This window comes from Podarcis pityusensis, assembly GCF_964106645.2.
Source record: "Podarcis pityusensis genome assembly, chromosome: 4".
In the NCBI taxonomy this organism is placed as follows: Eukaryota; Metazoa; Chordata; class Lepidosauria; order Squamata; family Lacertidae; genus Podarcis; species Podarcis pityusensis.
This window is the reverse complement of record NC_138027.1, coordinates 72,770,780-72,842,868: the sequence shown is the minus strand read 5'-3', so window position 1 is coordinate 72,842,868 and position 72,089 is coordinate 72,770,780. Positions and strand designations below refer to the sequence as shown.

The following is a 72,089-nucleotide window of genomic DNA, read 5'->3' as shown; positions in this document are numbered from 1 at the left end:
ATTGGAATGCTAATATCTGTATAACATGGAACCAGGCCAATTCTTCCATTAAATATGGAGAATTTCCAGGAAGCTTATATTGGCATAATATTTCATATCCATTGGATGATTTGTGGAGTTAACGTGCATGAATATGTACACATGAAAACGTTCTGTGTGAATGTGTTGGCTGCACAAGTATAGGGAAGGAAGCCTCACTAGACAGAGATCATGGTCCTATGTAGAGTGAAGCATGAGTAAGTGCATTGGAACTGGGCTTAAATGTGCTTAGCTCTTTGTACGATTGTGGCTGTGATACTGGGTTTAGGCCTGGGCTGCGTTCAGCTATAAAAGATTGTTGGTGACTTGAGGGCACTAAAGTTTAAGCAATTCACCACAATTTTGCATAATAGGGTTCTTGTGAAGATAAAGGAGATGGCAACTGTAATTGTGAGGCACTTTGTACTTTTAAGAAAGTGTTAAAATAAATTATTTTAGAAAAAAGAGGCCCAGTTTATTAGGCCAAGTGCATTTTTGATGAAAATTCTGTGAGAATTTTTGACAGAATGTTCTTCCTTTATGGGTTCAATACACTGCCATCTAATCACAGTGGGATTTTTTTTCTGGTTGAATATACTGATGGAATTAATCAGAAAGTCAAAAATTATTTCTGAACTGACCTACACACCATGAATATTTGCTTAAAATGAGAATTGTTCTTAGGGTGCAAGAGAAACTATTTCCAGATACAGTGGTACCTTGGGTTACATACGCTTCAGGCTACAGACTCCGCTAACCCAGAAACAGTACCTCGGGTTAAGAACTTTGCTTCAGGATGAGAACAGAAATCTGGCGGTGCAGCGGCAGCAGGAGGCCCCATTAGCTAAAGTGGTGCTTCAGGTTAAGAACAGTTTCAGGTTAAGAACGGACCTCTGGAACAAATTGAATGAGCAAAATAAGGTGTTTGCAATGGTATTTTGCCACATTCTCTTGCCACAGTTCAGGGTTGCAAAGCAGTATAGTGGTCCCCCAGCCCACCCCCAAATTTGTATGGATTACTACCTCAAAAATTTAAAGTGTAATCCAGAAACAAATTTCATGAAGAACAGGCCCATGCAACAAATAAAACGAGTTCATCAGGGGTGGAGGATTGGATCCAGTTGGCCGACCAGATCCAATCTAGTAAACCTTCCATGCCAAGTATGACAAATGGGTGGGGTTGGGTGTAAGTTTTACATCAAACACATCTGTTGAAGGTCTACTATAATTTCTTTTCATGTCAGTGGAGCCTGGGGCCATTGGTAGGTTTTCAAGATGGGTATTATACCATCTTATATTTTTTTTAAGTTGTATCTTTGGGAAAATATGTCTCCAAACTCTTTTTAAAAAACATGGTTACAAAACTTACAAACTTATTGCTGTGCTCACAAGATAGAATTTTAAAAATATGTATTTCAAGGAAATGTAGATCAGCACAATGAACCAATTTTTATCATTGCAGATGTGCAGAAGTTCACAGGTTTTAGTACATATTCATTTGAAGGGTACTTTCCCCCTGAACCTCTTAGCAGCCACTGTTTTACAAATGTTTTAACCCACATAAATTCTTAATTTCTGCTTGTACTTTTTTGTGATGGAGATGTTATCAGTAAGGTAATAAGAAAAAGCTTCCCTTCCCCTGTGTATTGTGCATTTTTGCACCTTATGAGAATATTGAATAGACTTCATTATTATTTTTTCAATACAAGTCTGAATCCCACCATTTGATTACCTAAACCAAAAGCATTTCCATATGCCATCCATCACCCTGACCAGTGTAAAATGCTGAATATTCAGATTAAATTGGAACTTTTTTTTCTATGAATAAGGAATTTGGTTCAATTCCATAATATACAGTGTCTCTGGGGAGAGAAAATTGAGCTGAAGGTCGCTGAAGGCAAGTGAGAAAATTGTATTATCCAAATACAAAATTCTTTTTCTTATCATCAAAACCTGAAATACAGCCATGGGGAATAAAGGGGTCAAGGGAGGATTCAATTAGAGGTGAAAATGGAAAAGGTGCATTTTTCAACTTGCCTTTCATTTTTCCAAACAAGTGGCAGCAGTGAGCCACAGGAGTACAATGAACTATTTGTCAAGCGGTTTAAACTTTTACAAAATGTAAATTGGAAAACACTCTTGAGCGGTTATAAAAAGAGATTAGACACAGGGAGCGGTTGAGTTAGCATATCTCTTAAACACAAAGTAGATTGCAATAAACATAAACAGCAATACCTATCACAGGACACCCAGTTTTTAAGAACAAGCAGAATTCTCTGTTTATTTTGGGTTGTTCTCTTCCTTTGTGTCGTCCCCCCCCCCCCCAGTTTTGAGAGGATGCACATACATGATGTGCGAAAATTAAAAGTACCTTTGTGTTTTGATATTTTGTGCTAATTGTGGTGATGAATTAAACAAGATGCATGATTGGTTTGATGATATGCTAAAGGCAGAAATCCTTTTGGGATGAGGGAGCCAGGGGAAGAGGAAAGCAGGAGTTGGCGACATTGCATGCCTGTTAGCCTAGGAACCAACTCCTAGGGACTGAAGTCCCTTTGCCCCCTCCATAAAATATTTGAAGGTGCTAGCCCCGCCCCCCAGTTGATTGGCATAGTGTGGTATGTGTGTGTGTGGTAATTTTATGATTGATTGTGTGGGGCGGGGCTTACCATACCCCCCCCCCCCCATATTTTATTCAAGTTGGCACCCCTGCCTCTTAGGTTGGATTGTCCCCTTTGCCACAGTAGACCATGGTTGTGAAAGACCCATTTTTCTAGTGTGAGGGAAGCAGGCAAAGAAACCATATTGTGCCAGTTCCAGTATCAGCTGAGAGTTGCCTCTTCTCAGTAATCATATTGATAGATTATCAATTCTAAATCCTTACCTCGGCCTAAAAAATATTGTTATTTTCTCAGAACTCATTTATTTATTTCAACAACGTATATACCCTTAGTCTCTAAGCAGTGTACAGTAAGGTTAAAAAGAGGCAACAAAGATAACATCAGTTAAAACTAAAAACAGAAACTTACCTAAAATGCCTGTTGGAATAAAAAGGTATTCGCTAGGTTTCATAAATTCAACAGGGAGAGGGCTTGTCTAATCTCACTTGGGAGGCTGTTCCACAGAACTGGGCCCACAATACTGAACCCATGGCTCCTGGTGGATAAAAGCTATGAATCTGAGCAATGAGGGACCACCAATAGTGACTATCCTGAAGGCCTCAGTGATCAGGTAGGGATATAAGGAATCAGGCAGTCCTTAAAGCATCATATCTTGGGGCTGCCTTTGAAGGTGACCTGGAAACTACAATTAATCCAGAATGCGGCAGATAGACTGGGGACTGGGAGCGGCTGCCAAGACCACATAACACCAGTCTTGAAAGATCTACATTGGCTCCCAGTACGTTTCTGAGCACAATTCAAAGTGTTGGTGCTGACCTTTAAAGCCCTAAACGGCCTCAGTCCAGTATACCTAAAGGAGCATCTCCACCCACATCATTCAGCCCAGACACTGAGGTCCAGCTCCGAGGGCCTTCTGGCAGTTCCCTCACTGCGAGAAGTGAAGTTACAGGGGACTAGGGAGAGGGCCTTCTCGGTAGTGGCACCCACCCTGTGGTACACCCTCCCACCAGATGTCAAGGAAATAAGCAACTATCTGACTTTTAGAAGACATCTGAAGGCAGCCCTGTTTAGGGAATTTTTTAATGTTCAATATTTTATTGTATTTTTAATATTTTGTTGGGAGCTGCCCAGAGTGACAACTAATCCAGAATGCGGCAGCTAGACCGGTGACTGGGAGTAGCCAGATGGGCAGGGTATAAATTGTTGTTGTTGTTATTATTATTATTATTAGTGAATTAATACAAGAACCTTAAATTTGGCTTAGTAGCATAAGGGCATTCAGTGCAAACCTTTAAGCACTGGAGTTATCTCAACTCCTCACCAACAGTCCAGCAGCAGCGTTCTGTTATCAGCTGGAGCTCTCGGCCAAGAAGATGGAGAACAACATTTTCAAATTTATTCTCCTGCTACATCTCACTCATTTTCTTACAGCAGACCATAAATCAGTTCACCTCAAAAAAAGGTCCTGGGACTAGGATGGCTGGCCAGTCCCTCACTGAATTTTCCTCTTACTTCAAGCAGCAGTTACTTCCCCAACCATATCCAACTGCATTTCACACACACACCTAACCTAGTTAAAAAGGGATTCTCTTCCTCCTTTGCTCCCCTGCAGAGTCAAACACCTCAGAATTTCACAAAGGGCTGGCCGAACACATTTTGCTGCCTAAGGCAAAGAACAAGATGGTGCATCCCCCCCACCCTCCACTGTATATACAGAAGCGGACTGGCAACTGAATCTTGTTTCAGTTATGCAAAAGGATAGTTTCTTCTAGAACAGACTAGTTTATGGGGTAGAGAGCAGACCATGAGGCACAGACATTCAACAGAAGCAAAATGGCCATGGGCTGCCACTGCTGCCCTCCAATATTTGCTGCCTGAGGCAGTTGACCCCCATTGTCTGATGGTAGATCCAGCTTTGCTTTTACACTCCGCTCCACTCCCACAGAACTATTTGAACTATTCCCAGTTGGGTTGACAAGGAAACTAAACCAAAGGGCTTCTCAACAGGGACACATTAGAGGTCCTAAGTGGTTAAAAGATTTTGGTGCCCCCATATACAGTGGTACCTCGGGTTACATACGCTTCAGGTTACAGACTCCGCTAACCCAGAAATAGTACCTCGGGTTAAGAACTTTGCTTCAGGATGAGAACAGAAATCGTGCTCCGGCGGTGCGGCAGCAGCAGGAGGCCCCATTAGCTAAAGTGGTGCTTCAGGTTAAGAACAGTTTCAGGTTAAGAATGGACCTCCGGAATGAATTAAGTCTTAACCCAAGGTACCACTGTATATCCAGTTCAAAATATAAATAACAATAAAGCATAAAATGTTGACTTTATAAAATTATTTTATAAAGTTCAGCATGGCTGAATCTCCTTTTTTTGCACTGAAAGTATGGCACACATATTGTGGGAGCCTTTTTTCGTGGAACATGGTTTAGCTGCACCATATGGTCCATGGTGAATCTGGCAATGGAAAATTGATCTGGTGCCCCCCTTCCCTTGATGCCCTAAGCACGTGCTTATTTTGCTTAATGGTTAATCCAGCCCTTCTCAAGCACATGCACTCTTGGTTGAAACTAGATGTTGCCTCTGTGCTGATCCGAAAAACCTAGGATTCTCATATATTTGCCTAAAACAATGTAAATGGTCCCATATGCTGTATGACAGGGATGGGAAATCTATATTGTAATCTTTATTGCTGTTTAAATTAATCTAATGATGGAAGTAAACAGAAATGTGAGGTATTACTAACTGCAAACCTGGAATGGTCCAGTGATAGTGACTTTCTTGAGAGAAGCTTAAGGAATCTTAGTAGAAAATATAAAAAAACCCCTAAACATAAAACCAGTAGCTTACTGCTAAGTCAGTTTTTTCCCCTTCCCGAAAGTCATAATGTTCCAACATTGAGACTCCTTATTATTATCTGGATCACAATAATAAAGCTATGTTTGCATTTAAATTAGATTGGGCACCTTTGTACACCGTGTAGAATAAAATCTGTGAGTCAGCATAATCATATGCTTCCTGGACTGACATTTCTCTCACTTCTCAGTCTTGAATTCTGCTTCCTATCTTGAAAGTCAGCTGTCAAAAACGCAGTAGCCCCGGAGGAAAATGTTAAGAAATACAGATAGATTATATGTGAAATTTATGGATAAAAAGCAGAGCTGCACGGAATGTAAATCTTTAACCTGTATCTGATCTACAAAGATTGTGGAAACCTTGTATCGGTGCATTCTAGCACACTGCGAGACAAAATGGCCAAGGAGATCACACAGCTGCTTCCTAAATTTAATCTTGGAGGGGAAAAATCATTCACTAAAGAATACCCTTTGGGTCAGGTAAGTGCCCCTAGCCCCATGTCAGAAGAATGACTAACATATATCTTGCCTGATGTACTAAGAACAGGAAACCAGAACTCTGATCATCTAGTGCACGGGTGTCAAACACAAGGCCCACGGGCGGAATCCGGCCCGCCAGACCTCGTCATGTGGCCCGTGTAGCCGCCACCGCCGGCCGCCAGCCTTCACCTTTTATTCTCACTTTTTTTTTTTTTGACACAAGAAAGCTGCCTCTTCAGCGCATGCGCGGCAGCCTACAAGCCAGCGAACGTCTGCCCTCTAGCAGCGCCGGCCGTTCTACACAGGAAACCTCCACTTGTTTTTATATTGAGCGCATGCCATCCTGTGATGTGACAGATCTAATGGCTGCCTGAACCCTTCTCTCCTGTACTGTAAGTACATATGATGTATGTGGGGGGGAGGGGGGGTCTGCTTATTGGGGGGGGGTCTGCTTATTATTCTGCTTAAAAGTCTGAGCGGTAAACTTTGGATATACTGACCACTTCCGTGTCACTTTACAGTCCTATAGATACAACCGGCCCTTTGAGGGTGACCAATCTGCTGATGCGGCCCCCGATGAATTTGAGTTTGACACCCCTGATCTAGTGCATTTACATAAACATTTGAACTCCCCCCCCCCCCCAGTTTTATTTGTATTAGCATTGATATATTTGCCATCTGGGCTCCTCTGGAGGAAAGTGAGGGGTATATATATTTGTTGTTATTGGCATTGGCTTACCTTGAGAGACAATGGAGTGCACCTCCAGGGGTCAAGTCAAAGTGCTTGAGTATCGCAGAAAAAGTTCAGACAAATGCCCAGTTTTCTTTTTTCTTTTTTTGCAATCCAACCATCCCTAAAATACTGCATTTTTATATGTATTTTCATTATTATTTTATACCCTGGACACTTTACCCCAGTTTTTGTACATGTTATGTGTCAGAAAACTGCACTGCGAAATTTAAATTACTGCAGATTCCCCCCTCCCCGCCCCCCAAGAATGGCTGTGTTTTGGTTCATGTCTTGCTTTGGAAACTGTAAATTAGGTAGTTTTGCCTTTAAATGTGAATTGGATCAAATTCCCCCTACATCCCTAGATACAAGCCCTAGTTCTTAAAACAGCCATACTCCAAAGAATAAGCACTGATTAAATTCTGGTGCTATTAGTCCGATTTATTTTAATATACAGTTGGAACATAGTTCATTAAACATTTACAATAAAAAAAAATCCTTAAACAATGGGAGTGTGAATTCAATGCAAATAGCAATATGTCTCTAAATTACCTGCAGGATTTCCTTATCCCACATGCACTTTGAAATCTTTGTTTCACATTTATATACTCCAGTGAAAAAGACCATTCTTCCTTCGTCAAAATTACAAAGCTTCTCTGTCTGAATAGTCAGAAATGGGACATCATTTTGCACACAGAAGAATAGTCTGTCCAGGATGCTATTAGTCAACATAATAGAACAATAATACTCTTCCCTTATTATAGTTACTTTAAAAAGTGAAAGTAGTAATTTCAGGGAGGAAAGGATGGTTTAATCAAGTCATAAGTCAGGAAGTCTGAACTTTATTATCGATTAAAAATGTGAAAAGCGATTTTCTCAATAAAGCAAATCACATTTCCTTCTTTCTTTTTTCTTTTATATATTCATTAAGGAATTTAATATGTCTGGATTTTACTTCGTATTGTGCTTCCTTTTTATTACTTTATATTACTTTTGCTTGTGTTCATAGACTAGATGATGTAATTGCCTTTTGCTGGGACCAAGTGTGCTTTGGTAATAATTTGAGGCAAAGCTCACTCCTCTTATTGGAGGAAAAGTTATTAACAATGTCTGTAAAGTGTGTTCCTTTTCCTCTGATCAAAGGTTTGACTCTTTGTCAAAAAGTTCAGTTTTCCAATCGGGGAGGGGGGAATTTGTTGTATTTTTTAAAAAACAACAACAAACCTTATTTCTAAATAAGAGTTTGATGCTCCATCTTCAAAATCAATTATCATTTTAGAAACCTGAAAATATTTGCTTGTGTACCACTCAGCCATGCAAGGAGGTACAGACATTTATAAACAAACACACTTTAAACACAGACACTTATAATACACTTCCACTCATGCGATACTAGTGCACATGCACTTACTATGCATGATATTCATTCATGCACATAATTGCAAAATTAGTGATTTTCCTAAAGGCCCTGTTTGGTATATAACATCAGCTCATAGGCTCATCCACACTTACCTTTGCTCCACGCTTCTGCACACAGGTCTGGCCATTCCAGGTCCGGGTCTGACAGCTTTTTATTTTTGTCCTGGTGCTTTTCCTGCGAAACCCGCTCTTTAGTGCTGAATAGGAGCAAACAGCAATCCGGAGGAAAACCCAAATTGCTGTTTGTTCCAATTCAGTGGTAAAGAATGGGTTTTCCTTGGGAAAGTGGTGAGGCAAGAAAAAAAGCGCTCAGACACGGACCAGGAAAGTGCAGACCCATGCCTAGAAAGTGAGGGGCAAAAGGTTAGTGTGGATGAACCCATAGTTTAGCACTGCAGGAACAAACCTTAGCCTTGTGCACTTCCCTTTTTTCTCCTAGTACATGCCGGAGGATGAAACTGAAACATCCACCTCTGCTTGTAAAGTGACCAGAGTTCTCCACACTACATCCAAATTTGGGGGACTTTATTACCTCCAACCATGGTTTGTTAACAATCCATGATCACAAATCAACCTATGGTCTGGTCCTGGCTTATTTGAATAGACTGTTTTTTAATGGCAGATGATAACAAGGAGCTCTGGCTACTTTAAAGGCAGGAGCAAAAGCTTCTGGTTCTCTTGCAAACATGATACCTCATGAGGAGTGTGCAAGACCAAAAGTGCTGAGACTTGTTCTCATGGGGCTGAACTATTGTTTACCATTATATGTGAAATAGGCTCCACATGGACCAATGATCTGGCTCTCTGTGTTCCTACGAATGCTTCGCAGGCTTCCAACTCTAGGAGAATGGCAATCTGATGAAGCTTAAGGTGCATTGTAAAATGCCTTGACACAGCAGCTATGAGCATGAAGGACATTAAGCATATAGCATGTTCATATAGTTAACTATGGCTTCTGAATATGAATAATTAGGCCCATCGCTAAAGGGCAGTGAGACGTTGCACTTGCTTCCCCTACCCTAAATTATTTATACAGTGGTGCCTCGCAAGACGAAATTAATCCGTTCCGCGAGTGTCTTCGTCTAGCGGTTTTTTCGTCTTGCGAAGCAACCCTATTAGCGTCTTAGCGGATTAGCGCTATTAGCAGTTTAGCGGCTATTAAAGGCTTAGCGGCTTAGCGGATTAGCTGCTAAAAGGCTATTAAAGGCTTAGCGGCTTAGAAAAAGGGGGGGGGAAAGCGAAAAAAAAATCTCAAGACTCGCAAGACATTTTCGTCTTGCGAAGCAAGCCCATAGGGAAATTCGTCCTGCGAAGCGCATTGAAAACGGAAAACCCTTTCGTCTAGCGGGTTTTCCGTCTTGCGAGGCATTCGTCTTGCGGGGCACCACTGTATTTCAGACTTTGCTTCCATTGGTATTTGTCTGAACTCTTTCTTAAACAAGTTGGCTTAAAAAAAATAAAACCATACAATAAAATGGATAGACCTCTAAAGGTGAGCCTAGTTGTTTCACCTTTCAGACAGCCTACTTCCTTGTCATACTTAGAGCACCTATCCTAGCTATTGCCTTGTTGAAATAATTGAACTTTAGAAAGCAGAAGACCATTTGCAAAGAAAAGTTGGGGGATACTGAGGTTCTTTTAGACAGAAACAAGAGAAAAAGGTTTCAGCATAAATCTTGGAATGGCTGCTGTACCCCAGAGTTTATGATCGCACTGTTTTATTAGTAGCTCACTTTTGCTCTGCATACAGACAAATACTGTGTTTTGAGAAACTGTGCTTGAAGGAGGAGGCATGTTCTTTGAAGGAAAATAGGAAGGAGGCTATCAAACAAAATTGCTTGTAGCAATGGTTGCCATCTAGTGGACTTGTGGGAGAACTTAGTAGAAGATGGAATAGGTGAAAAAATAATAGAGGGGATAACTGCTAAAGACTATCCAGATAAGGGCTGTGGGATGAGTTTTAGCATTGGCGCTGAAAAAACAACTTGGCAAGTAAACCTTCTCAATCATACAACATCCTCATATAACTTGATGTGTGTTAGTAATGCAACATCTGCAGCCCAAATTCCAGATGATTACAGGGAGAAAGTGCAATTTCCTTGCTACTGCAGCAATAACTAACTGAGATTTTCTTGGATGATACTGCTCCTCAAGATTCTCCTTCAACCCACCCCACTAAAAAGATGAGCAAAAGTAGAGGCAACAGACATATTTAACTATCCTTCAAATTAAAGGTCCAGTTCCTGGGTGAATAAAAATGTTTTAGCCAAAGCAGCTAGTGATGGCACCAGGAGTGCTTCCCTGAGGAGAGCATTCCACAAACAGGGAGCCAGTACTGAAAAGGCCCATTCTCATGTTGCTGCCCTCCACACTTTACTCAGAAGGGGGCACATGGAGAAGGGCCTCCGATGATGAACCCAGGGTCCAGTTTGGTTCTTTAGAAATGTGTGGAAGGGAATTATGCCATGGTAAGTATGTATAGTTTTAATCAAGTTTATTTAGCTGGTTGCAAAATATGGCGGTATCTGAGGTAAGAGGGAAGCAAGAGGAGTTGGAGGCTGTATGCTACAAAGGCCTTCACGCCATGTTGCAGGAGCAAGCCACTCAGTTTGGATCAAATATCAAGAGGATTCTGCATTTTACAGCTTGTGAAAGTACTTTCCTAACATCAGCTCCTAATTGTAGCAATACTGTCATTGCTAACATTACTGTCTTTAGAGTTTTGTATGTAGGAATTTTATAGTAGTATAATTGGCTATAACAATATTGTTTTAAAACAACCCTATTTCACTTTAAAAAACATTTCACCCATCCTTCTGAAAGAATATTTTATATCAAATTATTATTTTCCATGGAAAAGCTGGGAGGAGGGGAAATCTTCAGAGAGAAACAACAGCTCTTTACCCCTAGATTTTTCTGGGTCTCCCCAGGCCTCTCCATCCTTAAATATATTTACTCCCTTATATTAATATTTAACTTTTTCTTTATTGCTTGGTATTTTAGTGTGTTAAGATGCTAATGATCAGCACAACAGATTTGACATAAAACTTCCTGTCTTTGTGATCTTCTACTCTATTTCTTCTGGTTTCAGATCTAAATTTAACTGTCTTTCACAGCCCTGCATTGTTAATTCACACCCAGATATTGTTCCTCTTATTTCTTCAGTGACTAGCTAATGTAGCTTAATTTTAGCAAAGGGTATGCATATTAGATGCCCTGCTGCAATCAAAATGCTCTTTAGTTTTGAAGTTTCTTTAATGTTGCTACAAATGCAATCTTTGTAATAAGACATGTTTATACTACTGAGAATTCCTTCTGGGAGATCATTTCATTTGCTCATATTACAAAAATATAAATATAAATAAATTAGGGGAACACTGTCTCTCCTCATGAGCTGAGGGAAGAACAAGATACACTTGTTACATCGATGTAAGAAGCAATTTAGAAGCTGAACGGCCGTGGCATAGATTTTTGCAGTACAGAAGTTCAGTGTGGAATGCTAAGATACTGTCGTAGCGAGACCCATGTTCAAATCCTTCTGTGTTGCCCAGGGAAGTCACTGCCTCTCACGGTTACCTGACCTACATGTTCAAAAGAACCACGTGGTGCAGACTTTCTGAGACTGTTACTACTTTCAGAATCCAGGGGTCCGTATTAAGTCATTTGCCATGAACCTCAAGACTCTCATTTGTCACGGGATGAGGCTGGGACTTCAGAGTGGGAGAGGGGATTGCTGTCCCAGTACCACCTAACAAAACATAAGCACATCTGCAAGAATATTCCACTGTGCCTTGAGGATGTTGGGTTGCCCTCCTCCACGTTAGAGGAAAGCTCAGAAGCTCTAGGGCAACTGCAGTCTCTCACACTCTGGTAGGTAAAACAAGCTGGGCCTCTTTAAATGAAATGACTCCTCTCAGCCAATGCGGCATTAGCAACTGAGACAGAACTGCAGCTCTTATTTAAGGCTCAGTCTGAGGATGACTGCTGCTAAAGCAACATCTGAACACTGTTAGTCTTCAGTCTGAACCCTGTATGGAGCTGTCCAGAGTACCTTTGGCTCTGCTCACAACAGAATGTAATTTAATGCTTGTCCTGAGGGGAATGTTCCTTAGGATGACTAATCTTCATGTTCAGAAGACTCACGTGGCACAGTCCTGTTGTACCAAAATGCCAAAGAAGGGATTGCATGCTCAAATGTTTGTTGTTGTTTAGTTGTTTAGTCATGTCTGACTCTTTGTGACCCCATGGACCAGAGCACGCCAGGCACTCCTGTCTTCCACTGCCTCCCGCAGTTTGGTCAAACTCATGCTGGTAGCTTCAAGAACACTGTCCAACCATCTCGTCCTCTGTCGTCCCCTTCTCTTTGTGCCCTCCATCTTTCCCAACATCAGGGTCTTTTCCAGGGAGTCTTCTCTTCTCATGAGGTGGCCAAAGTATTGGAGTCTCATGCAAACCACTCCTCATACAAGGCATCATATTTGCTCTTGACACAAAGGTGGAAACATTCAAACTGCACTGTGAAGTGACTAAGTCCTGGATAACTGTACTGCATGCACTTTGATTGCATAGACTAGTTCTAACTATTTAGGATTAACTTGGAGTTAAATGAAATAAGAAATGCAATATACTAAGGCTGATACCCTATGCACTCTTACTAGAGTGTAAACCCTGTTGAACAGAAGAAGGCCTTGAATCTGAGTAAACATGCCTTGCCTTGGGCTACGTAAGTACAATGCGAAATATATACAATAGCTTCATACTGAAGGTATTTGTTTATATTGAGCAGATTTGCAGTAGCACCAAAAAGCTGAAAGATAATGTAATGAGATAATCAGCTTTGAGCAGAGTGAAAATAGTTCTTGGTTATCTTCCTTGACCTCTTTTATTTGCTTGCTTACAGGTTGTCCTTGAATTCACAGCAGCTTGTGCACAGCAGCTGCAAAACTCCCTGGACTGGATTGGGGAAGTGGCGCTGGGAAAAGGTGGTACCCCCCATGCCAGTACAGTGGTACCTCGGGTTACAAACACCTCCGTTTACAAACACTTTGGGTTACAGACTTCGCTAACCCGGAAGTAGTACCTCGGGTTAAGAACTTTGCCCCAGGATGAAAACAGAAATCGTGCTCTGGCGGCGAAGAAGCGGGGAGGCCCTATTAACTAAAGTGGTACCTCAGGTTAAGAACGGACCTCCAGAATGAATTAAGTTTGTAACCAGAGGTACCAATGTATCCCAATTTCAATCCTCTCCACCTAAACTGCTTAATTGCCTTGCAGAGTGAAACATACCAATAGCACTATGCTGCAGTGTGTTTTTTCCTATAGGACAAAGATTGTGTTTGGGAAGGGGGAGGTGACCTGGTTTGGAGAAAGAGCTAAGCACCACCTTTTTGATCAAATCTCACTCACCCCCACCCCCCAATTAATGACTGGTCTGAACTAATTTTTAAAAGCAGTAGCTCTAATCTTGGATATCCCAGGGTTTTGCTGGTTTGGCTCTTGGCCTACTGAGAAATGAAGATGGCATTTGAGTCACTGTTTTATTTTGAGGGCAGCTAAACATTTGAGCAAGGTAGTTTCCAACTAGCTAGACCCAGGGCTTTTTTTTTTCAGCTGGAAGCCACTGGAACTCAGTTCTGGCACCTCTAAGGTGAGTGCCATTACCTTATAAGAGAACAAGGTAGGTGTTCAATGGTGAGTTCTGGTACCTCTTCTTCTAGAAAAATAGCACTGGCTAGAACAGAAAAGTAAATAGAAAGGGAATTTAAAAATACTGTACCCTACCATTCATTCAAGTCAAAAACCACTAATGGTGCCTGACAATAATTTAAATTATATTCCTATTCCAAAATAAAATGTATTTCCAGTGCAGGTAGTAACTATAGGTGTAAGTGAGTCTAGACCATTCCTGCTATTATTTTTGCTGCCCATCCCTGATTGTCTTCCAAAGCTACTTTATATGTATGGATGAAATCTCCTGGGCCACTGCAGGTGGTTATTTAATCCAGGCTCTGTCCACCAATTTAGATGGCTTTGAAGGAGGATTTGACAAGGCCATCAACACCTCCTTGCCTTGATAACAGTATACTATCTTTAGGATCAGGAACACTATGCCTCTGAATACCAGTTGCTGAGGAGCAACAGTGAGCGAGAGCTGTCATATTCATGTCCTGCTTATGCCTGACCCAGCCACTGGGAGAAAGCAGATGCTGGTCTGATCCAAATAGGATCTTGTGTTTCCTATGGCAGGAGAGGGCAGAAAAAGCAGCAGATGGATTTAGGAGGCAGCTAATAATAAAGATGCTCTTCTACCAATTTGCAGAATCTTTTCTACTTGTTGAGTCTGCTACCTACCCACCAAGTCTAGGGATGATCAAGAGGAGTGGCCAAATCAGCATAGTGCAGTAGGTAAAGGTAGGGAGGCGGGTGGCGCTGCGGTCTAACTCACTGAGCCTCTCGGGCTGGTTGATCAGAAGGTCAGTGGTTCAAATCCGTGCAACAGTGGTGAGCTCCCATTGCTCTGTCCCAGCTTCTGCCAGCCTAGCAATTCGAAAGCACACCAGTCCAAGCAGATAAATAGGTACCACTGCAGTGGGAAGGTAAATGGCATTTCGGTGCACTCTGGCTTTCATTACAGTGTTCTGTTGCACCAGAAGCAGTTTAGTCATGCTGGCCACATGATGCAGAAAGCTGTCTGTGGACAAATGCTGGCTCCCTCAGCCTAAAAGTGAGATGAATGCCACAACCCCATAGTCGCCTTTGACAGGACTTAACCGCCCATGGGTACTTTACCTTTTTACCTTAGTGCGGGATGAGAGGGAAAGTGTGCACAAGGGAAAGATGAGGCTTGTAGATTGGGCAGGGAAGTTAAGGGAACAGAACAGTGGTCCAGCTCTACAATTCTGTGATTCTGTGATTCTGATATTAAAGGGGTGTATCAGCATCTTGGTTTGGAAAGACCAGCTAATGTTATAAAGCAAGCACTAGATGGCAGTGTAATCTACCAATAAAGCACTGCAAACCAGTTTTAAGGAAGCATTGATAGGATTATTCAATGGATTAATTATTGCATTACTTGAAGATTTTTTAAAAAATGCAATTTTAACCTAATTTTAATTAGACATTACCCTGTCAAGTCACGTTTGATCATGGTAGTATGACTTAAAATGATCGGTAGGCATTTTTTAAAATAAAAATGTAGACAATCTCTTGGATGAAATATTAATCTGTAAAATGATCTGTACCAACAAAAAACACACACCACACAACACTTTTATCTCAAGTATATTCTTTTAAATATCTTCCTAATATTATCTTTACAATGTAACATTCCTTTTAATTTGCTCATTATGTTGGTAAGAATGGGTAGCCGGGGAGTTAATTGATCAGAGCAATTGTAACATGCTGACAGTTCTAATTTCAAGAAACAGAAGTAAAAAAAACACCAACCACATTTCTGGGGGATTCTGTATCCAAGACCACATTCTGCTTCAAGGTAACGTGAGCCGGAGAGCTGCAGCTCATTTGCATGTTTTTGTGTATTCATAATTAACCAAAACTGCATAAAAGTTGCATGAACATGGTGGACATGTTGCACTCCTGTGACACCATCTGTGCAGTTTGCAGTGTGAAACTAGAAGGAGAAGCTCTTAGTATGTGTTGGGATATTATAGCCTTTAAAATTTACTAAGTGGGAGGAAATGGAAATGCTGGCTAAAATCTATATATACTGGATATAAGAAACATCCAGATGCTTTCAAAATATTTTAAAAGAGCCTGCATGCACTTGGTGCAGGCATTGCTTGGTGTTATGCCTGCGAGGTCAAAGTGTAAAATGTGTAACGAAGTTCCTGAACGTATAACAAGGCTCAGATCCACACAGGCATCCTCATATCTTCTAGGATAGAGCTTTCCAAACTGTTTGTCGTGACACATTAGTGTGTTGGCTGCAGTGTGTAGATGTGTCACGTGAATGCTCCTCCCAGGGCTGGAAAGGGATGAGTTTAACCTGAATTAGTTAAAACTGAATTACTGTGTCATGGAATGATGCATGTCTAAAAAATGTGTCACCAACATTAAAAGTTTGGGAAGCTCCGTTCTAGGATCTACAGCAACAGGGGATGAGGCTAGGAAGTACCGTAATCTTGTGTTAGGAGAAAAGCAGTCATGTGAATCAATATTTTGAGTTGTAGGACAACTGAAACCTCTCATTTTGCTAACCTCAAAACAACTCTTAGAAATTGTGAGCCTGAAATATAGCCTAGACTGAAATTCCTAATTGTTTACTGCAGATTTTGGAGCAGAAACGCCTATCACATATCCTTTACGTTCGCCTATGTAATCAAAGAGGCTGGAAACTTGCATTTTTATACTGAAAGCTGAGATTCTGGGTGTCATGTCTAGTTTGCCTCTAAGGCTGTACAAAACTTCATTAGGCACTCATGAGCTGTTAATATTCTCTTGCTGCTCATATTCTTGTGAGCAGTACAAAATGAAGTTTTATACCGCCTTAAGAAAAAACTAGAGTTGACACCATTCATGCAAGTAGCAAAGTAAGTTGCAGGCATGCCCACCCTGCAATGCAGATTAGGATCCTGGTGTGACTTTAGCAAATTGCAGTCTTGATCTGGATGTTGGGGCACACGTGCTATTTGTACTGGGAAGGGGATGCGCTCATTGGAGCAAACAGAGCAAATAGTATATGTTGCAGCTCATCCTAGATAATTTTTGGTACACACTTGAGATCTCTTCTCTCCTTTGGGGTGGTTCACACAATCAAATGGCCATGATGAGAATGAACATTGGTTTGTGCATGTGCTCTCATCATGTTATTACTGAACTCCTTGGTGATTAGCAGCTGAATCCGTGAACCGGCTTACTGAAAATAATTTCATGTGAGTTGATGTATGGTGTTAGGTCAATGATGGATATGCAGATTTACTCAGACTTAAGCCTCACTGGGCTCAGAATGACTTACTCCCATGTATGTGAGCAGAGGACTGAGACTGTAGTCACTGGTTAACAACCTTGTTCTAAATACTCTTGTAACATTCTGTTGGGTGAAGAATTCTGCATGATTTCTAAAGCTTCTATAGCAACAGAACTTGGTCTAGTTAAAGGTATTGTTTTGCATTTGTTTGACTTGGACCAAATGGGCAACAGCTGTTTAAAATGCATTTCTTCTCAGTGCACAAGTGAACAAACAAAAAGAAAACACAAATTAACTCTAAATTAATTATAGCTAAAGAATACAGTGTGAGTGCAAAGAATAAGGAAGTGGCTCTGCATTATGTCAGTCTGATAGACACAGCTTCATAGATCAAGATTCATAAATCATAATGCTAAACGCCTTCGTCTTGATCTAAGAATGCTCATTTTGGGCAGATGCGATAATGCTAAATATAAGGGCTGAAACCCAAAACATAATTAGTCAATGGAGTTCAAGCCCCCTCTATGCAGAATTTGGTCTGTTGTCTTTAATTGGTATACAAAATCAAATGTTCCTATCCTAGAAAAAGAAAGGATAACAATATCACAAAAGCACATTCTTTTGGATTTTAAATAACTCCTTAGTTAATGGATGGCTGTATTTGTCTCATTTGGAGTTTTTAGCAATATTTTAAAGGCATGAGTTTTTATATTTCAGATGAATCTCAAAGTATCGGCAAAATAAAATTCAGCATGTGAGCTTCCTTTTCTGCCTGAAGTTCCCCATAATCCAATACTACTTCACATATTCATTAAACACTTCTGACTTTCTTTTACAATTAACATTTGTGTTTCCTGTAATATGATCTTTGCAAATGGGCTGAGGTTCCCTGGGATACATTAAAAGATTGAAACCATAAATTTTGTGCAGGATTATTAAAGCAAATGGTTGTATAGAAAATCTCTCTCTCTCTCTCTCTCTCTATCTCACAAAAAACCACCTGCTCTTTGCATGTCATGTGAAAGGTCAGAAAAGAATAAGTCTGCAATGTGTGAAAAATGGAATTTATTAAAATGTATACTTTAAGCATTTGCAGGAGTTAACCATATTTTTGAATAAGATCCTTCCACTATCCTTCTCTGATGAGTTTACTGTAGCTTGAGACACAATGTTTTCTGTTCATATTCCATTTTTCACATATTGTGGGCTTCTTATTTTTACTAGTATTTACTGATAAGATGCTATACTCATGCAGTGTTATGCTACATAGAAATCAGATTCCTCAGAGTACAATTTCAGTACTTGTTTTGCTAGTTTCCCATTGATAAAATGATTCCCAAGATCATAATGTTAGCGGTGCAAAGCATCAAACACACCATAATTCAGTCCCTGCATGAAAAGGCTGTAAACTTGAATGAGCAGGGGAAAGCGGAAAAAAGAATATATCTGTTTTGCAAAATTATCATAATCTTACTTTACTGTAAGGTTCAATGCAACTTCTGTTGATGAAGTTGAATACAGTAGAACACATTTCTGAGCTGAGCTTGCAGGATTAAATATATATAATTTGCAACGTGGGTGGTCTTAACTGACACACACAACAATCATTTAGAAGTATCCCCAGTTGCCTTCTGAAAGTGGTCTCTACATTCTTCCTATTTTAGTTCCATCTCACTAATTCCAGTTGTGAGGTGGAAAATTATTAATGCTGGCAGTGATTGCAGATTGCAGTGTTCTCTGGTTTGTCTCTGAACTGAAACCAGTTTCTTCAGGGAGGTGGAAAAAATCTTGCATTGCCCCCAGACTTTGCATTGCACGAAGAGGGAGACTTTCTGTATTCTTAAAGCATCCAGGCTGCTTCCAGTGACTAAGCCTTTGGCTGTTCAAGTGGCTAAAATCAAATCAGTCCTTCATGCTGGAAAAAAGAGGCATTTGTCTACAGGGAGGAAATAGCTTGTAAAGGTAACATAATAGGGATCAGCAGCCAGGTGTTGAAAATTTGCTTGCAAGGTTTTACAGTGCCTTATATCTTGCAGCACTGTGCACCTTAAATCTTGACAATCTGGAAAGCTAAGACAAAGTTTAAAAGAGGTCTTAGGTTTACATTTCTGTGAAATACGCACCACACACAGAGAGAGGACTTTGACTTCTCCAGGAAAGCATGGACTTGGTTCACTCAAAGTCCACTTGAAAGCATTGAATCAGCTGAGAGGTGCTATTGCCTTAAAAATGCCATCCACTCTGGTCTCCCCTTATCATAGAATACAGAGCAGAATGGGCAGGTGAAACGATGCAAGAACTGGAGCATAACACCAGGACCTCTTTTAACTTTGAAACATCTCAAGACCTGAGGTTGCTATGTCTTTATTTTATGCTAAGGATTTGCCAAGAGCACATCTACACGTGAGCCTCCTGAGTTCCATTTGTGTTGTAGCACACAAGCAGAAATGCAGGAAGAAAAACGTCTGGATGTAAGCACGCTTGCGTGTCATTGGGTTTCTGGGTTTTTTTATCTGATTTTTTATTGAAAAATTGCTTAGCTGTACATCCAGAGGCTCTAATAAATCATCATCATCATGATCTACACATAACTAGTTTACTCTGAATCAGGGAAGAGTTGAAGATTATGATGCATATCAGGGAAGCTCAGGAAAAATACTATAAATTGTAGGTACCTGTGATGGTATGGTTCTGAATAGACAACACTGGCCGGATTTGCATATAAAGCATGGCTAATCACTGAAACCTTGGTTTATTACATCACAGAATAGTTAAAAGGCACCAGTGAGAGCAGCCGAGCCATGAGAGCAGTTTGAACTTTTTGCTGCCCTTCGCTCTATAACCTTGGGGTCAATGCTGGATCCGTAAACAAAGTTAAGGAGGAGGTCCAGGTACATGTGCAACACTAAGTTGTGGTTAACATGAACTAAGGTTTATGGACCAGCTTCAGACTTTGGTTAACTAGCAATCATAAACCATAATTAAGAAAGCTTAGTTAAGCCGCTGGGTGGGTTTGCATATGCTGCTAGGCCATGGTTTAATAAACCACAGTTTATCATTACATGTAAAACAGGCCACTGAATACTATTATTTAAGTGCTACAGTCCCTTCTACAACTCCCTAAAACTAAACTATAGCTCCTCCCCTTAGGCATGCTAAACAGTGGCTGCTGTTTGAATGTCTGGCAGGGAGATTGGCAATATGGCAAATGAGATTCTGTGTAAATAATTGCACAGGGGAAATCAATGGAAACATTAAATCAGGATATGGCGATACTGAAAAGGTCACATTCTTCTATTTACCATTACTGGTAAAGGGACTGTAACTAAAATGTCTAGTATGAAAATGCCTTTATATAAATCTATGGGGTGGCTATATTTGGAATACTGTGTATAATCCAGTTTGCGGCATCTTAAACAAGGTGCTTTATTTATGGAAGGGTACAGAAAAGGGGAGCCCAAATAATCCAGTGGCTTAGACACTATCTGTACAAAGAAAAGGTGAAGCATCTGAGGCTCCTAAGGGGGAAGGGACCTGATTCTGTATTTATGAATAAGATGGAATAAGTGGTAAAGCCAGACTTTGACTTCTTCTCAAGGTCATCCCATGAAGATGAGGGCTAATAGATTCTGGCAAGGGAAAAGGCAGTACTTAATCAAGCCAGCAGTTAACTAACTCATAATATATATGGTCATGTCCACTGGCTTAGATGGCCTTATTCATGGAGCAGAGGTCGATAAATGGGGATTAGCCATGATAGCGAAATGCAACCTCCAAGTTCAGAGGCCATTATAGGAATAAAAGAAGAACAAGGCTGGCCAAAGGCACACCTCACCCAGTATCCTGTTCTCAAAGTGGCCAACCAGATGCTTATGCAAAGCCTGCAAGCAGAACATGAAAGCAATCCCACCTGAGAATGCCCAACAATGGGTATTCAGAAGCCTATTGCCTCCAACAGTGGAAGCAGAACATAGCCATTATGTCTAGTAGCCATTGGTAGCCTTAGCCTCCATGAATTTGTCTAACCTTTTTAAAGCTTGAATTTTGTGACTCTGAATGCCATTTTGCTGGGGGGCAAATGATGGGGGAAGCCTCTTGTCTTTGTGCCCTGCTTGTGGGCCTCCCTGAAGCCCTGGGCTAGTCGCTGATGAAAACAGGGTGCTTGACGAGACGGGCAATTAGTCCACAAGGCTTTCCTCACCTCCTCATATATTCATTAATAACCATTTAATCTGCTTGAGCTTTCCCCCACTCTTTCCTGTTTTACAGCCACATTCCCCTCTCCTTAAAGTAAAGACATAATAAACCCTCTCTTACTCCCAGCACAGTGTGCAATAATGTTAAAAACTGGCTGATCCCTCATCCGCCTGGCCTTGACAAGCCAAGTGTGCAAGTGGGTCAGAAATGATTGAATGTCCCATAGTGCTGAGTGTCATGTCCCATTTTCTCGGTGAGTTAAGAATGAAACTTGCAGATCTCAGAGGTGAGCACATGTGATGCGCACACACATACACACACACACACTAGGTTGCTGATGTTGACAGGCCCATAAACCCCATCCGAAGAAAAGGTGTGTATTAATGACAAACATTGCACTGAAGGTCTGCGCCTGCAACTATTCCTCAGGTCAAAATTCAAAATTTCAGCTGAAGGAAGCACCTGGCAAGGAAATGATTGTTTAATTCTATTAGCTTTATATGAACACCAATGTGCAAAACAAATTGTGTTTAGTATGTTTCCACTTACCTGATCTTTAGCTGTCTTGGTGTCCTGATCGTCTTGAATTTGGTATGAGTCTCAAAGGTATTTCCTTGTCAGTCTGTAATCATATGTAAACAACACTCCTTTTTAAAATGAGCTTCCAGTTATCTAAAAGTTTTGGATGATCCTCAGATCTTATGGGCAAGCGAGTTGTTCAAAAATAACTAGAAAAAGCAGGGGTTAGGATTAGGAAGGATCTGTTGATTTCAGTTCTCTCAGTTTCTCATTTTTTCCATTCATTTTCAGTTCCCCACATTTTACAATTTGCGGGTTAAAAAAAAAATCACAAAAATTCATCAGTACCTTTTTGCAAATTTCTCCTAATATGCAGTTTTGACCAATGTACACAGTTTTGCAAGCAATTTTCTTTAATATAATGCATGTTAGTGTGTTATTTTCACAAGTATATTCATTTTTATGCACGCTTCCCCCAAATATATGCATGTTTGCAAACATTGGTTGGCGAAGTGCATAACAAAATTCAGGTTAAGTGCAAATTTTAAATGTTAGCTGTGTTTTGGTTTGTATATTGTTTTGGAAAGGATAAATTTGATGGATTCAGTTTCAAATAAGACCTGAATCAAATTTCTTCCCCATCACTACTTACAGATTCTACTACACTGAAAACAATGCTTGGTTATGATACTCTCAAGCAGTTAAATATAACACTAGGTATTGTACAATAATAAAAAGGCAATAACCCTTCCCCGCTGATTAAGAATCTGACCGAATTATTAGATGGCAGGGCAATGTTATTGTTCCCCAAGCTGATGGTCACTGCAGCGATGCTACACTGACACTAGCTATGGTGCAATCTTATACTGAGCTAACTGCTAAGCCGAACAGACGACAGCATAAACAAGCATCCGTGTAGCAACACTGTCAGATTTAAGCCCATCCAGTGCTAATCCCTGATCACCGTTTTGCACACTACCTTCAGATAAGCCATGAAAATGAGGCATCAATCAATGTACACCAATGGCCAATCAACACCTGATACCATCCACCCTCATGTACCCTCTACATACAATGCACTACTAGGGCAATCGGAAAGAGAACAATAAAGACACAATCTCCTGGGCTCCAGTGTGTGCAGGTAGCTCTAAAAAGCCAAGGCAAACATCTGGGACCATACAACTATTATAATGCCCAGGTATCACCATAATCTAGCAGTAGAAGGCAAGAAAGGTGGCATGAGCGCCCCAGGAGAGAAGGGTTCAAGTCATGCTGTGCAATCAGTGCTCATATGCAGATATTCACCAGAACACTCCTAATAATACATTTGTATTGTTCCCCTTGTGAGAAAAGGAGAGGGCTACATGAGCTGGAGGTTCAAGACAAATAAAAGGTAGTTAACGTATGGAGTTAAACTATGAAATTTACTACTACTATCAAATTCTATAGCCAGGAGAAATTCTATAGCTGCAGAGAAGGCCCTTTTTGAGTCCGTCCCCACTCCCAACCATACCTTTTTCGTACATGGGACTAAAAGCAGAGCCTCCAAAGATTATTGTAACCTATGGACATTTGAATATGGGCCGCAATGTTTTCCTGATCCCAGATCTAAAGGATTTGGCGCATTCCCTTTGTTCCGGTTCGGAATTTCACCCTCTCCCTGTGAAACGGATTGGATTGTCCTAATACACGGAAACAGAGATTCCTGAATGGTGTGGTTTTTTTTGGAAGGGTAAGCTCCACGGGGAGCATTTAACCTTTTGCTTAGCTCAGCTGGAAAGATAGGAAGATTTAGATGGTAATGCTTATGAGCTTAACACCTTTCCATTGACATTTACAGTTCTTCAGAAGTTTCATGGCAGTACGAATCGGAGCCTGGGCTGAGCAACAGATGGATTCTGGCCAAGATCCAATGTTTTAAGAACTGTTGATCAAAGATCAGGTTTATCACAGTTGGTCTTGCAGAAAAAGATTGACATCTCAAAAAATGAGCTTCAACAGATAGAAGCCGAGCTCTCACAATTTTAGCTGATTTAGCTTTTTCCCTTTTTGGCAAGCTGGCTGAATTGCGTGATTAGTAATTTTTGTGAGCTGGCTAATAGGAAGCAGTAGCAATATAGGTGTAAAAGTTAGTATAAACTTGCCAAGTCCTGCTTTCCTTTATTGAATGATGATATGTGACACTCCTGTTGTTGACCTTCATTGTTAACAGGAGTCATTGAGCATCAATTTTGTTTTAAAAGCGTTGTGTATGGATAAAATTCTCGTTGGACCAAAGACGATTCTCTTAAGAGCAGTGACTGATGATCTCAGAAAGCATACCTACACTACTAATTTATATAGGGTTTTTTTAAAAGCAGTTTGTCATAATTTCCCCCAATGCATCCTGGGAATTGTAGTTTCATCTGTCGCTCACAGGGGGATCTCCTCTTGAGAGAGGAAGGCTATTAACCCAGTTTAAGTCTGCAGTATAGATGGAAGTTCCCTTTAAATGAACTTTACAAATTTCTCAAAAGTGTTTAAACCACACAGGTGTCCAAAATGCCATTTTAATATAATTTCCATGTATATTCCTGTGTAGAGATAATGACTACTTTCCTTTTTTCAAAGTTCATTCTGTAAACACAAGTAGGTGCACTCTTTCCTTTGTATGGTTGTTATCTTTAAGTCCTTTAATTCATCGACTCACATCTTGCAATAATACATGCAAAATGGGCTCTGAACTCCTTTGCAATATGCAGATTTGTGTGCAAATGAGCGTTACCTATGGTGTTCGCACTGAAGCGTTTTTCTTTGATGTACATTTCTGACATTCTGAGACTGTAAAGAAGAAAATAACTTCAAAAATTTTAAGAAACCTTAATTGAAGTTAACATAAAAGAAGATACATGGTGTTAATTGGTCTGTTTCAGGCATAATTTGGGCCTTTGAGACCATGTCCCTTACCCCCTGCCAAAGTGTCAAGACTCACATCTTTAATTCAACAATCTTTGTATTAATTACCTCTGGATAAGGTAAGCTTTGATTGGGAGGCTTTTATTGTAAAATTACAGTACATTGCCGGATTTAAGATAAATAAATTAGGGCTGAACTTGAAAAATCTCCATCCAACTGAGAACTTGGAAGTGCATTTGCCTATCAAATGCCAGATGAAAGAGCAGTTCATCTCCAGGCATTTTAATGGGAGAAAAGTGTTGAACTGTTTACAAGAACCAAGATCCACATGGATCTGTACCACACATAGATTGCAGATAGTCATCTTGGGGCGAAGAAGACAGGCATATTATTTGCAGAGCAGGGAGGGTGGTTTGGAAGCATCCTTACCTTAGTCACTCTCCCAGTCTCCCAGTTACCCTCATGGCTAAGTAAGAATTTGAACCTTCAGAACTTCATCACTTAAGCCACAGCACCACAAATAACAATCCTGCTTCACCCTACCTTATTTTACATGGGGTTACGAGATATCCAAGGTATTTCCACATCTTGCTAAGGTGTTGCGGGGCCACATTTGCAAAGCAGCCTCTTCTGAACGTGGAAAAAAGGGGCATTAGTGAAGGACTTATCGCCATATCGGCCTAGAGAGCCCTGTTATATCCCCTGTCTGTGGGTGACACTACTTTACAACAACTGCTGTATGTCCTTTTGTCCCAGGCATAAGTTATGCTCTGCTGGTTAGGGAAGCTAGACATGAAGACTGGGTCAAACCAAGTGCACCAAGCTCAGCACTATTTATGCTGATTGGCATCAGAGTTTCAAACGGGGGGTCTTTCGCCGTCCTACTTGGGAGATGTCAAGCATTGAGCCTGGGACCTTCAGCATGTAAAGCAAATGTTCTGCCTCTTCCCCGGTTGTCAAAATGGCAGCCTCGCCATGCAAAGGATTCTTTTGCCTGACAAGTGTTTTCAAATCCAGCTGCAGATAATTACCTGTGGCTCTGCCTCCAACTTGAAAAGGGCCAAATCCGCAACAGCTTCGAGCAGATTAAAAAGAGGCGAGGCGAGGAATGGAGGCACTTCTCTGCGGCTCCTTCGCTCACCAGCACTTGACACCGAATGCGTACGGGAGGCTGACCGTCAAAGGCAAAATGAGCTCGACAGAAAAGAGTAGGCATACATTTGCGTCTGACTGTAATGCAGTATCAATCATTAGAAAGTGCAACACAAAGGATTTGCATGGCAGGCTGTGCTAATCAGAAGAGGTGAGTGTTTTAATGCGTTTAAACGAGGACAGGGCACTTATTAATCAAAACAGAATCCAAAAGGACTGAAAGAGCAAGAATGCGACTCGAAACTTGCAAAAGTGGACCAGCGATACTTCTGAAATCCCATTTCAGGAAACCATCTAGGTTTATTATGCGAGGAATAATGAGGTAACTAACAAATACAACAAAAGGGGGGAAAATGTGAGAAGTTGTAATTATGTCAGAGAATGCGGGCAGCTGATTGGGGGAAATATTTCCCATTATAGCAAAGCGTCTTTTGGCAAGGTGAAGTAAAATAATGGATTTTTCATTGCCTTTGATTCAGCTTAGCACATGTTACTGCGGCAAGAAAAAACTATTAAAAGTTTCTACCATGTGGAATAAATGTGAGGTGCTGGAGGTGCCAAGTCATTTATCCACACCGAAACCTCCAAGATCCCCAAATTCAGGACAATCTACAGTAGAGTTCATCCATGTGTGAGACAAAGGGGAGGCACACTTAGGAAATTGTGGGTTAATCAAGATGTCTGACCTGCAGACACAGGGGAAATCTGTCATGGATTAGATGAAAAGGGACAACAAAGGAAGTCTGAGAGTAAAGTAGGATGTCAGGGGAAGCATGGTCGTTCTAAGTTGCCAGTGCTAGCAGATAAGGTTACTAATTGCTACTGAACCCTCCTTTTACAAAGGCCATGAATGATGTTTGCCTCTGCCCCCATCCCTGGTTGCTAGCTTTATGGTGAGATTTAGAAGGGACAGTGGCATTGCTGCTTGAAGCCAGTAAAAACCCTTGTGGATCAGGCAAAAAATCCATCTAGTCCAGCATCCTGTTCTCACAGCGGTCAACCAGGTACCTATGAGAAACCTCAAGAAGGACCTCGGTGCAACAGAACTCACCCAGCAGCAGGCCTCCAGAGGCATACTGACTTTGACAGTGGAGGTGGTACATAGCCATTGAATGCCTTTATCCTCCACGAATTTGTCCAATCGTCTTTTAAAGTTGGAAGCCATCACTACATCTCATGGAAACAAATTTAATAATAAATAGCATACATTTAATAATAATAATAATAATAATAATAATACCTTTATTGTCATTATACAACCTGTGTACAATGAAATTAAACAAGCCTCCCCCCCCAAAACACTCAATCTCTTATCAAACAACACACCACCTCGCAAGTCAATATCGCTATGTTATTTTTCGTTCAACAGCCTAACAGCCCACAGATAAAAGCTATTTTTTAGCCTGTTGGTACGGCTGATTATACTTCTATATCTCCTGCCCGAGGGTAGAAGATTAAAGAGGTGGTGGCCGGGGTGTATTAATTATTATTATTATTATTTGTTTTGAAACACTGCCCACAAAGGATTTACACTGAAAAAACAGAAGAGCAGGATCTGCAGGATCTGGTCAATGCACTCTGAAGACCAGAGGCGCAGCTCCTTTACTCACATGTAACTGTAAATCCTCCCAGCATTTGATTATTGTTATCCCTGGAATTTCAACGTCTCTGATTTACTACGGTGCTAGTCCTTCTCTCCTGCTGTCGTGAGAGAAGACTAGTTTGTTGGTTCTCTCCTGCCTCCTCAAAGGAAATGTCAGCAGGGACTAAAGAACTCTGGGACTGGTAGTACTTGAGAGGGCATGCCATATAGGGTGGCAAATTAATTCCTCTTCCTTAAACTACAAGTCCTAGCTAGAGTTTACTGTACATAAACGCTCTCTAGTTACACAGAGAGGAGGAGGGGGAAACAGCAATACAACCAATTTGCTATCAACATTATTGAGTGACTGCAGAAAGTTAGATCCTTGTCAGCAAATTTGTTCATATGAGTAAAGTTGCTGAAACTATAAACAAAACAACTGTTTGCAGGTTACTTTCCTTGAATGTTTGCTGCCATGTGGTAATAGTCCAGCTGAACTCTCTGCAGGGAAGTGCTAGAGCACAGTCATAGACTTCCTTAAAGATCATTTTACCTCACCGGTAACATGGGTTTCCTGTCAGATTTCAGAGAAATAAATTTCTCTGAAATCATCATACCCAGTAGGTTGCATTTGAATGCTACCTCCAAATAGGCAGCCCTTTGCACTGTTCTACTCTATATGAACCTATCCACTACTGAGATTTGTATCTTCATCATTTATCCCTCACCTATTTTCAGCTTGCATGTTCTGTGTTACAACTCACCTCTGAAGGCCAATTTATCAGTGGCCCTTGAAACCCCACAGCATATTTTATTTCTTTGGTAGGAGAAGGGACCCACTGATGCCATCACCTTTGCTGACACCCTCCCATTGCTGAAGCATCCCTTCAGCCACTCACACTCAATAAAGCGGCCTTTGTGGCAGATTTAAGAGGCAACGGGAGTGTGATGAAAGATACTAAATGCCAGTGGCCTAGAAGGAGCAGGAAGGGAGGTTGTGTGTATGAAAATCTTGAGGCTATTGTGCTGGATTGGAAGCAAATATTTCATAGGGAGGGCCCATAATTGGAAACAGTTGAGGTTCATTAATACTGCCACACAGGGATATCTACCTCAGAACATTAAGATTTCCTACGATAGCCTTTTCCTTGTCTTTTCCATGGCACTAATTGGTTGTGTTGTGGAGTGGGAATCCAAGGGAACACAGTTCCAGAATGCATCTCCATCATAACGTACAGCTTGCCTAAAAGTATCTATTACTGTCTTTCTGTTACCAGAACAAGCAATTCTTCCAATTTAGAGCATGAGAATGATATTCATTCTGCAATGTAAGCTTTGCATACTTTCACAATCACATGTTGTGATATATTTTTTTAATAATTTATCTAATTTTGAGCTATTTACTCCTAACATATATCTGTTGCACAGCATAGAGAAGGGAGCATAGAAGGTATCTTTGGTGTCAAAATTAAAAAGAAAAGGAACATTTGAATCAAGTTGTCTGGCAGTTCGGTTTTGCTCACTCATTTAGCATTTTCCTAACAGGTATTTGTTTATATCCCACCTTTCCTTAGGATACTTAAGGCAGCTAGCAAAACCCAATGTGGGATGAAGCAGTGACACTAAATCAATTTTCTTTCCCCTTTCCCTTTTTCTTTTAAAAATGAGATTGGAATCTTATGATGGCAGATTATGATAACCTTGTGGAAAATTGAGGGATGATCTCTCCATCAGCTGCCACTAAATGAGAATGTCTTCGGCCACTGCTTTTGCTACAGGGAATAAATGTTGCAGAAGCATGGATGGCAAATGGAAAGCTTCATTTAAATGGAGAACATACACACCCAAGTCCCTAGCTATGAGAAAAGATCTAGGAGGTTTGCCATTTACTCTGGATTTCTTTGTACAAGTTATTTTCTTAGAGATTTCTTACAAGAGTCATTAAAAAATCCCACCAGATTCTTAGATGTTCTGTCTTCCAGTCTGTTTCTGGGCCCAATTTTAAGAGCCAGTTTTCATCTATAAATATCTAAATTTAAGCCTTGGGTTACTTGAAATATCACTTTCTTGCATACACCAATGTGGTTTTTAATATCTTTGTCTGAGACCCTGCTCTGAGTGCCCCTGCCAAATGACACCAGGTGATAGAGGTCCTTACCCTTATGGGAGATATGTATGGCCCCTTCTCTATTGGTTTTTAAAATACATTTTAAGATTTCTTTTTAATTCCTCATAGCCAAACTACATTTGGATATTTTTCTGGAGTTCTCTTTTTGCAAATACAGTGGTACCTCAGGTTACAAACACCTCGGGTTACAAACACTTCGGGTTACAGACTCCGCTACCCCAGAAGTAATACTTCGGGTTAAGAACTTTACCTCAGGATGAGAGCATCTTGGAAGATCCTATGAATACAGTATCAGAAGTTTTGAAAGAAATTGATAAGTTTGGACAATTGGCAGGATTTATGTTGAATAAGAAAAAAACCAAAGCAATTATTAAAAATACTGACCAGGAGTTAGTTAATAGACTACAGCAGCAAACTGAGATAGAAGTGGTTAAGAAGTAAAATATTTAGGGGTTTGGTTAACCCCCAGGAGTATTGACTTGTTTCAGAACAATTATGTTCCAACATGGAATAAGATTAAAAGGGACCTTGAGGTATGGGGAACAATGAAACTTTCTTTTTGGGGAAGAATTACAACGATAAAAATGAATGTGCTACCGAAGATGTTATTTTTATTCCAAACAGTTCCAGTAATCAAGGGGGCAGCAATTTTTAAAAACTGGCAAAGAGAAATTTCAAGGTATATCTGGCAGGGTAAGAAGCCGAGGATAAAATTTAAGATTTTAACAGATGCAAAAGAAAGAGGAGGCTTCGCCCTGCCAGACCTGAAATTATATTATGAAGCATCCTGCCTCTGTTGGTTAAAGGAATGGATAAAATTACAAGATACGGATGTGTTAGACTTAGAAGGTTTTGATAATAGATTTGGGTGGCACGTGTATTTGTGGTATGATAAGAAACGGGTCCACAAAGGTTTTGAAAATCATATTATAAGAAGGTCCTTGATTGAAGTATGGGAAAGATACAAAAATCTGTTGGAACAAAAAACTCCTTATTGGTTATCCCTGCTGGAAGCGATGAGCGTGAAGAAACTCAATATGACAGGAGGTTGGGTAACATATGAGAAATTGATATGTAAAAGTGAAGGAAAATGGAAAATGAGACCATTTGAAGAAGTTAAGAATTATGTGAATGACTGGGTGCATTTTTTTCAAATTAATGAGATTTTTAGAAAAGATTTAAATGAAAGGGGCTTTGCTGATAAAGAATCCAAATTTCAGACTGACATATTAAATAATGACTGTAAGATCTTAGCAAAAATGTATAAGATATTGCTGGAATGGTATATGAAGGATGAGGAGGTAAAATCGGTGATGATTGACTGGGCCAAAGATATAGGACATAATATACAAATGGAGGAATGGGAAAGACTGTGGAAAGATGGTTTAAGATTCACTGCATGTACTGCTATAAAAGAAAATGTTATGAAGATGATGTATCGATGGTATATAACCCCCATAAAGTTAGCAAAAATGTATAAGATAAGTAACAAATGTTGGAAATGTAAAGAAAAGGAAGGCACTTTCTTTCATATGTGGTGGGAGTGTAAGAAGGTAAAATGCTTCTGGGAAATGATTTATAATGAATTGAAGAAAATGTTGAAATACACATTTACTAAGAAACCAGAAGCGTTTTTACTTGGTATTACAGGGAATGAGATAAACAAGAAAGAGAAGAAGTTATTTTTATATGCAGTGACTGCAGCAAGAATATTGATGGCCCAGAAATGGAGATGCCTACGATAGAAGATTGGAGAGCCAAAATGATGGACTATGCAGAATTGGACAGAATGACAGGAAGGATTCGGAATCGACGAGATCAAAGATTTACAGAAGATTGGGAGAAGTTTATTCAATATTTGCAAAAACTAAGTGATAACCAGATTACGTTTGTAAGCTTTAAGGAAGCTCTGTGATGTGAAAATCTAATAATAAGTATAAATAATGAATTGAAGCTACCAGAATAATTAACAATAAGTAGGATTGTGTTAAAAGTTATAAAATGAAGGAAGTTCAGACAAACTGAGGGAAGTCAAAAGAATGGAATTAAGAGGTAATTAAGAAGTTTGAATGTACAACTTTGTTTTTTTTTTGTATTTGTAAACCAATAAAAATATAAATTAAAAAAAAAAAAGGATGAGAGCAGAAATTGCGTGGCAGTGGGAGGCCCCATTAGCTAAAGTGGTACCTCAGGATAAGAACGGTTTCCGGTTAAGAACGGACGTCCGGGACGAATTAAGTGCGTAACCAGAGGTACCACGGTATTTGTTTGCAGCTGTTATTTCACTGGTAGACCTTTTGGAAACTGTTTGTATTATCTTCTGGGCATGATGTCTTGCCTTCTGGAAACATGCTCAGCACATTGGAGAACAGGGGTGTGTGTTGTATTGCCTATCCTGCTCCCCCCCCCCCCCAATATGTCCTGTTTCTCTCAGGTGCAGTGGGAGGTCACTGTCTTATTCTCACCAGTACTGAAGTAAGATTCAGCTGGCAGTCCTCTTGGTTAATGTACTTAGAATGCAGGGGAGGCAATTTTGTCCTTTCCATCATACAGCAAAGTGTATCAAGCCCAACCTGGGATCTCAGTTATTACATCTTTGGGAATCACACTCTTGGGGTTTTCTTTAAATCTTCCTTGGAAGAGTTGAAAGAACCTATCCTTTTCCTGCTCTTCAACCACCTTAACGATAGGAGCATATTTAAAGTTAATAAGTGTGGGAAGAGGTAACTAAACTGTATGCTCTCTTGTTTCCAGAACTGTTTTTGGAGGGGGACTGACTTTCTGTGTCTCTAGAGAGTCTCTTCAAAAGAACTCCGGCACAGGAGTCCCTAATGATATAAATTCTGTGGCAGTTGCAACAGGCAGAGTTTACGATGATGGAATATTGATCAACAGATGTAGCTTAGCTCAGAGACTTGAATAGACATGGATTAGATGCAAGACCCCATATGTTCCCCATCTCCAATTTCATTAATCTTATTGTGTTTGGTGGCTATGAGATACTCCTTTATATCAGATTATGGGAAAGACCTGATTGATAACGCTATCTAGAGAAATATTTATTTTGTGTCAATGATAGTACTTTTGATTCTGAAAACTTTTGTGCCGCAGCGTGCCAGTTGCAGAAGTCCTTGAACTCAATGGTTCTTTTTATTATGTGATATGAGATCTTTGTTCTTTGTAAATGAATAAAGAGTAATGGAGAGAAACGTTGGACTTTTTCTTTTAGCTTTGCCGTCACTGATTAAAGAAGCTGAAGGGGCTTTCTAGAAATAAGCTCTGTTTGGACCAGGCACCTTAATTAAATTGATTGCTCAATTACTTTTGGACTAAAAGAAAGAAAGAAAGAGCAACACTTGATTAAAATTCTGCTCTGAAGAAAAATGAACACCTGTTTTTTGTAAACACTGCAGCCAGAGGGATCTCAGTCAATGCTTGCAAGAGAAAGAAGCACTAGCAAGTCGTGTTTGGGGAAGAAGCGGCAGCCCAGGACAATCCAGCAAAAGAGGGAAAAGGACATGCGTTTACATGCAAACAAAAGATAATCTTAAAGCTGTCACCTTAAGGGGACATACTAAGTTTTATTTGAATACTAATCAGCTTGCAGAATCCAGCATACAGAACTGTTGATAGCTGGCTGGGGATCAAGGGTGCTTTTCTGCATCTGGCAACAACATGGGTCATTCTGATTCCACTGTAAGCACATGTCAAAGAACGGGAGTCACTGAGGGGCAAATTGCTCCATTCATCTCAAAGGATGGGACTCACCCAGCACAGAGGGAAGAGTGATGCCATATTGTACTTCCTTGAAATGTGTGAATAGCATCAACTGAAGCGAATGGCAACGTGCTTTTCCGAATGTGGCAAATGGATGGGATGAGGGAGAGATTTAGGATCTGTGCTTGGTTTCTGCTTTTGGCTCCTTGCACTTCTCTCTCTTATCTAAAATGCATCTTGCCCATTTCCTCTTGCAGGGACACATTATGCTCTGGGAGAGAGAGGTGCAAGATCAGTTCTGGATTTGATGGAGAAAAGTTTGGACAGAAAGCCTAAGGGAAATATGCACCCTATGGCTGCAAAGGTATGGATTTTTGTCCCATCTGAAACAAGCCTGGAAGGGAGCTACATGTGAATACAAAATGGCCAACTCTTATACTCAGAACAGAAAGCTACTAATTTTATAGTAGTCTGCTGCCTTCCTATTTTACAAGTTAATCTTCTTTCTCCCGAATCTAAGTTCTGTTCCTGAATCTACTCTTTTCCAGTTACTGCCAGATGTCATAGATCTCCAACCCTCTTTTCATTTTTAAGATCTATGAAAAGAAGGGGTGGGTGAGGGAAGATAGATTTTTGTAGCCCCTCACTGACTTACATCACTAGAGGCCTTATTGCTTGATGATTCGCTGCTGCTTGTGCGAATTGTTTCAACTGAACAAAATTGATTTAAGGTTATGCAAAGTGATGATACAGAGCCTAGGGCTTGCCGATCAGAAGGGCGGCAGTTTGAATCCCTTCAACAGGGTGAGCTCCTGTTGCTCAGTCCCTGCTCCTGCCAACCTAGCAGTTCAAAAGCACGTCAAAGTGCAAGTAGATAAATAGGCGGGAAGGTAAACAGTGTTTCTGTGTGCTGCTCTGGTTCGCCAGAAGCGGCTTAGTCATGCTGGCCACATGACCCGGAAGCTGTCTGCAGACAAACGCCAGCTCCCTCGGCCAGCAAAGCGAGATGAGCGCCACAACCCCAGAGTCGTCCACGAATGGACTTAATGGTCAGGGGTCCCTTTACCTTTAAAGTGATGATACAGCAGTTTCCCCTATAGTGCTTGACCCATGATGGTTCTTTCACACGTGCAAGTCATCATATTATTTTCATTCATAACATTTCTGCACACCCTTTATATAAAGTACTCAGTGTAGGTATAAATATATAAAAATTGAACAATAAGATCTGTTTCATCCATACCTAGGCTGGTGATAGGCTATATAGCACAGGGTGCAGAAATGGAACAGGCAACCCTCTCTTCTACCATGCAGGTATTGCATGCAGAACGAGGACTCTTGTGTGTGGTGGAACATCTGGTCAATAAAAAAAAATCTGAGTGATACAGGGAAGGGATGCATCCTTCACTCTGTCATCATATAAAACAATAGCGAGTCTTGGGCCACCTCACCAACACAGTTATTGCCACATAAGCTTTATGCTAGTCTTTAAGGCACCACAATATTCTTGTTTTTCCTGTGACTGGCTATCACAGCTGTTTTCTTCTAGAAAGGCACCAGCCTTTCTGAACATTGGGTACCGGCACAGTTTTCATGAGCAGGAGATGGTGACCTAACCTTGACTTCTCCCTTTCCCACTAGGTAGATATACCATAACAGTCCATCAAATTCTCTGCATTCCATCTTGTTTTATGTGTAGGTTAAACAGCATTCATATATGTTTATATGAGGGTGGGGATCCAGAATAGTAACACCAATCATCCCTGTTATATTACTGAATGCCTCTGTGTTTGTAGAACTCTTTGGGCCACAAGAGAAGAACGAAAGGTGGATTAGAATCATGGGAATAAATACAACAAGGTTATTGTTTGAGTTGCAATTCTTCCTGCTTCTTCTACTTTCTTTTTCTTTCTTTTTTCTTTTTTCGAGGGGGTTGTGTAAAGTTCTGCAAATGATTGTATTAATCCAATTATCATATGCTTCTGCCATGGGTTTCAGTGGCAGAGTTCCAGTAATTACTCTTCATTAGTATTCATTAGTACCAGGTCTTGCCTGATCTCAAGTTCATGTTGAATAAACTCGGCTGTAATATTTTTGATATGGGCTAGATGTAGAGGTCACCGTGGAGGCATTAATTAGGCCTGGTCGTCAGAAGATATTTTTGTGGCTCTTCAAATGAGTTTTGCTTCAGATGCGCCATGGCTTTCCACTTGTGAAGTGTGAGCAGATATGCAAAGCAGAGTTAGCAGCAAAGCCGACGCTTCAGCGTCCTAAGAATCTAAGAGCATAGGCCACAAGAAAGCCCAAACACACACACTGTCTGCAACGATCTTCCAAAAATGCACAGTGTTTCGGGACCATTTCTTTACAACTCTGACTTAAGCATGTATCTTGTGAACTCAAGTTAAAGTGGAAAGCGTGGGTGCTGGAAAATGACGCTGGGTGATTTTCTTGGAATAGATTTCTCCCCCAATTAGATGTTGTAAAGGATTGTAAGATCTTGAAGACATCTCTAACCAAATGCTAGACTCTGGAGGATTGGGGGAAAGAAATGGTAAAAACCAGCATGCTTGTATATTTTCTTTCTTTTTTTTTTTTTTAGGAAGAAGAGTTTGGATTTGATATCCCGCCTTTCACTCCCCTTCAGGAGTCTCAAAGCGGCTAACATTCTCCTTTCCCTTCCTCCCCCACAACAAACACTCTGTGAGGTGAGTGGGGCTGAGAGACTTCAAAGAAGTGTGACTGGCCCAAGGTCACCCAGCAGCTGCATGTGGAGGAGCGGAGACGCGAACCCGGTTTCCCAGATTACAAGACTACCGCTCTTAACCACTACACCACACTGGCTCTCGTATATTTTCTTTTTTTAAAAAAAATCCTTTAGACCACTTCTTCTTTGGCAATGCTGAGATACGTCTCAGAGAGGAAGAGAATAACTTTCTTGTGCAAGAGGAGTAGACATCTTCTTCGTTCAGAGGCTGTATACTACTGAAAGCCAGCTTCTGGGGAGTAACCGCAGGAGAGTCTTATTGATTTCATGTCCTGTTTGTGGGCTTCCTATAGACATAGAATCACAGAATTATAGAGTTGGAAGGGACCACAAGGGTCATCCAGTCCAACCCACTTCAATGAAGGAATCTTTAACCCAATGTGGGTTAAAGAACCTCAGGCTCTACCAACTGAGCTGGCTGGCTGCCCTGATTCAGAAGGGCTTTTCTTATGTTCTTCTGTTTTGAGTAAAAATGAAAACTGCATAATAACAATTTTTTTAAAAAGAGGATGACATTGTTAAGCTCAAGCTAGCCTACACTTTACTCTCTATGCATGTATTTATGTATTTCTAGGTCAATGTCTTTTGATGTATTTAAAAAAGAAAAGAAATGTAACCTTATTTGTCTTTTCCATTTCATTAATTTTTGTTTGATTTTATAAAATATTATGAACTTGAAAAAGCAACAGCTATTCAAATTATCTCAGTAGGTCCCAGACAAGTTTGCAAGATATGGAGGCTTTGTACAAGAGATATTGATGGCTATTCGCAAATAGCTGTATCTTTCAGAAGTTTCATTTTTTAAAGAAAATAATTTAAATAATAGGTAAGCAAGAAAATCTTCAATGAACATTGTAGTCTTATGCATACTTTGGCTTTTGCCTTACTGAAATAGCAAATCACAAACATAATAAGGTGATGTCCAATAAGTCTGCTCTGAGTATGACTAACATTGGAGATCACCCAAAAATGTTAGGGCTCAGATACTGAGCTTACTGTAATGCTATGCCCGGTGTATTAAATACCAGGAGTACTATGGATGAGAAGCCAGTCTTGTCAGTAGAAGCCCTGCTGTCAGGGACTGGACAGAGGAGGAATTGTGGAGATCGCCTCCCTAGCCTGAACCTTCCAGAGAAGAGGAAGACAGTATAGATTTACAACAGTGGTTTGCGGGAGGTCACAGCTCAGAGGCAGATGAAGGGCAAAGCTGGGAAAGTTGGGAAATAATGGGAAAAGTGTAAATGGCTTACACTTATCACGAGAAAGCATTCCAAACCCTCCTCCTCCCAGAACCTGGCAAACAATGAAAGTAGGAGAGCAAAGGGCTCAGAGACAAATGGCCCTAAGCGGTCACCGTAAGGTGGGTGGTGCTGCTGATGATTGAGGAAGTGGAGAGAAAGGGGTGGTGGTGGAGATTTACTCGGAGCAACACCATTACTCCAAGAGGCTGCATTTCTAAGCTTCTCTCTGTGAATATTGAATAAAAGACATTGGAAAGAACTTTCCTTGTCTTATCTATTCCTGGCAGCCTACCGTGGGGGGATTGGATTCCCTGATGCCTGACACCTGCACAAGGACTTTTGGTTATGTGACAGGGCTGTCTCCCATGCATCCTGCTCATTGGCGGGGCAGGGAGTGTGAAGAATTCCAGAACAGCATGCGGGAAGAGGAGAGTGGGGAAACTCTTTATTCTGGAAAGCTGCAATGATGAAAAATTTGCCATAAACTGTGGCATTGAATTCTATTCCAGTTCATTATTTGCTGTTCTGAATTCCTTTTGGTGTTTTCTTGTGCAGAATATTTAAGAATCAGCCACCCTTTTCCCCATGAGTAGGGCTAGGTAGGTTTTACTTTATTAAATTTCTCAGAGTTGCATCCAATGCTCTTCCAACTTGGAGTACATCCACTCAAATGAAATGATGCAACAACACTTCGCAGCATTCAATGGGTCTGTTCTGAGTAATACCTTGGCTGAATGCAGTCCTTAGTCACCAACCACAAGCAAAACCAACCAATATGTACAAGCTACAAAAATTTAAAACATACCAAAAAAAATGGAGACACAATCATACTGTCAACCAGGTTAACATATCAGATTATGGCAACCTATAAAACTGCTAAAAAGCACCACTGACACAATTATAAACCATCCAGTTCTGAGGTGGGGAATTAACAGCCAATCCCTCAAATATGCTCAGGTGCCTGGCAGTAGAGGAAAGTCTTAACTCCATGCCAAAACTATGGTAAAGTTGGGGTCAGGCAGGCCTTGCCTGAGGGGAGAACTTTGCAGATTTTAAGGGCTGCAGCTCAGTGGTAGACTTGCCACTTTGCATGCAGGAAGTTCTCATATGTTGCATCACACCACCCTCTTTTCTTGCACAGCAACCAGAGTTGTGGCACTCCCCCCTCTGTCGCTGGTGTGGGCTACAGGAGTTTCCTCTTCATTGCTCCAGACCACAGCCCTACCCCTCTGTCCTCACTGCCCCTACCATTTGGCAGCTCCTGAAGTGTGCTCTGTGGGAAGGCACTTTCCAAGAGTGTGTGGTGGTGACCAGTGCTACATTCCTAGAAGAGGTGCCAGAACTCACCATGAACACCTCCCTTGTTCTCTTATAATGGCAAGGTGCCCACCTGAGACGTGCCAGAACTGAGTTTTGGTGAGTTCTGGCTAGGGGGAAAAGCCCTGGTGGTGATCTTAAGAGAGAGAAAGAGAGTGAGGTGGATCTGGCACTAAACACTGCTGATATATAGCCCCCAAAACATCCCACTGAAGAATAGGGCCCTCATTGGGGGAAAAGTTCCACACACTGGTAATGAAGAAGGAAAAAAATTACATTCCTTCAACAAATCTGTCAATAGAATCTGTGTTGCCAAATTGATTTTCTACACTTGGAGGTTTCTTGGCTATGAAGATAATAAAGCCTCATATTTAATGAAACTACCTTGGAAAGAAGGCATTCTAATATGCCTCAAATTTTCTGCAATAATCATCCTATTGGCTAAGAGTATATAGAATGCTACGTTTTTAGTTGTGTTAACATGGGAAGCAGAAATTGTGATGGGACCATAATAGGGTTGGATTAGTTGAATTTTGATGAGACTATAAAAGGGTTCAATTTGAACATTAGGCTTACTGACGTTTGATTTGAGTTTAGGAGTATGCTTGGGAGCAGAGGGCAGCAAAAGCTGCTGTTAAGTCATTTCTGTCTACAGCATGCCCTGGTAAAATGGGAACTTGCTGATACAGCAGGCATCTGTGTCTTTTGTTTTTGGTGTTCTCCCACATTGAACTGTAGCAGAGTGGAGAATCAGGCTTGATGGGCTCCATATTTTACAACGCGCAACGCAACCCAACATCTGGGAAGCACTTAATGGAGAATTAATCTTGTTTTTAATGTGTGGGGAGCAGGGATAGCCCTAGGCATTTTGTTCTTGATTATTTGTGGTTAGTTTTATTTTTCCATCCTGTTGTCATGGTTTGCTGCCAAAAAAAAAAGGCAAGAAGGAAAGCTTGGCAAGCTGTTGGGAAATAGACTAACCTGTAAGGTGTAATGGTGTGCTTGTAATATGGAGATTATTTGGTCTGCCATCCTAAGTTTTCTTCTTGATGAACTCAGTGGAAATTACCTCCTGGCAAACAAATAAACCTAGGATTAGGTTGTTTGTGTCCAGCTGGGATACTGAGTACACTGGAGGTTATCATTATTATCATCATCATCATCATCATCATTATTATTACAATTTATTACCCACTGTTCAGCCCAAGGTCCCTAGGAGGGTTATAGCAAATGAAACACACTATTAGAGGGTACCTTCTCCAGAAATCTATCCCCTGTTTCTGGGAATAGGAACACAATAGGCTATTCACTAATTAACTAAGGTCTGCTTTACACATGCCTGCTCATAACTTGCTATCTCATCATTTGATGGGCTCACAGATGAAGCAAACCACTTTCGTTGAACAGTATTGGATGCAATCCAGCACGAGTTTGTTGCAATTTAAGGTCCATGGAAATCTTTGGAATTTAATCACCCATTTCTGTAGGCAGATGAAGCCCTACATGTGTGTCCTATCGCAGGACTAATAACATGATTTTTTTTAAAAAAACCTTTCCCTCAGAAAATGGGCAGAGGATCCAATGCATGAGATTTTTAGTACAGCTTTTTCTCTTTTTAAGGCAGTAACATGGCTCAATGCTAAGTCAAGAGAATATGAACGGGAAGCATTGCAAAGAGCTTTGCTCTAAGCTATTTGGTTATAAAAAGCATTTCACATTGCAAGTACAACATTAGGAAAAGAAACCAGGCACTTCTGATGAAGTACCACCCTTTACTCGTGATACAAAATGAAAGTTTCCTTTATTTGTGGCTAAGGGAAAACTTAAGCGCAAGGAGAACTTATCTTCTGTCTTGCCTTGCCTGGCATCTTGTTTTAGGCGCCCGCTTTGTTTCTAGTGCAGGGAAAGAAGGATGTGTCTTTAATAAACAAGCCTGGGAACTAATACAAATCCATGTTGACAAATGCTTGTCAGGAAGAAAACCAAAGACGCAAAATCAATACACAGCCTTGCATTAAATCTCAATGCTTAGAGATAGATATCTTTGCTGTTCCTTTCTCTCTCTCCCCTCCTTTTTTGTTTACTAAATAGCTGTCCCTGATTAATTTAGGATAAACAAAAATGTGTAGACTACAAAAGTACCCCCCCACCCACGCAGATGATAATAATAAAAAGTTTACAGTGAACCTTTTTCAAACAGTCTTGTATTTTATTTTAAGGGGGAACAGGAAAAAAAGGATACAGCCCACCCCTCCCAGCCTTCTTTCTTCTGACACCATTTTACTTTAGAAAATCTCAAAGTACAAGTGAATACATGACACTCGTGATGTCTCCAGTGTACACATTTTACGTTTGATTTATGACATTACTATATAGGTGCACTTGACAGCTTTCAGATTGAAGCAGAGACAAGAGAGCTTTAAAGTGAGATGGGTTATCTGGGTAAATCTATCAAGGGTTTCATCCTGGGAGAACAAGGAGAGAGGCTTTGTAGAGCCCTGCTGTGTAGCAAGCCTCATGCTGAGCACATCCCAAGCTCCCTGACAGTTGCGCACAGCCTTCACTGTAATAACGAATAAAAGGGAGCTCCCTGTAGATTACAGATCTTCCGTGTTTTGACATTGACCTTAATACATAATTTAACCACAAAGCCTGAGAAGTGTGGAACAAGATAAGAAAAGACCACAGAACTGGCAAATAAAGTGATGTTCAATCAGAAATCATATTTGTTCCTGATAGTGGAGATGTGGGCATTAAAAAGGGAGACAGAGAAAGATTGAGGGGAAAGAAGGAGAGAGAGGGAGAGATTGAGGAAAAATGATCTGGGTTATTTGAAGAGTTATGGATCTGTTTTAAAGGACATATGGCTGTCAAGTACAAATTTGCCTGGGAAAACATGGTAAAACACACACAAAGGAGTCAATAGTTATTACATTTTTCAAAATTGGAGGTTATTTCTTTTCTTGAGCAGTCTAAGCATGCCTTTAAGACTGGTCACTGTGTTCACACACAAACCTTGAACTTGGGGGTTGCAACAGGAATGATACAATGCCATGCATGGATGATGCTTGGTTTGGGAACTCGAGGATACTTATGCCTTAAGAAGAAGAGGTGGTTTTCTTCACCCATTTTATGGACAGAAACTACCTTTCGTGCAATAGAGAAACAGGGTGGTGGCATGGTAATAGTATATTTAACATATAGAAACAAACAAATGCAATCCCATACAGTATATGTCTACTCAGAAGTCAATCTTAGGGTTACTCAGTATATAGGACTGCACTGTTAGATGTTCATAATTAAAGCCCAGTGTAAATGTTTTTTATATTATTCCTCATTACAAGGATTTTGAGCAAATTTTAACCAAATTTACACATGTTTAAGCACAGTGATTTTCAGTGGGAGCAGTTAATATGCTTAAATCTCACTCAGTCATTTCAGTCTCTGCCACTGAAATGGTAAAAGAGAATTTCCGTATGCAACATTAGTGGTTTATTAAAAGGCTGCCAGAATAACAAATTATTAGCTAGTGTGTGCCTGGGCACAGAAAGCAGAGTCCAGAAACAACCAGCATTCGTATGAACATAGTTTGGCACAGAAAAGTCAAGATGGTTTTGTAAAGGGAGACCATGCACAGAATTTTGAAAGTTAAATGTCCCCAGGTATGATATCCTGATTTATTATCTTAGCATTAGCCTGGAATCAGATTTTTCAAGAAGGTTCAGAGTAGGTAACAATACATTTCATTTATGCAAAAATCCTCCAGGATATTATCCAGCACAAGATCCACAGAGATTAATGAGAGCTCCATTCATGTGCATGGGAACTACCTTCTAAACCATACAAGCAAGGGCCATCCCAAGTTCACCTATGGCTCTTCCTTCCTCTGACTGCTTTATCAAGTTCAGTCTATTACATTTCAAACAATGTCTATAGCTTATGGTACACTGAAAAGCTCTTGCACAATGAAAAAATAAAACCTAAACATTCTAATAATTGTTAGCATTTAAAAACCAAACCCTGTGATTTGTGGTAAGATCTGTTTTTTTTTATACATTCATCAATAATAAAGTATTTGTGCTTGCAACAGCTATGGTTGGTATGCTATATGCTAGGTTCTTTATCAAGAGATTCCTCAATAAGGAGATTAGTGGTTTTATTTATTTATTGCATTTATAACATGCCTTTCCTACAAGGAGGGCATGGCTGTGCACATGCTACCTTATTTATCTACACAACAACCTTGTGAGGTAGGCTATGTAAGAGATGCCCACGGTCATAGCTGAGTGAGGATCTAAATTAGGGTCCCCCTAGCCCTAGTCCAACACTCTAAGCACGACAGCCTACTATCTCTGTCAGACAATCTTCCCTAAACTATGCCAGACAATGAATATATATATATATATATATATATATATATATATATATATATATATAACTTAAAGCATCCATAGGGGATTGGCATGGTTTTCTAAACTCTTTCTGCCATACTGCTTCCCCGACCTAACTATCCCAGTCCTGAATCTATTAGCTCCAACAAAGCAGGTGGTGGAGGAGGAAATAAATGCATGTCTATTTCTGCTGAAAGCGCTAACAACGGGTCAGGGATGGGGTGCAATGGAGTGGGTTAGATCAGGAGAACAGTGTCAAGGAAAGGATTAAAACCCTGCTCCCCAGTGCCACTTCTCTGGTTAGATTTGGACCCCTGCTACAGCTGTCTTGAAGTAAAAATAAAAATATGATCATGGATCACGCATAACATATGTAGCGTGAGCCTGAGAGACAATTTGTGCACCAGCATCAAACTTCCTTGCAGCTTGAGCATGGGTGTACTCAAAGGAACATTTTGTTCCCGCCCGGACACTGAGGTCCAGTGCTGAGGGCCTTCTGCTGGTTCCCTCACTGCGAGAAGCGAAGTTACAGGAACCAGGCAGAGGGCCTTCTCGGTAGTGGCACCCGCCCTGTGGAACACCCTTCCACCAGATGTCAAAGGAAAAAACAATTACCAGACTTTTAGAAGACATCTGAAGGCAGCCCTGTTTAGGGAAACTTTTAATATCTGAAGGACTATTGTTTTTTAATATTTTGTTGGAAGCCACCCAGAGTGGCTGGGGAAACCCAGCCGGATGGGGGGGGGGGTATAAATAAATTATTATTATTATTATTATTATTATTATTATTATTCCAGTGGAATAATAGGAAGGTCCAACAGACCAGGCCGGTATGTAATGGAAGCTGAGTGTACCCCAATCTTTTGCAGTGGTTCCTTGACAGATATGTGGGGCTTCTATGACTGGCAATCGGGGGGAAAGTTCCACTCCGATAGATTTGGAAACCACTGTTAGAACACGGAAAGATCTGGAGCACAAACCTATGTCATCACCAGAGCTACAATTATTCCCACCCCACCCCGTCAAAAGAAAACAACAAGATTTCACAAGTCATTCAGATAGAAGGGTGGGAGATCTGCTAAATTTCTGTGCATTATATATGTGGCCAATATAACAACCGTAATGGTAGAGAACATGTACGTGCGGAACAATAAAAAGATGCTAAGCAGGCCTTTCCATGTGGCGGGTACACAGTTCTTGATTTTCTCTTTGGTTGTAACTTCAAAGCTGAAACCAGCCATAAATCATTGGCAGGGTGGGAAATGCAATAAAAGACTTGGAAAGACACCATCAGGGGTACATCAAATGTGGACTTTTAAAAAGCACAAAAAGATGCCATGGCTCTGAACTTCGAGCCAGCACATCACCTAGTGATGATGTCAAATGCAGGGCCAAAAGGAATACGCTCAGTCTTAGAATGCACACACAATCTGATGATTTGAGGATGTGAATATCATCAAACACTGATATGTCACCAAGAAGCACAGAATCAATCAGAAGGCATCAAAGAGCTATGCTAACACGGCATGCAGGGAGAAATTCTGCAAACTGCCAAAGAGCAAGTCAACAATCGTTATCTGCACATTTCTAAAAGACTTCATATTTGTAGGAGTAGCTGCATATTGTATATAATGTGAAGTATAATGCTGTTGAGAATAGTGGTGGAGTGGTACATTTTGAAGTGCAAGAGCTCCTCATGAAGTCTCCATAGTCACACTGTCAAGATTTAATAGACATGCTTCCAATACAAATCCAAAAAAATGCAGGCAGTTGTGTTAATCCATTATTACACACACACACACACACACCAGCAGTATATAGCATAATAACCAATATATCAGGATTAACGTGGCTGCAAAGTTATGAACAACTTTCTGGGAATAAGCTGAATTGAACTCTGTGGTGCTCAGTTCTGACTGCATAGCTTAAAGTTGTAAAACACAGTGGATGTTAGCAAAAGATAAATGCAACCTTTATCTTGTAGATGGCTAACACTTTGCTTAGGGGTTCAATTTGCCCCCCTCCAATTTTTGATGGCCCTTCAATATTCAATTGATTGTGGTGATGGCAGCAAAATGTTGTGCTACGTTAAATACAGAGGTTTAAACCTCTCTGCTCAGCCTGGGAATGCATCAGAATGCAACAAGTCCCTCCTCAACTGATCCACATGCTGCAGCAAAAGGTGGGCCTGTGTGCAAGAGAGTGGTGTGTCTACACCCATTGCTGGCATGTGGTCCCCTAGAAATTTTTGCTATGGCTTTTAAAGGGAAATCCATACAATCCTGCAAAAAAGCATTATTTAAAATAAACTGCTGGTGTGAAGGAGAAACCTCATAAAATAAAAGAATGTATCCAGCCTCTGTATGATTGTTTCCCTAATTTTCTTGTTTCCTTTTGTGCTAAATTGTTACAAGCAAACTTGAAAGGCTCATGTCATCTCACCCATTCACCAGAGCAAGGGCAGTCTTTTCAATTACCCTGGTGCTCTGACAGATGATGTCGTAACTCCTGCTATGAAAAAAATAAATAAAATAAAGTCCTGGAGCTGAGATTCCCTGGATTGCTCCTCCACAGTATCACTGGCTGAGAAGAAAAATGTCAGGAGCTGTATTTTGTCACGTGTTAAAGTCTCCAAGCCAAGCACAATCTGGCCACTGGCATTGAGGAAATATTGGGCACAGGAGAAACTCTTCCGAAGTAGATATATATGGAAAGAAATGAAACAGAAGCCATAATATTGGAATTAGCTCAGGAAGGGAGAAAAGTGGATGATTGAGGTAGCAGTGAACCCATGCCCTGGTTCAGGCCTGCCAAGCCATTTTAAGCTGCTCATCAGCTGCCATACTGTGATGGGTAGGAAAATATCTGTATCGGCTCTGCTGAAGAACAGAGATAAAGATTGTCCTCCCCATCAAGGTACTGGGAGAATAGGTTTAAATCTCTCTGCCCAGCCTAGCATGATGATGGGACAACTTGAATGTCCATTACAGTGCTGCACTGGGTGGAGAGGAATGGAATGTGGTGTGTGCATGGATGCATGCATGCATGTGTGTCAGCACAGAGAGTGTGACTATTTTGGCCATGACTGCTGGTATGTGGCCCTGAACGAGTTGGCCAAACCCAACTTCAGCCCTCAGCCCAACTATCATGGAGGGGAGATAAGGCAGCAGAAGAAGGAGGGTTCACTACAAGTACATGCTACTTGTAATAGTGAAGCTTCCCTTCACAGGATGGTTGAGCAAAAAGGGGTCTTCCATCCTCACATCTAATTTCGGCCTTTGAGCACCATCAGTTAGATCGCCCTCTTTAAAACCTATGATCAATGGAAACCCATTCAATACAATCAGTGCTGACAGTGGTTGGCAAGGCTTTACACACTTTGCAAACTAGACCCCCTCCATTAACTCAACCTTTGATGTTTCATCAGACTCAAAATACATGATCCAGAAGGAAGCTATGCCGTGTTTCCACATAAACCGAATCGTTCTTAAACAGGACTGTTCTTAAACCAAGGAACCACTGAATTTGTGTCCTCTTCAAGGAACAGAGGAATCAGAATCAGAATCCCCCTTCATGTAAAGGTGGTCTACACGGGTATATCAGCACACACACAGAGTTCCTTCACAAGCCAGTTGAATGCTTGGGTGGCAATGTGGCGTAGTGGATGGGGTGAGTCAACAAGGCCCCACAATCCCCCTTGTGCATTTTTTCAACGTATGTAGGTGGTCATCCTTTTTGATTGGCAAGGACTCTCCAGGCGCTTAGTCTTTCCCATCACCTATCCAATCCTTTTAACAGGACATGCCAGGCACTGAACTCTGAGCCTTCTGCATGCAAAGCAGTTGACTCACCAACGAACTGTGGCACCCCCTCCTCACATTATTTTCATCGACACTTTACTGAGGAGGTGTGTGTTGGCAATGCCCATGTGGGACCCTGCCCTTTTCGGGTATGAACCTTTTTATTGCAGATAAATTGATTTAGGACAGGATAGATAAAGCTACTGCTATAGCAGTGACAGGTTTTGAAAAGGAGACTAGGCCCTTAACCTAGTATAAAACAATATCATAACAACCTACTTGCATGACACAGGCCATTTTATAAGACATGGGTTAAATGGGTGTCTTGTGTGTACCTACAATGCAGCCATGAGGCACTTCAGAAGTCTTTGCTTCAGTCTGGGGTTTATTAGACAGATCCCACCTTGCCTTCAACAAGTCTGGAATCTTTCCAAACGATCCCACTTCAGTTCAAGATTCACTTGAATCCACTGCAAGGTCCTAATACTAATACTAAAATGTTTTTCTTGGAGTTTTTATATCTATATAATATACTTAGTATATGCTGATATACTTAGTATATAACTAACAAGAGAGTTTGAAATTAGGCTTGTGACTTCATTTTTTAAATATAAAAATATATATAATATATAATAAATATAAAAATAGTGCTTAAACATATGGGTGTGATTCAACTAAGTTACTTAGAAAAGACTCCTTGAAATAAGCATGGCTAAGTTAGGTCAAGTAATGTCAGTGGGTCTACTCTTAGTTGAAAAGTATCCAGTCCAATTGATTTCATATTCACAATGTCTTGACATTTTTTCCCTCCATTTCACTATATGAAAGTTATATGTCCCAACTGTATCTACTAGGTGCCCACTATCTGACACTGGGTGTCCATTTGGCCATACAACTATTAGGTTTTTTTTTTTTTTAATGGCCTTGCCTGACTTGCTTCCAGAGTGTACCATTCTGAGGCTTCAGCCTTCTGGAGGAGAGTATATGGTTAAATAAGACTTAAAGAAGTAAAGCAAGCTGACAGAGCCTTTTGGGATTCCTCATGGTCCTGCAATGAGTAATAACACCACATGTTAATTGAATTCCCTGCTGTGTGGATTGAACAAGTCCCTTTCCCCTGCTATCAGGGACAGCCTGGCTGATTTATATCACTTGTATAAGACTAGGCCGAGAATAAGAACCTGTTATTCAAAGGGTCATTTTGCAGTAGTAGTGGAACTAAGTCGCCACAAGCAGCCGATTTTTGGTGTGATGCTCCTTTTATTCATTCGGCATCAGTGTACATGACACAAGGAAGATCCCTGTCCCAAGGAGCTGCCCAATTTGTTGATTTCTCTCATTGCCTCCTAGAAAACTTCAATATGTGAGCTGATCCAGGAGATGGTGAGCTGCAATCTTAAAGAGAACTGGAAATGGATTGGGACCCTCAGAAGTTGGGTGATCATACCATAAAATGCATCTAGACAGGCAAGGACTGCTGCTGACATTCATAACCGCTGTGGAGGTTTGTAATAAAAATAAGTGCGTAAGATTGCACATTATCCTGGAAATTTAAGTCTATCCACAATAAACATTCTGCTTCATATGGGCAGAGATGGAAATGTATGAATTATTCATATTAGTTATGAATGCATGTAACACCCTAGCCATCAGTATGAATTATGTTGCATGATAATTCAGCCATTTTGGGGTGTGGGTGTGCAGTTACACACAAGCTTGCAAAGGCCCCAGGCCATTTCTATGGCACTTTTATTGACACCAGCCACAGTTTGTTGACCACTCAGTTGTGCTTTCAGGAAAAATATGGACACAGTCCAACCATGATTTTTAAAAATGATTTTGTGTATTTATAATATTATTATTTAGAAATATTGCTTCTGAACCCAGAAATGGTATAGCAAGATACCATGGCTGCAAAAAGCCAACTGGTGTCCTACTTTATGCACCAGTGGCTATGGTGCCAGGTGTCAATCTGAGAGGTGGTTTTAAAACTCTCGTGAAAGTTCTAACCAAAGCATACTTTAAGAAGAGCGTGGAATGTATAAGGGCTTTGGAATGACGCAGTTAAAAATACCATCGCCATATTGGGAAGTTCTGTCGGAGGACTTAAGTCTGGGAGGAGAAATAGAGAAATAGAGCTGTTTTTATATTGTGGGTGAAACTTCTCTGAGGGACTTAAGAATGACAGTTCTGTGATTATGATGGAAAGAGCAATGTTATTTATGAATGCAATGATATATGGAAACCATCTCGATTTGAGGATTGGATGAACGGAAAATTCACACAGGATTATTATTGGTGTTTATCAGCTTAAGGAGATTATCAGAAGAGATCATAAAGAAAAAAGAGAAAATATATGAACAAGATGAGATGCGGAAACAGCAAGATAAGACTGGATAGAATTATGAACTTTGTTTGGGCTGATTCAGACATTAACGCAGTAGCAAGAAGATGATCAGAATCCCCCTTCGGATCTTGAAATATGGGTCCCCTCAACAAAATTTAAAATTCAGCTTTGTAATTCGGAATTTATGTGATGTGATTTGATTTGATTGGTCGGTTAATAAAAATTATTTAAAAAAAACAACTCTCGTGAAAGTTCAGTTTTAAGTGAAAATTTATCCTAACATACACTTTTTTTGCATGCAACTTTGCCCAACACATTTTTGCAAGCATTTCCCCAAACAGAATGCATTTTTGTATGTTGTTTTCTCTAAGATATGCATCTTCATGCAGACTTTTCCCTAATATATGCAATTTTGTACACAGTTCTGGGTTGGAGAAGTGCAGAGTACAACATTTGGAGAAGTGGGAATTCTGAAGGACAGCTGCATTTTGGTTTGTGTATTGTTGTGGGACGTGCAAATTAGGTAGGTTTTTATTCAAATGAATTTCACCCCATCTCTACCTATGCTCAAGCCAATTTAAATCTGGCCAGGTGGCAATTCTAGGTACATCTGGATATCTATTTTTTTTTTAAAAAGAAAGGCCGGGTGAGTAGCTTAACATTGTGTCTTACCTGTATTTTTTTTAGAAACAAATTCTCTTCTATTAAAAATAGTAGAACTAATTTAGTAGCATGTTCAAATAGGGATAATAAAAAAAAAAAATTCTGTAAGGAAGAGAAAATCTTTTGGGGCCCAATTACTGTTAATTTGTAATCCTGGAGGTCAAGTGCCTGATTAAATATTAACATAGGAGAAAGGTCACTGTCTTTTGCGATTCTCTCTGCCCTGTTTCAGTATTCCATCAGATACAAAGAGCTCTTTCAGTGAGCGTTTCACGAGAGAAGAATTGTTTTGCTTGAGCCTAATCAAGGCCTGCCTTATGGTTTTCATCTTCAAAAACGAAAACCAATCACTTGTGGTGTCATATCTATGGACGTTTTCATGGACTGGCTGGATGCAGAGACTGGTGGGACTGGTGGGAGGCACCAACTGGGGAACCCGCAAGGGAAGAAGGCTCAGAGCCAGAGGGTGGGTGGTGGGATGATGATGAGTGGTCAGAGGGAGAAGAGCAAGCAGCCTGGGAGGAGGAGTTGTCAGAAGGTGAAGAGGTAACAGGATTTAAGGAGCAGGTGGAGTCTGTGGCAGAGAGAAGTCCAGTAGCAGACATAGAAGCAGAGGCTGGACAGCAGGGAGACCAAGAGGTAGAGATGAGGCAGGCTGGTGAAGAAGCCAGGGGGTCTCCCCCTCCTGTTGGGACTAGCTCCTCTCCCCCTGGTCTCCCAGAATCAGAAGAGGTATGAAGAGGGCAGAGCAAAGACAGACAAAGCGTCGGAGTCTCGTGTTGCTTGGGAAGTACCTGGGGTAGGAGGAGACACAGGGTACTGTGAGAAAGTGGGGACCTTCAGTTCTTGCAAATACCTCATTGAGGCTAGACCTACTGGGAAGAGTTGCCACACTCATTAGGCCTGGCCTCCTGAGCTGTTTTGTTTCTTTGAATAAAGATAGGTAACTTCACTGGCACCATGCGAGTTATTGCTGACCTGCTCCTGACACCCGCCCTCACAGACGTCAATGCATCTAGTGGGTTGCTTCCTTAAAATGTTTGGATCATCAACCAGTAGGTGATACCCAGAAGCATCCAACTCCCAGTTCAGTTTCATAAGCTTCTTTTTGGGAATCAGATTCCCATCAGCTGTCTTTGGCATTCTTGACAGCAGTTGACCAACGCTGGCTGTAGGATAGCTACATCTGACTGCAAGCTCAGATTTTGGGCAACAGGCCATAGCTCAGCTGCAAAGCACGTCTCAGGTTCAAGCTAAAAGAAAAGGGGCAGCCTCCTTCTACCACCACTCATTATTGATGGTGTTATTAGTCTGGGGAAGGAAGCAGACATTTCCAGTCCTGAGGCAGCTTGGGAAGTGATTTTTTTTTATCAGAACCATGACAGGGGAAAGAGAGTTAAATCCTGCTCCCTGTGTCCCAGAGCCCCAATCTCTCTCTCTTGCCCTGCCCCAACAGCTGTTGCTTAAAGAACAAAAATCAGGCTTGTTCAATGTTGACATGTGTTTAGCATCACATCTAGTTCAGCCTTAATTTATTTAAACGAGCTGCATAAATCCCAACATGTTTCAGGCAAATAGCTCTCGATTAGCAAATAGAAGAGCAGATAGAGGCTACCTTTGGAAGAAGAAGAAGAAGAAGAAGAAGAAGAAGAAGAAGAAGAAGAAGAAGGTCTTAACAATTAAGCATTTCCCCCCTTGAAATAAATGCACACAATGAACACTGAGCAACACTTCAATGGCACATGAATAGGAATGCATTACCGTGGTATGAAGTGAATGATACTTACACCTGAGCAAGGGTGTGTAAATATAGGCTTGCAGCCCAAAACATGCAAATGAACATACCAGTAATTCTGCAGAGAAAACAAAATTTAAAAATATGTACAGGGATCAGAATTTATTTCCTCAAAACATAAGGAAAAACAGAAAACAAATCTCCTATGGTACAAAATGTAACTTAGGAACTTAGGCAACAAACATATACAGAATCAAACCACGAAGGCTCTGTGAACAGCAACAACAAAGCATTTAACCCTCAAATAAGCAAGGACTGGAACAGCTTTCCGAACCCCTCACCGATCAATAAAAAGAATAGGATTCCTGGCATAGCTTCATATCAAAAGGCTGGTCTAACTGGGAATGCTTGTCTAACGTGGGCCTCAAATCTCTGAAAGACTGCCTCCTTCCCAACAGACCCTGTCAGGTTTTAAGATCAGCAGGGCAGACCCTCTTGGTAGCTCCACTGCCCTCAGAAGCTAGGAATGTTGGGGGGTCCGGGAGAGGGAAATCTCTGTGGCAGCCCCCAAGTTGCGGAATCCCCTCTCCGCAGAGGTGTGTTGGGCACCTTCATAATACAGCTCTTGAAATCTGTTGGAGATGCACTTCATTGCTTTAGCTTGGATGCCTGAGATGTGCTTTTGGGACCGACCTGATTTGATTATTTTTCATGTTGAACTTAATATTGTTGCAACCCTCCCTGTTACCTCCTGGCAAAGGGTGGGTAATAAATTTAAAAACAGCAACAGCAAAGAGCATACTCATAGTTATATCCTCCATCTGAAGAGGTGGCAGGGCTACATGCTAAGTGCCTTATGGGCTGAGAAAGTTCCAAAGTACGTAGGAAACTGTGCTCCTAATGCAGCATTTTACACAAGCTTCTTGCCAGAGAGCTCTATTAGGTATTTAAACCTGTAGTCCTCCCAGATCCGAATCAAGGAGTAGTGTGAGAAAGGCATGTGCCCAGGGCAGTGGGGTGGGGTGGGGATCGAAATAGCATAATGTGTGAGAAAGAGAGCAGAAAACCTTTATTGCTACATTTTATGGCTATTTTTCCTTCTCAGGTCCATTGGCTAATTAAAAGAGGAATTAAAAAAATCAACTTGTTTTTAAGGTCTGATCTTATCAGCATTTTTTTTTTAAAAGTAAACTGCTTAAAAGTTTTGGTGATTAAGCTGTGTACGAATTCTGATAGACAGGTGGATAGATAAGCAGAGAAATTAAGACATATATTACTTAATAGCCTACTCGTAAAACAAGCCAAAACAAGGCGGAGCAGTGCCCACGTAGGTACAACCGGAAAGGTATGGTATATTTCTATTTATTTTCTTTCATTCATTTTCTCCCTTTCTTTTGTCATGGAATCCAAAGGTAGGCCCCAACTAGGCACACTGATCAGACCCAGGCACCTGTTTAGCTCCAGGAAGTCAGGGACAGGCTTTTTACTTATTTATTTTATTAAATTTATATGCTACCCTTCTTCACCTAGAAATCCCAGGGTGGTTTGGTAATATTGCTTTGCTAATATGGCGCCCTGAGTGAAGACAAAAGTCGCACCCTCCTTCCAGTATTTCTCATTTTCACAATAATTCATTTCGATACAGTTGCTTTTAAATATTTTCAGTAGGTACCTGCATAAATATAGGTATTATTATTATTATTATTATTATTATTATTACTTTGTGCCCTCTCAGCCTGGCACCCTGTACAGAGAAACCACCTTCACCAGGTTAAATCCAGCACAGGTAAAACGGTAGTCTGATTTGCCTTCATACTATACCCTGGAACCCTATTATATAGGGACTGTTGGTTATGTATCAATCAGCTCATCATTCAACTAATGTCTTGCAACAACATTAGCATGGCTCAACGGTAGCATAAAGCCCCCAGTTAAATCCCTGATTATTCCATTTGTTAAAAAAGTTCAGTTAGAACGCGTAGCAAAAACCTTTTCTGGAGTGCCACCGGCAGTCAAGTGAGTAGACAACTCTGCCTTTAACTAGAAATGAGACAAAGCACGAGGACAATACAGATATGTTGGGTGCAAATGCTAATCGCACATGTAAACAAGCTCCATGGGGCACCTATAGTAAGATTGACTCTCTGGTCAGGAAGTCCTCGTCCTTTAACTGCCTCCTCATCCACTTTACCACCAGGTGGCAGTGTAGTAATTACAATCTGCTCTCTGGATTTGTATTCTTGCATCACCATAAAAAAGAGCTCTTTCCCAGACATACCGGGTAGGGCTTATATTCCTGCAGTCCTCTAGGAGGCTGTCCACCAGTGATTCATCCGAACTGAATTCTGCTAAATCTGGTCTGTGCATAAATGTTTTGCTTTCTCATTTTTAAAATGAACTGTGAATACATATTTAACATTTAATGATAGGGCTTACCCGAGAAATGCCAGAGAGGCAAAATAGCCTGCATTTTGTGGGAAACGTATTAAGAATCTGAGGTATCTAGAAACAGCTTTTGGGAAAGTAGTCTGGTGTTCAGAGTCCAGGCAGAGGGGCCTAAACAGCCTGACACATATTGGACCCCCATTAGTTTTATATGCATAGATGCTGAAGAAAAGAAACTACGGAAGAATTTGTGTCAACTCATGCTTTCCAAAGCCTTAGCAGGATGGTGTTTTGATTTATTGTATGTAACAGATTTCATTAATTTTTTATTATATTAAACAAAATATTATATGCTGCATTTCAAGACAAAATTTTCTCGAGACGGCTTACATCAAACCACAATATCCATGAAACCACAATGTAAAGGAACCACTGCAATATTAAAACAGCTGCAGTTAAAACAGTCTAGGGCACCACATATCATTTAGTTTCAAATTTTTGTAATGGTGTAAGTTCCTTTATTATTAAGTCTCACACAAGAACCCTATTCATTTCCTCCCTATAGATACTAATTCATTGGAGAATGTGAGAATTCAGTGAGTATATGCACAGACACCAGTAGTTCTGCACATTCACACAGGCAAGGAGAATGTGCAGAACAGGAAACCACGAATAAGGCAGTTTGAACGTTGGATAGTCAGCACATATAGTCTCCAAGGGATTCTGGAAAATGTGCACTATGGAAAAATCGCTGTCAGGCAGTATAGACATTGTCTGTTTGTCAGTGTCCTGATTCTCAGCCTACTTACCGTTTTGCTTGTGAAAAGCCCTGCCACAACGGAAAAAAAAAATTGTGCCTTTGTTGTTACCATTGCAACAGATTAATACAGCTTCTCTTCTATGGAAACTGCATATAATTTAACAATTTGTGCATTAGACCGTCAAGGAGGAAACAGTGATGAAAATCTCTGAAATCTCATCCGAGATTTGTCTCATAAAGAAAGAAGAAGCTTGCATCACTATGGGTTGAAAGCCAACATTAGTCCTACTCAGAGTAGACCCATTAGAAGCAGTGGGCAAGTCCACTGCATTCAGTGAATCTACTCTGCATATGACTAATCGGGGATCTCAGGCAATGCATTTACCATCTTGTTACCCAAACTGCAGGGAATTGCTGAGCTATCGCTCTGAAGAGGACACAAAATGCACTGATAAGAGTTTATTCATCATTAGGAAAAATGCATTGGGCTCATAAATACTGAATACAAATTGCAAAAGTAATACAAATGTTAAAGGACATGGCCTTTCGTTAGATCACATGTCAGTTCTGCTTGATTTCTTTGGTTAATAGACAGAGAACTGGTAGCGAATCAATTAATAACAAGTGAAATAGAAATTACAAATTTTGGGGGATCTGCAAATGATTGGCTGGTTGTGGTGTGTGCCTGTGCATATGTACAGTTGCACACCGCTTTGACAGACTATAAACTTTCTCACCTATATAAATAAATGTGTGGGAAATAACCAAATCTAAGAAACTTTACAAATTTGGTTCAAATTAAGATGGCAATACAGTGATGTTGTTATAGTGGTCTAAATGGTTAATTAATGGAAGATTGTTTTGGAGAAGAAGCAAAGTACAAATATAGTCCTTCCTCTGAATTATATAACGATAAGGTAGGACTGAAATATTTAATTTTCTCTCTGTGTACGTACAGAAATATAAGCAAACTATTAGAAAAGGGAGTTTACAATAATTTAACATAGATAGACAATCTGCTGAGGATCTACACTATATCCTCATTCTGTCAATCATTGTTATAGCTTGTGTTGATGTATTTATAGGCACTTCTGTGTAATAAGTGGTAAGTATTGACCATACAACCTCTGGGTAATTGCCTCCTACATAGTTCGATGTAATGTAAAAGCTCCCATGTTTGAGCTTCATTATGCTTCCTGTGGAAAGAGCCTGCAAACTGGATGTGCGATGAAATTTCCCCCCAACTGTATCGCATCTGGGTGTTAACACAGTGGCAGACCTCTGCGGAACGACACTAGCCAAATAATCCACCGTGCGGGGCTGCATTAGATTGTTGTGCATGTCAACTGTTTGCGTTGTGATGAGCCAAAACATTACGAGGAACACTTCTGTTCCGAAAATGACATTTTCGAAACCATTTTTCATTTTACAACTCCCACAAGCTTAAGTGGTTGCCACCTGCAAACCCAGCTTGGTGACTCAACGCTGCTGCTCTTTTAAGCCAAAGAATTTGCAGCGAGTTTTAATGGGGAAAATTAATTGCAGAGTAAAGGGCTTAATGGCTTTAGGAAATGAGCAACATATGTCCACATCCAATAAGAGGGATCCAGACATGCAATCGTTTGCTGCTTAGGGTAAGATTTTGTGCAAGTCCTACAATGGCAGTTAGGCCAAACCCCCTAAGCCCCACCGAATACAATATACATGCTTAGAATCGCGTGCTTTAACCTTCCCACCAGAAGAAAAGCTTCTATTGGACACTAGGGAGGAAGAAGTATGAATTGAAGGGCGAAAGAAGAGAACGAAAAGCACAGACTATGCACACTTTGAGAGCAAGTCTCACACAGAGTTACTTCTGAGTCAACATACAAAGGACAAAGGCTGCAGAGAGTTTTCTCTGCTAGAGTTGTGTGGTCTTATTTTGCTGCTGCTGTTTTTACTTTGCATTGATCTTAATAGCCTCCAGCACCTTTTTTTTTTTAGGCTGATAGGTGATTACTAGGTTTGTTTGATAATCATGATTTTACAGAGGTTGGAGTGGGAATGGCTTGAATGTATAGGGGCAAAAGATTGAGGGGGAAAGGACTGGCAGATGTGCTTATCTCCCTCAGGATATTCTAAGTCAGGGGTCAACAAACTTACTGCGCCTCAGGTCGGTGTCTCCAGCACCGATTGTGGGCTGGAGGGTGGGGGAGCGCGTGCCCATATGCGTGCGCACATGCTATTTCCAGCACACCTCCGGGTCAGAGGAGCACTGGAAACAGCTTGTGCACATGTGCACGGGACTCCTCTGACCCAGATGTGCACCAGAAATAATGCTTGCGCATGCGCACAAGCTATTTCTGGTGCTCCTCCGACCCGGAAGTGGGCAGCCATGCAGCGCCGGTAAGAGCGGGCAGCAGGGGTTGCTGCGGGCCGGATAAACAAGTCCCTCGGGACTTATTCAACCCGCGGGCCTTAGTTTGGAGACCTCTGTTCTGAGTTTTGTCTGTCTCCTCCTTCTTCCTGAGTTCTACAAAGGCGAAAATTAGACGAAGGATGAGTTAGCAGTGCCAACGCCTGCTAAGGCGTTGTAAGTAAGTAAGTAAGAGGGCAGGCTGAGAGTAGTGGGGCAGTTTTGCACTTGCCTCATGGGCCAGCTGCCACTGAGTACCAGTCCACTCTGCTCAACTTCCTGTTTTCAAAGAAGGCAACCTACAATGCCCCCAAAAGGGGAAAAGAAAAGCATTGCATACAATGGGCTCCTTTTGTCTGGAGTAGGCTGGGATCCAGCAGAGGCTCTTACTGGAGCATGGGGGCAGGCGAGGGCGACGTGTCCCATTTTGCCACTTGAGGGGAAACGGGCAGTGCTGCTTTTGCCCTGAAACTGCCACCACTGCCACCACCACCTCCCTGCTCCTGCCGCTGCCATGCAGGTGAGCTCTTGCCCCAAATCACGTGACATCTTGCGCACTCCACAAGCTCTTGCATGATTTGAGGTGAAATGAACACAATCTTGCCACCAAATGGTGCTTTTCCATTGATGGCAGGGCACCCCTGGGTGATGCTTAAGCGTCCTGAAGCAGAGGCCTCACTCTAATAGCTTGGCATAATCTGGAGACAGGCTGCTCCTGGCCCTTGCACTCTCAAGCCGTTTCAGAGGGTTCACCAGCTCTCTGGAACAGACTTTCCAGGGGCAAAGAGGGGTGGGGAAGGGGGAGGCGAGATTCACTAGTGTCCTATAAGCAAAACTCCACTCACAGGATGCTCCTTCAAGTGAAAACTTAGGACCTAAGCCACAAGAACTATGTTGTGATATCCTTTCATAAACGCATCAAACAGTGAGAGGGTTCAGACATTATTTAATGTGCCTGTACAACCAGGAGAGAGGGAGAATGGACAGGGTTGCATTTTCCTTCCTTCCTTTCTGGCACAGATCCCTGGGAAAGACTGCAGCACATTGGTAGGGCCACTGCTCTGCATCCAAAAGGTCCCAGGTTCAATCCTCAGCATCGGCAAGTAGTAGTAGGGAAGTCCCCTGCTTAAAATCCTGGGGAGTGGCTGCCGGTTAGAGAATAATTCTGAGCTAGATGCGGGACTATAGAGCGCCCCGCTATCCCATCTCAGACCATGCTTTTTAAAGCTCTGTTCATACATAGGTAGGTAGTGCAATAATTTTAATAGCTCTCTCTTCTTTTTTTTTGCCTCCTCATTTCATTTAAGTTCCCAGTGTCACCTTTTCCACTTTGTGAAGTGATTACAAAACTGATGTGCCTAACCTGAGATGCTAATACTGTGAAAACGCCTGGAGTAAATAGCTGGTATGTAAATCCCCTCGGCAAGTAAGCTCTTTGCAGTTCACTGTAATGCTAAAATTTGTATTTCAGCTACAGGGAAGGCAATTACATGCAAATAGTCCAGAGTGTAAGGAGGGGGGGGGGGGACCTCTCTTAAGCTACTGAAGTGGAGCTATACAAGGGGGGGGGGGGACTCATATGGCACAACTGCATAAGGTAAAGATTTGAAACTCCAGTGACGGTTTCTTTCATTTGGCCCTCGTTCATTATGTCAAAACAAATCAATTTGCCTTGAAAGATATAATGTCTGCCTGTCTCTGCACAGATGAATGCCCTAGTTATAACAATGTATGGATATTTAGATTATGAACTTCTGTTCACCAGGGTGATAATAAACATACATTGTGCTTTCCCCGCCTCTAGAGCTGGAGGCAGATATTCACCTTGTCCTAGTTAGAACAGTCATTGATACAAGGTACCAGCAGTCATATTAATAAAAGTTGCTGCATATTTTCCCTTAACCTCCTTTGTAAAATATAGCTTAAGCACCAGAAAACATCCTTCAGCAATGAAAGGAGGTTCTGAATGTGCCCCATCACACATCAAGTCTGCCGCTTCAGATACCGGAACACCTTAAAAAATAGGTGAATTGCTTAATTCATTTTTAGCATGTTGCAGTTATCACTTTTCCTTCTTCTAACAGAGACACTCTGCACACTTCAGTAGCAGACGAGCAGGTAGAAGTTAAACAGGTACTGTTTTCTGCAGCATAGCAGAACTGCCATGTTGGATAAAAGCCTCACCAGTTGCACTTGCCACAGAACTGTTGAAGGTGCAGAGCCTCTGTCAGTGAAAAAGATGGCGGGCAACCTTTGGGGCAATCCTATTTCATAGAATCATAGAGCTGTAGAATTGGAAGGGACCCCAAGAGTCATCTAGTCCCTGTAATTTCTATCCTGTCCTTCGTCAAGCGAATCCAAGAGAATAAAAGCTTTTTAACATATCCCATAACTAAGGATGGGGGGGGGGGGCAATGAAACTGAGTTCACATCTGAAGACAAAGCTACCTAATATACAGTTTACAGAACAATATGTGAACTGAAATGTGGCTGTCCCTCAAAATTTTCACCAAATTTTGCAAAGTCCTGTTACTAGGTAAAGTGTGCATAAAATGCATCGATTAGTAAAAAGAACATCTAAAAAGACACCATATTAGGGAAAACCTGCATATAAAAATATGTAGATTAGGAGGAATCCGCACTGATGAATGAGATTTCTTTCCAACTTCTCCAAATTCTGCAATGTACTCCTCCAACCCAAAAAGTGTACAAGGATATATATGGAAGAGGAAAGTGTGCAAACTGGGGGGGGGGTGTAATTGGGTTGGTTTTGTTTTTATTATGTATTCTGTGTTTTTTATATTGTAATTTTATGTTGTGAACCGCCCTGAGATTTACGGGAATAGGGTAGTATACAAATTATATATATGTGTGTGTGTGTGTGTGTGTGTGTGTGAAGAATCATGCATTTTATTAGAGAATTTGTTTGAAAAAAATGTACATATTAGGCAAAATTGCATACAAAAATGTGTATATTTGGAGAAATGTGCATTATAATGCCAATAAATTTTCATTGTGACTTCAGTAATAATAATAATAATCACAAACTAATATGGAAATGTGACAAACTTAAGACTTGAAAATGAGAAACTGAGAAAAACAGAAAATGACAGCATTATTAACTTCTTGTTATACAGCTGTTAAAGGCACAGGAATACAGTCAAGTCTGGAAATCTATCAGGTATGTGCAGGAAGTATGAAGATCACTGTCCTATTGTGGATTTAAAGACCTTTGTGACTCTTATCAGATCATCTACCTGATCAATAGTATTGCAAGCTTTCAAACTGTGCAAGATTTTTCTTCAGGCTTGGGTGCTCAGAAATGAAATAGAATAAAATAGAAAGGGAAACTGGCATGTCCCAGTTTGGCTGTTAATTGGTTAAGGAACTCTGAGAAGAAAGAGGAGACTGTGATAATTCTGTTTCTCCTTGCTTGTACTAATATATGTTGTTTCTGTATTTTGAGGGCATACTAGACATATTCTTCTAGACATATTTATACTAGACATATTCATCTGAACTGGTAGCTTAGTAAAACGCTGACAACTTTGAAAAATAAAACCCTTTTGCTAGCAATTGTGGTTTCATTCAGGCTAGCTTTAAAGTTCATCTGTTTTTCAGGTCTTCAGCCTATCAGAACTTCCAATAATGTTTCTGTGCCTTTAAAAATTACATGCCCTGTCTCATGAGTTTTTATCATATGTGGATATTCCCACAAGCTTCACCTGACAGAATTACCATTACTACTTCCTTGTTCCTTGCAACATTATTATTATTATTATTATTATTATTATTATTATTATTATTATTATACTGCCCTATACCCAGAGGTCTCAGGGCAGTTCACAGAACAAAATCAAAATATAAAACCACTAAATATATGATGAAAATAAAAACAACAACCCAATAACCGCCTTCCCCCAAAACTTCTTAAAAGTACTGGAGCCATCTTAGATTCGAGACCTGGCAAGTTTAGTTCTGTAGCAAGCAAAGACCTTCCTAGTAATCTTGGAGCTGAATAAAATGACAGGACTGCTAACCTTTTCATACCAGTTCCTATGCCTTTAACAAGCAGCTTGATCTACAAACATAAGCATGGAGGGATTTTACTTCCCATGCGGTGAAAAGCTTTACCTGTTTATTTCTGAAAATCAAGCTGCTACTAAAGGCAGAGGAGCAAGCTAGCTTGCTTTTGTCAGCTGGCAACCCTAGTGATGGTTGTGGCTACTCAATAATGAGAGACGGGCGTGACATTTTGGTGCCTGAGGCAAAAAAGAAAAAGCCAAATAGTGTCCCACACCAAGATGGTAAAACAAAAACAAATGACCATTTGCTGTCCTTTGATATAGGCACCTCCCCAATTTGCAGTGTGAGGGTGGGTGCCCCACCCTGTTGATGGTGGACCTCCTTTGACAACAGCTCTAAAAAGGTTTGGAGCATTACAGTAATTAACTAAAGAAAAGCAAATATTATCAGACATAGAAACTTTTTTTTTTAAGAATAATTTTTTATTAACCGACCAATCACATCAAATCAAACCAAATTACATAAATTCCAAATTACACAGCCGAATTTTAAATTTTTGTTGGGGGTACCCATATTTCAAGTTCCGAAGGGATCCAATCAACTTCTTGCTTCTTACTGCTGTTTTAATGTCCACAAATCTAACCTTATGATGTTCACAGTACTATCCAGTCCTTTCTTATTATTTTTCCACATCTCTTGTTGTTATTTTCATATATTTTTCCTTTCTCTTTGTGACCTCTGATAGTCTCCGCAAGCTGGTTAGAACAGTTTGTAATCCTGCGTGGATATTATTTTTTTTATCCAGTAGCCATATCCAGACGTTTTCCATATAACATCACTTCCATACATCAAAACAGTCTTAGCGTCATTAATCTTCACCAATATGCCTCCTTTCTCAAAACCTCTGAGGAGATTCACTGGGAATGCAGTCTGAAAACAAATCCGTTCTTCCTCCCGGCTATAAATCCTTTGGCAAGATGGCGACTCCGAATTAATTGCTGCGCCATTCTCAAAAGCTCTTATTGCTTCTCGGTCTCCATAAAGCATACTTTTGGTTAAGGTTTATCTCCACACAGACCTTAATCATCCTGCTTGGGTCAGTTCAACTGACGGTTCTAATGAGGAGGGGTTCTTGTAAATCACATCAGACATAGAAACTTTTGGGGAAGGCTTTTGTTCGCATGGTTGTGAGATTGCTTCAGAAATTATTTTGACTTTCTAACTTATGAGCTCTAATGAAATAGTTCTGACACTTACGTTACTGACTTGACCAGCATTTAATGCCTTTGTTGAATGAAACTATGAGTAAATACATGGACAAATTAACTATTTTTGGCACAGAGTTTTTCATATCGGCCAACTGACACAGAAACGATTCCAGCTAATTTCCTTTCCCTTCTGGCAAAAGGCTAATCAAACACTTTAGGGAGATATTCAGCGCTAAGCCTCTGATATGCAGGCAAGGTTTCAGGACATTTTTGAATGCTTGCTTTAAGTGATGGATAGAGGCTTGGTTTATTCGGGCTGCAGAGTGCCACAATTAACACACAGAAATAATCCCACCAAATTAAAAAGGCACTTATATGCCTGTGTGTTCCATTTCTTTCAGAACTTCTTATATTCCTTGCTGTTCCAAGGAGGTGCCAGTCCTCTGGAACAAAGCCAGATTTCCTTAGGGGAATTGTGGCTCCTAAAAATTGGGTTGCCAGCTTTTTAACATGCTGCCCACAGCTGTCCCTTTAAGAGCAGCACAAGCTGCAGCAAGTTAGCAGGTGATAATGTCTGAGGCAATGCCAGAGTCTTTCAAGGACATACTTGGGCACAGCAGGGACAGTGAGGTGTGTGACAGAGGGGGGACATTCAGAGGGCACTTGACCCCTTGACTGAAATTCCCCACACCTGAATTAGTGGAAGAGAGAGGAACAGGTTCGTGGAAGTGTACAGTGGTGCCTCGCAAGACGAAAAGAATCCGTTCTGGGAGTCTCTTCGTCTAGCGGTTTTTTCGTCTTGCGAAGCAAGCCCATTGATGGGATTAGCGGATTAGCGCTATTAGCGCTATTAGCGGCTTTTAGCGGCTTTTAGCGGCTTATCAGCTTATCGGATAAGCAGATAAGCGGCTTAGCGACTTAGAAAAAGAGGGGGAAAAGGAAAAAAAAAACCCAGGAACTCGCAAGACATTTTCGTCTTGCGAAGCAAGCCCATAGCAGATTCGTTTTGCGAGGCACCTCCAAAACGGAAAACTCTTTCGTCTAGCGAGTTTTCCGTCTTGCGAGGCATTCGTCTTGCGGGGCACCACTGTATTACAATAAGGAGCAAGGCAGGCAAGGGAGCAAGCAAGAGGAGGCCTCCATCTGCAAACAGTGTTGCCTGGGCATTTGTACTTGCTACTTTAAAAGCTCTGGACCTGCAGCTGCTGTATCTATGGTTCTGCTGATCCCTTCACATTTCCATTAACCTCCCTTGCTTGCCGCTGCTTCAGAGTGTGATCACAGAACAGATGCAGTCCTGTATGGCTCCAGCAGTTGTAGAAGCACTAGGTTTTTGAAGAGGGATAAAAGAAGAGTAAGATTTTTCCAGGAACAGGTGCAAAGAAGGCACCTAAAAATAAAAATAAAAAATGGCCCAGATACCTGGATTGCTGAAGAGGGCAGGAAGCTGAGTTTTCTTTCTCTTTCATACATTGCTGTGGAACTTGGGGAACACCTCCTTTTTACTTTGTTAGTGCAATCATATGAGTGCTTATTTATAAGTAAGTCCCACTGTGTTCAGCTTGGTCCCTAAGTACAACTAGCAGCCACTCGCTGAAGGAAAGCCTTCGATTTCTAGGTTGAGCCCTGGAACCACGGCATTAAAAGCTGCCTGGAAGAAAGCTTGTTGTTGCAACTGTACACTGTGCACTATCCAGCCAAGAGAAATCTGTACACCTGAGCTGCCTGGGGCTTTCACATCTGAATGTCCTATAAGTAAGATCAAAGGGACTCTGACCACAGTGTGGAAACACACATGGCTATGGTGGGGCATTCACAAAAAAGCTTATGCAGGGGGTTTGAGTAAATGACCTTTGGGATACCTTGCAACTCTACAATTCTGTGATGCAGATACTTCTACTCTTTGTCCATGAGGCTGCGCTGTGTGCAGAATGCCATGTGTGACTCACCTTATACTAATCAGAGACATGAGTTTGCATGAGGCCAATTGCTGACAATGTCCTGTACATGAGGCAGGAAGGACATCCAGGAGCTTGAAAATTAGTCATGGTCTCCATCCCTTATAGCCTGTCTGTTAGTCTTGTTTGTTACACAGATAAATAGGGTGTGGTGTTAGGGTGGCTACTAGGGTGGTATATTGCTGAAGAAAATATACGCTAATGAATCAACAGAAAACAGTGAGATTTGGAACCCCAGATTCTTCATTGGGGCTGGATGAGTATTCAGAGCACTGAAGAGTAGAGCAAGCGCTCTCTTATATGTCGATTTCAATTGTGGACTGCTTGCTTTTGCAGATAAAAAGAAAGCTTTACTGTTATTTAGATTTCCCCTTTGCTAGAGATGGTTGGTTCTTGCTGATTTTCAGGTTGCAGAATTTCTAGGGATCTCCAGGTCGAACAACAGAATATGCATTGATCTTCTTTTAAAAACTTATCTAGTCCTATGGAGTGATGCCCAACCACGCAAAAAGAAGTGGACAAGTAATGTCAAAACTGTATTTTGACTTAGAGATGTTTTGTCACAAAGCACACTAGGTAATTAATGGAGTCATATTACCTGGAGGTGGAGAATCACAGTGGTTTGAATACTGAGATGAAGGTCCCATCACTCATGGCTCCCTTGATTTCAGCACAGGGTACTTTTGCACAACTGCTCCCTGATAGAAAACTGTCATGCTGGCGGTTGAATGTCTTCTGCAACACAATATTGTCATGTGTTGGCCTTTGGTGAAACAATGAAATCAGTAATATATTTATTTGATGGGACGAATCAGTATGCGGAACATGAAGGAAGCAGACAAGTTACATATTCACAAAACCACAGAACGTGTTTGACCATCCACGCAAGATATATCTCTTAACAATGATTTCTAGTATAAGTCAAGTGAATAAAAATTGCATAGTCTGCAGGGGCACCATTTTGGATTTCATTAGGTAGAGGGGAGATAGAGGCTTTTGACTGACATCTGAATATAAACCCGAAGTGTTTGAGCTGTTGAAATCAGGTGTCAAAAGCCAATATATGCTGAGTCCCCTACATGTCATTGGGGTATGCATGCCAGTTTGCTACAGACCAGACCCATCACCAGCTGATTTTTCTGTGGTCACCATGCACTGAGCTGTGCTTTAGCCTTAAGTCTTAGTCTGCAAAGTGAAAATAATAATTATTACCTTCGTCAACCCAAGGTTTTCTTAATAAGGGCCTTTAAGCATTTATGTAGTAAAAGTATACTGTAAATAAGAAACATCTGCCAAGGAAGTATGTGCAGCTCCTGTGCACTCTGTAAGTTGGCCATTATCTCTCTTTCCCTCCCCGACTCCCACATCCAATGCATACACAATTTGGTTACTGTTTGGTTATTATAATTGCAAGATGAGCTAACATTCTGAAGCGTCTTTGGGATTTGAGGCTTAGTTAAATATGCCCCTCCAAAAAAAGTAAAAAAGTAAAAAAAGTTCCCCCTTGCTTTTTTGATATAATACTTTTGTTATCACTGTATTAATAATTTCCAGGGCACTGTGGAAGACTTTAGTAAGCTGTTGCTGTGTCAATTTCACAGAGCTATATTTTTGTGCTCATTATTATTCTTGGATGTCTCTAATTTACATCTAAATGTACTGACTAATTTTGATTCAATCATGTCAAAAGTGATAGGTAATGTGTGGGAGGAGATGACAGCCCTACCCATCAGGAATTGCCAGAATGTGAATTCCTTGGGGCAATGATTTAATGCCCAAGTCAGGCACTGCTGTCAGAATTGGAGGCCAAATTATGACACATTATGCTGTACTATGGACTTGCACATACAATACGTATGAAAAAGTGACTGAGATTGGAGTCATTAAACTATGCTTTAACCATTGCTACATTTCTCTCCCCATCTCCCTCTCTCTCTCGCTTGCCACATTTGTTCGGAATTCCTAATCGCAGTACAGAAAATCTCGTCTGTAACAACCAACAGCCCAAACCATTTGGGGAACCCCGTGTGATTAAAGCAGGTAGTAAAATGGTGGCACTTGATGTGTGTTTCTGCTTAGCCTTTTCTTTAAATCACTTACATTTTTGAAAGCAAGTGACATGTCAGCTAGATGTTCACAGAAAGGGCAGGTTTTTCTTTATTGCATCGTGCGTCTCCTCTCCACCCGAGAATTTAGAAAATCGACAACTGCTGGGCAACAACTCCCCCCACCCTCATCATAACTGTTAGGCTTTTTTACAGCAATGCAAAGGATGCTTTGCATAATGGATAATTCATTCTAATTATTACATTCTCTGTGCATTTCCTTTCTTTTTTTAGCTTAAGGGGAATTTATCTGTCAAATGTTGGACTTTCAGGTTAGAAATGAATAGCATTGTGCTCACAGATTTTAAAATATCATTAAGGTAGGGATGAGCTGTGAAATTATTTACTGTAAGTGACTTGTGCAAGGCTCATTGTATTTCATATGATTGCTCTATTAGTAGAGAAATAACTGCTTGTGATAGTGGTGGGCAACATCTTCAACGCTGCAAAGCGCATTGAAACCTTAGATTGAACATGCTGAGGACCACAGCAAGTTGCCATATATTTAAACAGAGACATTTGCTAAATGTGCAGACATATGATAAATGTTTTATATGAATATTGCATTTCTTTTGGGACACTGAATGAGCAAAGTTTTTTTTGGGGGGGGGTGTGTGTGCGCAGATCCAGCTGACGTGCTAACAACCCAATCACATTGAGTAATGCTTTTGTTTCTTCTGACTGGCTCTACTGAATAATCTAATTTCAAGAAAAATGAGCCCCTGTGGAAATGTTATTAATTTCTAGTGCTGAAGCTAAAAGGGGAGAGGAGGCCTAATATCATGACGGTAAAGAATAGTGTGGTTAGAATCACTCTGGTGTAACATTTACTCCTGACTTTTTAAAATGTTAATTTAGTCTAGTTTTAATTTGATCTCCTGGAAGGGATTTTATAAAAGTGAAAAATAAAAAGGAAAAGGTGATACATAATTGCTTCATCTATCTAATGAATTAGGATTTCCTTTATTGTTTGACTTTATCAGTTCTGAATTAGTACCTTTTTACTTTGTTTGATAACACGAGAAGAATATTTTCTTCTATATTAAATCTCACACTCAGTGTAGTCCTATTTTCTCCCTTTAATATGTTTGATCCATTGTGCCTTTGCCTAAGATCTAAGTGTCTTCTGTTTTGGTATAATGATTTTTCATCACAACAGTACAGACATCATGTCTTCTTGATATTTTTTACTCAACTCTGCCATTCCCCACAAAAAATAATTTGAATGGGAGCCCAGTGGACTATAGATGTGACCGTCATAATTTCTGCAGTTGTTTCCTTTCCCATTTGAGCTGCCACAATGAGTAACCTGCAAGTGGGGCCTCTAGTTCTCACAAATAGTGCCTCCACAGTGCTGGGCTCCAAAGTGTAAACCGCATGCTGCCCTCCAGATGTTGTTGGATACCAATTTCCATCATCCCCAGGTAGGCTTGGGGAAAGACCCTGGTTCACTCCACATTTTGAAGCAAACCTTCCCATTCCCCACCGTGGAATTGTGCAGAGCATTGATCTGTGGATTGCGCCATCAAACAAATGGACTGAACTGCACATGTATACCACTTATGAGGTGATCTGAGGGCTGCCTCTTTCTTTCTTTTTAATTTCACAAACATTTTAAGCTGCTTAGAGCAGCTCTGTAGCGACATTGTAAACAACAACCCCTTTTAAAATGTTTGCCGGAAGTGAATGTACGTCAAAATGTGCAGTCCCTTCTTGAGGAATTGTATAGGGTTGAAATGTCTTCTGGGTACAGCCATCAGTATCTAATAGCAAGCGTTAAGCTACACAGTACACACACAGTAACAAAGCCACTGTGTTTTGCTTTTTGCTTGCTTGCTTGCCTTAAATGAAAGCAGGCCCAGGAGGCTGCAGTGGGAGGCAAAGAGGGCGATCAATCTTTTTCCCTGTTGGCCATTTTTCTATTAAAACTTTCCCCCAAGCTGATCTTTCCTCACTCCTGTGTGGCTGCAGATAGGGTAGGATGAGGAATGAACAGCTAAGGAATGATGTTCTGTGGGAGACTGTCAGTATGGAAAGGGTTAAGCCCCCACCCCTCTACTCAAATTCCAATCCTCATCTTTTTTCTTTTCTTTTTTGGAAATAAAGGCCACATTACAACCGCTTGCATGTTGTGTGTAGTTTTTATCTAGGCAATAAGAAAATAATCATACTCCATATACCACAAGGTGCCATTTGGGAATTGCCAAGGATTATTGTTCTGAATGACTACATGGAATGAAATCAAGTTGTTGTGCCTCTCGTGGCCTTGTTGGGCTGGTCACCCTTGCTAATAATAGGTACACTTTCCCCTTAAAATCTTAGATTTAATTTGCATCAGGATGACTATTAAATAGCCTATTGTTCGGAGCAAGGGTAGCTAAACTTTGCTGTTCGACTAAAGGTCCCATGATCCCTGACTAACATCCCTGACACATCCCTGGGCTCCTTTGTGAGGAAAGGCAAGATCAGGGTGGACTTTGGTAATATGGTGCCCTGAGCAAGGACAAAATTTGCCTCCTCCATATAAATATCAAAATATTAAACATGTGTGCATCTTTTATGGGGCCACATAAATGTGAGTTCTTTCACTAAGTCACATTATTATGCCTTTTTTTGGCTGCTGCTGCTGCTGTAAGTGATGGCTGAAAACTTATACAAGGATGTTACTTAAAGAAAAGGGTTTTTTTTGCTTTTTCTTTAAGAAAAACAGAAGCACCTGCCATTTCTAAGCTTGGTAAGATAATATCCTAAGCAGGCCCAGCCCAGCCTCCCTGACAGAGGATACAACTTGGCCTGTGTTTGTAGGCATGTTGAATCTACATTCAGAGTCTAAAGATAGCCTTGTGGTAGAGGGCTCTTCACTGCTATTAAACAAAGTGGGTGGAGTCTAAAGAACTGAAATTCCAGAGCTTCATTTTCAAAAGCAGACTGCTGTTTTTAAGGGACAAGAATGGCAGACAATGGCCATGAAGCTTAAGGGATACTCAGTTGTTTACAAAGGTGTGCATTGCACCCCCTTTTTTTGAAAAGAAAATCTTTATTTTGAAATTGTGGCCCTGGTAGTCAGGGTGCATTATACTGAACCCTTTCTGCTTCTGATGCTAAAAACTAAAATGAGCATTAATTGCAAATGCCGTCACATGATTCAGCTCTCCTATATAGCCTCCATCCAAATTAGCTAAAATACAGAGGGTTTGATTTATTTCATTTGCAACGGTTGCACTAAAGGAAGGTAATTCCTTCTGAAAATGCTACATGCAGGCAGGAACAGGAAACCAATTAGGAATTAGTGGATGATAAATGGGCATTTTTACCAGCAGTTTACTTAATATCCCCATTAAATAAGCCTCTTTGCATTCATCATTTAATTTTCCCTCAGTCTATGAGGTTCTTTAATTGCTGCCTAAATGAGGCTTGTGTTGAAGTCCAAATTTAATCTTGGATCGGAAGAGAATGATCCTTTCCATTGCATGCCTTCCCAGTTGCCAAGAACTGTCAGAAGTGATCATGTAAATTTTCATATTTCTTAGAGTCTCATTGGAGAAATGGAAGAATGAGAAGAGTGTGTGCGTATGAGTGGCGGGGTGGGGAGGGGGGAGAGGGACTTTTTAAAAGATATGAACTGTAATGCAAGCAGCTTTTCCTGAATTGCATTTCCTTTTACTTTCTCTGCTTAACCCTGCACCGGAAAATTTACTGAAGCTGTAATGTTGCATGGCACTTTTTCATTTTGGAAAAGTTACTATGGGTAGAAATAGATGTGTGCCAGGACTAATGATGTGCTACAGAGTTTGTGCAGCAAACAATTACTGGATAGAGGCGACTGGGAGCATCATGTGCAAAACATGCGATTTGCAAGGAGAACATTGCGTTTAGAACTAAGAAGTGATAGAAAATTATAAAAGACCCCAGAGCGGTGGCCTCAACCTGCCCTTTTTATTTTTCCTGTAAGACGAAAAACTTAAAAGAGTCAGAGAATTGGTCTCTAGAGACCAATAAGTGATTTAAATCCTTGCGGTGTTTATTTTATTTTATTTTTATTTCGGAGGTTTCTTTCCCACCATGGGCCACAAGAGAACTTTCAGAACACCAATAAATTTCAAAAGGTGACCAATCCTATAGGCTGAATGCAAATTTGGTGTGATATCATTTCTTGATGACATAAAATATGAAAGGATTGCATTTTAAGGACATTGTTACCGCTGTGATTTTGGAAATCGGTATTTGTAAACTACAAATTATTCAATTAACCAAAATAAAATGTTGTCAGTTTTGTAACATGGAACAGTAGCTTCAGTTGCGCGGTTCCTTTAGTCAATGTCGCTGACGGCCATCTAGCTGCAAGGCAGTGATGAAGGTGGAACTAACCCCAAGATAGGAGATACCATGGCAGTATTTCGTAAATAACCTGTTGTGGCCCTTAACTGCTGTAATTTCTCAGCGTGTGGGAGCTTGAGTGAACATGCTAGACACAAATCCTAAACACAAAAAGTGTTAAACTGAAAGTGTTTTCTGTTGTTGTTAATTTGATTACATTTTGAGAAGGATACGCCTGCAACACTTGACCAGGCAAACATGAAACTGAAAATGAGAAACTCAGTGGACAAAGACATGAAGAAATAACCTCACTAATAAGAAACCGCACACCATTTCGAAGAGCATGGATTGCCAACTTTTTTTTCCTAGCTGGTCTCCTGTGTCTTCAATGTACAGTGGTACCTTTGGTTACAGATGCTTCAAGCTACAGATGCTTCAGGTTACAGACTCTGCTAACCCAGAAATAGTACCTCGGGTTAAGAACTTTGCTTCAGGATGAGAACAGAAATCATGCGGCAGCAGCAGAAGGCCCCTTTGGCTAAAGTGGTACCTCAGGTTAAGAACAATTTCAGGTTAAGAATGGACCTCTGGAACAAATTAAGTTCTTAACCTGAGGTATCACTGTAGATGCCTACTTTTACTGGCTGTTGCTGCTTTTCTCTTTGTAGCAGACAGTTTGTTGGCAGACAAGGGTTCATGTTGGTTCCCATGCTCTACAATCACCTTGGCTAAATTCTGCATGTTGTATAGTTGTTAAAGGCACAGAAATAAGGCCAGCTGAGGGTTTTCAGGTCGGTTGACAAGTGTAACCTTTAAAGAATGCAATGAGAAAAGAGAAAATTTAGGAAATAAAGCTCAGAGTCATAAAGTTGCCGCCTAAATCTCCCTCCCTTTTTTTCTTGAAAGTTCTATTGCACCTTCAAAAGCCCATCAAAAATCCAGACACTGTGCACCTCAGATAAATTATCTCCTCCATGCCTCATCTTTACTTATCCTCTATAATTATTTCTCTCGATTTCCATTCACACCTATCTGCAAACTCATTGACCTACCTGAACTGTAAACTCTTCAAGCTGAGCCCTGGTATGTAAGAATCTACCCTAGCAACAGCAAACTTTTATACTTCCAGAGGCTAAGATTGGCCATAAAATATTGCCTAGCAACAGCAGGATAAGCCAAGTCCATTGAGCAACATGGGTCAGAAAAAATGCCTTTTTAATAAAATAAAATAAAACCTAACAGTATGTTACACATTTCATGGGTAAAGTCACACACTAGATGTTCCCTTTGACCCAAAACAACAAGCTGCTTCCCAAAACACACAGTACTAACAAATATGTCTTGAAAATTCATCCCATTAAAATCTATGGAAGTTTAAATTCACAATCCCTGTCAACATGACTGAGTATCGTTGAGCATTTAACTATACTAG

General features: G+C 40.8%; 3 long non-coding RNA genes across 6 annotated transcripts; 1 reads left to right on the top strand and 2 right to left on the bottom strand.

Annotated features, from left to right (window-relative positions):
- Positions 1 to 18,511: 18,511 nt before the first annotated feature.
- On the bottom strand, positions 18,512 to 28,571 carry LOC308474886. 4 transcript variants are annotated; one of them, XR_013984998.1, is made up of 5 exons: positions 28,510 to 28,571; positions 26,867 to 26,988; positions 25,695 to 25,857; positions 21,799 to 21,871; positions 18,512 to 18,967 (listed from the first exon to the last, which is right to left on the bottom strand). It is a non-coding gene; the product is annotated as an uncharacterized lncRNA (long non-coding RNA). The 4 variants fall into 4 exon arrangements; XR_013984999.1 differs by having other exon boundaries at positions 26,867 to 26,982; XR_013985001.1 differs by lacking the exon at positions 28,510 to 28,571 and adding an exon at positions 28,162 to 28,498 and having other exon boundaries at positions 26,867 to 26,982.
- On the top strand, positions 28,572 to 48,248 carry LOC308474895. Its single transcript, XR_013985014.1, has 3 exons — positions 28,572 to 28,725; positions 33,500 to 33,606; positions 48,109 to 48,248. It is a non-coding gene; the product is annotated as an uncharacterized lncRNA (long non-coding RNA).
- On the bottom strand, positions 48,154 to 53,421 carry LOC308474910. Its single transcript, XR_013985032.1, has 3 exons — positions 53,325 to 53,421; positions 51,556 to 51,621; positions 48,154 to 48,254 (listed from the first exon to the last, which is right to left on the bottom strand). It is a non-coding gene; the product is annotated as an uncharacterized lncRNA (long non-coding RNA).
- Positions 53,422 to 72,089: the final 18,668 nt, after the last annotated feature.